Genomic DNA, 57,412 nt, shown 5'->3' on the forward strand with positions numbered 1-57,412 from the left:
TTGCCTCCTCAAAAATGTAATTTTGTACAGCCGAAGGGCCTCGTCCAATCTCCGACTTTGTTGTCTGTGTAGCTTTTATGCTTTATAGCACTCCCGACATAAGCAAGCTCGAGAGGCTTGCAAAGACGGTACGACCGGGAGCCGCTTGGGACGCTAGCAGCAGCTCATGTTTGTAAACAGCAAAAAGGTCTATACCAATTGTTGACGAAATAAAAGTAAATGCACTATACTAAAACTTTTTTTATATTTGAAAGGCTATTGACTTCACTCCCCACGTCGCAAGCTGCCGTCGCAGCGGCAGCTTGCGCAACAGTAATATTTACCGCGAAACGTATGCGGTGAGCGCTACGTGCTTCGCATTGTTATCAGGAGCGCCTTATCATCAATTATCTGGTTCGGATGCTTGTTTTGTGCTTGTTTATTATTTAAAAAGCAAATGCTGCGCTGTATGGGTTATGCGTGATATGCACTTTTTGCCTCAATCGCTGAAAGTTTTTTTTTCGTGAGGACGACGGCACGAAAAAATTCCAGAAATCCGAACTGTGAGTCACATACAGCTTCGCTGACAAATGGAAATACATACACTGAACAGGATTCATAGCCAACGGCTAATGCTACACTATGCTCTATAACTAACATCCTCGTTTTCAGCCGCGACTAGTTAAACAGTGAAAGATAATGAGCTTTCCTAAATAGAAAAATAAAATTGAAATGGCTATCGATCCGAATGATCGAGAATGAGATCTAATGTCTCGGCGCTGCTAACTACTTGTGTGATTTAGTTCGACAGAGCGGATTATTAGCCCGCTGCAGTCACGAGTTCTTTGGAGAACAAATCTGCAACTCCTATAACTCCGTTAACATGTTATGTCAAATTTGGGCAGTTTTTATGTATTGTCTTTCTTGAATGCGGAAACGGTTTTTGGTTTATTTTGATTTAAACAACAACTAATCAATTTGCTACAGAAACTAAAGGGTTTATTTGGAAGTCGAAATTCGCACGTGATACTTGGGCGTCGTATCGAAAGGTTTCGGCATGTACATAGCGGGACGCAGTTAGCGCGAACAAGAGACCGCTGGTTTGTTTTTCTAATCAAAAGGCTGTCATTAAAACTGCTTGTGTGATTGTAAATGTTCATTTGAGGTACTAGCCTAAGTGGTGAAATTTGGTACCCACCGACGCTCTTTCGAAGAAAAAGGCGAAAAAGCGCCGAAGCCGTATTCGCTCCAACACTGTAGCGCACCGTACGCTCCTTGGCTGTATAAATACGCTCAGCCGCCCAAATTATTGATAACGCATGTGCACGACGACCTATGACCAAACAATACAATCACGAGAGCTAAAACAGTACCGATTCTACTATTGCGTCCGATTGAACACCCCTTTACGAATATGTGACACAATGTCCGCACTTTCTTGTCGTGACGTTGTGTTTTTGTGGTTACCCCACGACATAATGAAACCCGTATTTCGCGGTAGCGACCGACAACGAGGTACCAGGGTGCTTTTTCCGGGGTGTGCGATCTAAATTTAAGCGGACACTGTAGCATTTTGAAAGCTTAATAGTACGCCTGAGCTCTGATTTATATTAATTATTTGTTCACCAATTGATTACATAGTTATTGAAGCGAGCATTTACCGTTATCGCTGCTCGCGGTCACTCTAAAAATGTCTGTGCTTCCACATTACCGCAGAGCATTCGGAGAACCAATCATTGCGGTCTGCAGAGCGAGTTCGGCGATTAACAAGGTCGCGAAAAAAAAAGCTTCACCGGACACTTTGAAGTCTGCGATGTGAGGCTTCGCCATGTCGTTTTACGCGCTCACATTATGCTCACGGAAGTGAAACCATTGTTTCGCGGTGCCTTTAATGACACCTCGGCATGTAGGTCGCTTGATGCCAACTTACTTGCATGCCTCTGTCAGTTTTGCAACATCAGTTTCATCTTTCGCGTTAGGTACTATGAAGATGTCGACAAATCCATCGCAGGTAGACAGATTTTTGAGGAGGTCCTTTTCTTCGCACGCAGTGACTGTAAATTATTAAAAAAAAATTACTAAAATTTTGATTGTTTGCATCTCTAAGTCTGCGGTTTTTGCGTTGTGTTTTTGTGGATTTATTTCTTTTTGCTCTCTACACCAAAAAGAAGAAAAAAAAAGTTCGCTTGAAGATAGGAGAAACTGCTGGTCTAATTGGTCAATTGGTCAATAGGGCGTGTGGTTATTTTACTCTGGTGTTATCTGTCTAGTTTCCCTTTCTTTAATGTTTTTGTATAATAAATAGCTCGCTCATAACCACGGACGTTAGCATCCTGAGTCTCGAATTATTCTTGGTTGTTTATTTGTTTGTTTTCCGATCACAAGATACTTGGTCTTATTTTATGACGTGACACAGAGGACCCACGGTAGCACTTTGTAATTCCATGCAAAGGGTGTCGCATATCAAACGGAAACACAGACACAAGTCAAGAGGCCCTCAAATCTCACCGTTTGCGCTTTTGCAGGCTCTTCGTGTCTTCAGGTTGACGTCTTCGGCGTACTTCGCTACGCGCGGATCCTTGAGCACTTCCGTTGGATCACCGCACTGAGTGTTCAGCAGGTTTCGAACGCAGTTCTCGTACTCACGGGAGAGCCTGCGTTGTGTACCAGCTTTATGATTCACGTCGTTCAAGTGTTTACAATGCGTTAGCATTAGAATGCTCGTTTTGATGAAAACCTGGCGGTGTCTCGTTTGTCAGCGCCGGGAAAACAGGGAAGAGGAGGGGGAGACAATGACGCTTGCGACGCTCCCATTGGTTCGAAGCGCTGAGCACGCGTTATCCTCTCCCTTTCTCTCCCTCTCTCCCTGGGCGCTGACAAACTGACAGACACCGCCGGGTTTTCGTCAAAACGAGCGAGCATTTTCGTTTTCGTCAAAAGGCCATCCCACAGCTGGCGCGGAGTCAGAGAGGAGGAGACGGCGCGGCGCGGTGGAAGGCGGGCGTGCTCATTTGTCGCTCTGCCGTCGCCGGTTCTTCGCTCTGGGTTTCCGTGGTAACGGTGTGTGGCCTGTGATGTATGTGTGTAGTTAAAACGATAGATGCGGTTCGTTCCACGAATAATATAAATGTGGTTCTTTCTACAATTGATATGAATGACAGTATCCAAGAGCATCGACGTACTCTGGCAGGCAAAGTACAGGAAAGGTGTGAAAAAAATTACTGGAAAACGCATTGGTGTATTCTTAGAGAATGCGTTAGCATGACCCTTGGGAAACGCCACCTACTTCCCCCTTTGAAAAAAGCTAACACTGACTGTAATGTATCCCGGGCGAAGCTCAAGCCACGACACCGAGGAGCGTCCAGATGTGCTTTTAATGGCGCCTGGAATTGCAATGCCCGAGCATCCGTCCCGTGCCCCAGGTCCGTGCTCTTGAAAAGCGCGGGATAAGCGCGTGTGCCCGGTGACGCCATCTCTTGGCCACCAGCGGATACATGACACTTCCCCCTCACTTGGCTGAGAACCCGAACCTTTCTGGCGGCCGTCGCACGCGAGTGCTGGTGCGTATGATCGGCTGGGTGGAACATGAAGGTCCTGTAGGTTGTGTAGGAGCAGTAGCCGGCCCTTGAGGGGTGATTGACACCTCGCAAGGCTCCATGGCCAAGTCCCACACAGGTGAAGGTGTAGTAGTCGTTCTGCGCGGTGGCGTGGAACTTCTAGGTCGTATATGTTCCATATGTCGCCGTGTCTGCCCCTGATCGGTGTCGATCATCCACGACCGAGGGCCCAGGCGTCTAGTGATGGTACCCGCCATCCATGTGCGTCCACTTGGAAACTTGCGAATCCACACTGCTTGTCCCACCAAAAATGTTTCCGGGACTGTCGAACTCGTGGGTTCATAGTTGGGTCCGTGGAGGAGTCTCTCGAGCGGAGACGGCAACTCTCGGCCAAGTAGCATCCACGCGGGAGTTTTTCCCGTCGCTGTGTGTACGGTAGTGTGTTGCTTGTATACGCAGGAGGTAATTGTGCTTTTTTAACTGCGTAAATTTCCGATTTTTGGGCTTTCATGTCCCTTTGATGTTGTGCCGCACCTTCTGTCCTCACAGCCATGTCGTATGCTTTTTGAAACGTTAGGTTGGTTTCCGCAAAGAGACGTTGCTGTAGGTGCTCATCCATTATGCCACACACGAACCGATCCCTGAGCATTACGTCCAGAGGCAGCATGGTAGGGTTGGGTACTGGTGGACTCACGGTGACCGCAGTTCCAGGGGCGTCCGCGCTGGCGGGGTCGGCGGTCGTTCCAGTAGCGGCCGAAGCAACGCCGATGGAGCTGAGCGATGGCGCAGCCATCTGTGTCGCCAGTATCCCGAAATTGCAGTCAGCGGCTAACTTCTTTAGAGCTGCCGCGTAGGTTGCAATGGACTCCCCGGGCTGCTGGTCTCTCCGCTGGAACTTCGTTCTGCTGAAGAGCTCTGACGGCCGGGGGTCGAAGTGCATCTGCAGCATCGCCATGAGTTCGTGGAAAGGGACGCTTCCTGGTGTCCTCGGTGCAACGAGTGCTCGCACTACTTCGTATGTCTGTGCTCCGCAAAGCGTAAGCAGTAGAGCCCTCTTCTTTGAAGGCTCAGCTATGTCGTTTGCCTCGCAGTAGAAACCAAAACGATCGGCCCAGGATGTCCAAGCTGTCAGGTTGAATTCTTCCAGCTTGCCTTGGGTGGTCATTGTTCCCGCTGTAGTTCTTGTATGTTGACCGACTCGTCGCCAAAATGTAATGTATCCCGGGCGAAGCTCAAGCCACGACACCGAGGAGCGTCCAGATGTGCTTTTAATGGCGCCTGGAATTGCAATGCCCGAGCATCCGTCCCGTGCCCCAGGTCCGTGCTCTTGAAAAGCGCGGGATAAGCGCGTGTGCCCGGTGACGCCATCTCTTGGCCACCAGCGGATACATGACACTGACCTCTTGACGAGGCCAAAAAGAGGCATAAAAAATAGAGGAAACAGAAAAGCCAAAACAAAAAAGTGAAGGGGTCAGCGTTAGCGTTTCCCGAAGGGGGTCGTGGCGTTTCCTAAGGGTCATGCTGACGTATTCCCTAAGAATCCACCAATATATCATCTTGTAATTATTTTTTTTTTTTTGCACACGAACGTGTTTGATTTAAGATTCTTAGTCCAGGTGATACTCGAGATATTCATAACCGGGGAGTCGCGTTTCTTTTCTACGCTTGTAAGCCTATGTGCTCGGCAACGGGCAGAGGTATTAATGCAGCCCTTACCAACAAGCAATTGTTGATTTCCCGGTTTTCCATGTGTTTCCAACGTAAGCGCTTGCTTCTTCCGCTAGTTTGTCGCAGGTGCGTAACTTGCCTAGCACGTAGTTGGCGTCGCAGTCATACTCTGTAATAGCAGTTTGACATAATGGGCTTGAACGGGGGAGGATTCGCGTAGAGGGGGAAATGATCTGTATCACTATTACGAAGTTTTATATTTACCTATTGTTTTTATTTTCAGCATAATATCTACCGCAGGTTTTACACAAGACCACATAAACTGTGAAATATCTTTTTGTTTGTTTGTTTGTTTGTTTGTTTGTGTGTGTGTGTGTGTGTGTGTGTGTGAGAGAGAGAGAGAGAGAGAGACAACTGTATTGCTTACCGTAACACGTCCAGTTCATTCCTCGTCCGATCAACTCCCTAAAGTAATGCACGTCCCATTGATGAAACATTCGCGGGTCGTTTTCGCATTTCGAAATGAGGATATCTTGCACGCAGTTCTTGAAGGATTTTACGTCCCTAGAGATGAGGAAGGAGTTTCGTATATGAAGTGTAATCGAAATGTCCTCACTACGTCGCGATCTCCTTCCGAGAATCTCACGTACCACAGAGCATCTGTGATCTCATACGGGGCTTTTGGAAACTAAATTATTAACGGTTCAAAAATTATTGAGCTTGTACTTCAATACATCGTTTTGGACTAAAATGCACCACGGTGAACGTTACGAGCTCTCCCAGTCAGTCCACTTCTTCTGGGAGCCTGTCGCGCAAAATCTGCATAGTAGCATGCAGAGCGCAAGGTCACATAAGGTCACGCAGCATGATCCCAGAACCCATTGGCTCGTATCAGTCACTTTCGGTAGGACCAACTTCAATGTTAAATCGAGTATGTTAGCATTCAACGATTGTCATTTTTTTTTTCTGACCAAAAAAAAAATGAAATCATAGTTTTGTTTGTTGTCGTTAATGTGTATTGTGATTCTGTATTGGCTTTTACTTATTTTTATCAACACTGCAAAATGCACAGGTCAAGAACGAAGTGGAAGGTCCTCTCACCTCTTTCCACTTTAGAAGAGCGATCGCTGGAGAGGAGGCGACCTTCACTCCAGCGTTCGTTCTGCTAAAGTCGAAAGGGGTGGGAGGAACTTCCCCTTTCCTCTTAACGTGTCATCGACTATAGTTCGAAATTTGAATCGAGTTATCCGGACCTTATCGGCTACCTACAATTGGAGAGACTAGGCGCGGGCGAGCGCTTCACCATTGCTGTTATAGTTGAGATTGCATTTGACATTTAAACACGTTTATCTGGATATATTTATTCTAGTTTTCGTCGACACGTATTTGCAACGGTTGTCGATTAATATATCCTAAGCAATTAATAATCTATTAATCTTCTAAATTTGAAACGAAACTGCCCGAGCTCTATTTAAGTCGCAAGGAAGCTCGATATACCTGCAGTGCTTGTGCAGAGTTTCCGTATCCACGAAAGAAGTCTCCGTCTGGAAGCTTGATGGGTTTGCCAGCGTGTAGCAAGATTTCAGTTTGTCTCTGACATAACTCTCCTCGCAGATTGGCCCTGCAATCGGCAGTTAGCTTACAAAAACGCGAAGCGGGGCAAGAGGCCAGCTGATAATTCATCCTTCAGTGCTGCTGAGTACCTGCTGTGAATAAGTCCAGTGTTCTAGCTGAGTCGTGTTCTATGCAGTGGCACCTCGACATCGTTAGCTTGACTTTTCTCCTACTTTATTAACTAAACTAGCGTCGATTACCCAGCTTTGTCGCCACACGTACGTATAGTTGGTGCAAAATGAGCTGGCACAGCGAAGTTTCTGCCGTGAAGAGGTAAACTTCCGCATGGGGTGCCCCCGGCATGCTAAGTCATGCCAGAGCGACTGCCCAGAGCTACGCCCGCGTGCTTTGGTTTCTCTACTGTGACTTGACACACTAGATATGTGTAAGAAACTTAGTGATGGAGGATACCGGTGTACAATGCCATATACCGTATGGGTCTAAGAAGTTGTCTCATATTCACGAGTTGCTAGCGCTGGTGTTTATTACTCACCGCCGCTGCGATCGCATATCCAATTGTACTCCGATGCCTTGTCCAAATGTTTTTGCACCTCAGGTGCGGTCAACACAGAGAGGTCACTGTAGCATCCAGTGTCGATTCGAGCTTGCCTGATACACCACTCGAGTTTTTTCACGTAACTGCAACAAGAGTACGTCCACTGAATGCAAGCTACGATGTCTGGTTCCCTCGAGACGTCATGCCGCAGTGCTGATGGTTATTTCTACTTATTTCATACTTCGAAATATCAGTTAAGCTGTGTGAAATTACCCTAGTAAAGGCACTCCCCGGGGCAGGTAAATTACCAGCTTAACAGACCAAATAACGTCAGGGCAACCTAAATATACGAGTTTCTAGTAGACATATGTCGTCGTAGAGTTGAGAGATTACCTGCATGCTTTTACAAGTCCCGCAGCGCTGCTCAGTCGGATGCTTGGCAAGATACCTACTTGAATGAGGTTGTCGCAGTGTTCCAATTTCAGAATGAGCGATCGGTTGTCGCAGTTGTTGTCTGTATGAGTTTGTTAATAAGACAAGCGCTCTCTGCACTCTAAAAAAAAAAAAAAGCCTGTGCGTCTTCTTTCCCGCACAACACTCGGAGAGCCAATCACCGCAACTTACGGAGACAGCTCAGCCAATGACGATGCCGAAACATACGTTTAGACCAAATAACGCAGACTGAGTTGTGTCATTAAAGGCCCGTTCACACGATGCATTTTTCTCGCGCATCTAGTGTCACGAAACGTAGTTTCGCGAAATGGTTGTGCCGTCTGAACGAGTCCGAAAAGGACGCGCGCATCTAAAAAACGTTGCGCGCACACCTCGCTTCTGGAGCGAGCTTTTGCTGAAACTTTGCCGAGTCCTGTCAATCACTCTGAGGGCGCCGCCAATGGCCGCTCAGAAACGCTCTCACGTGGCCTTTGAGGGGGGAGCGAGCTGTTTGAGAAGACCACTTCACTGCCGGTGTTGTAGCCGAGCCAAATCCGAAAAAAACCGAAACCACGAACGATGGATACTGCCGGCGCTTCCGCAAGCACGTCAAGCACCACTGAAGGAAATTAAGTAGCATATCGGAAAAAATCCAGCGATGGACGAAGACGTAATTGGTGATGATGATAATTCGCGTCTATTTTTAGTCATAATTAATAAATAAAACCTTGAGACAAGGAAACAAAAAGGGACGTACACAGTACCGTCTCAAAACCAGCACAGCGTACAGCTCTCATTTACTTCCACAACAGTCTTCTTCTTTGTCAACCTCCATCCAAATTATACATAATCAACAGTAAGTAAAGTTAATGGCAGTAAATGACAATTCAACAACTAGTAAATGACAATTTAAGAGAAAATTAAGTAAATGGAAGTAAATGACAGCTGTATGCTGTGCTGGTTTTGAGGCGGTGGTGTGTATGTCCCTTTTTGTTTCCTTGTCTTAAGGTTTTATTTCTTAATTATGATTGTTCACCAGCTCACCTGCGTTTTGACTCTTAGAATGTGGCGGGAGATGGAGAACACGACGCTGAATGGCTAATGGTGATGATGATGATGTTGGCTTTCAAATGAAGCGCCACTTTATGGTCAACACCCAAACTATTTTCGCGAGTCTAAACGTCATCGTTGTTGCACGTGAAGCGGTACGTGTGAACGAGCACATTTCGCGAAACTTGAGTGTCGCGAAACTGTTGCGCGCCTAAAAGATGCATCGTGTGAACAGACCTTAAGCAATGCAAAACGTCACGCTTGCATTGCTTAATGTCATAACTTGGACTGCGCTTTTTTTTTTTTTTTTGTCTAAACATATGTTTCGGCATCGTCATTCGCTGAGCTGCCTTCGTAAGTTGCGGTGATTGGCTCAGCGAGTGTTGTGCGGGAAAGTAGACGCACGGGCTTTTTTAGAGTGAGGAAAGGTAACCCGATGGCTTAAGTACTTACCGAAGCATGTCCAACGAAGCGATTGAATCGTTGACTTGGAGTATTGGTCTAGAACTTTTTCAGACTCGCCTGATAAACTTTCTTTGTCGATCATTAATATTTTCCTCTGTACGCACCTGTCGTATTCAGCGAGACCCCTGTAGTTTAAATAGAAGTAGTTTTGTGATGTTAGCACCTGGGAGTTTACTTGTATAGTCCTTGACGGTGGGTGTTCTTACCAACAGGCTTTCCTTACGATGTCCTTGTCTTGAGAGTCGAGGACGGGAACTACTTTATGTGCCAGTATAATGAGGCATTTCTTTACACTAGCCAGTGGGTCCGTCAAATGTCCAGTGTATTGCGCTAAAACATAAAAATGGCAACTTTAGACAGGTGTTCTACGGTAAATGGCCGAGGTATACTTTCACATTGTTCAAGAGCCTACACTCGCTTGTTATTGGCGGTATAAAAAGGTCGTGCCACGCAAAAAAAAAAATGAAACTTCAGATAACTTTTCCTCTAGAATCTATAACATGTTACAATATATGTACTAAATTTGTTTTGTGCTCAACGCGTTATTTTCATTGATAAAATTTGATTTGATTGCGGGACACTTGGATCCGCCCATTCAGGATGGCCGCCACGTTTGAAAGTGTCGATGACGTCATTACCCTTTCCATCGGTTCATGTCTAGCGGTGCTCCAATGCTCTGGAGCACCTCAAAAAGCGTCTTCCCGCTCGAGCTCTTAGCTTCGTAACTGCAACGGCAGTATTTAGTTTCCAGCTAGCGTGGCTCGTGAAGTCCGTGACGTTCTAGTTTTGTCAGAGTTCTGTCCGTGTTGCACGGATAACGGATATCACTCTTCTTGAAATTGTAAAACTTGGTGTGCATATTCACTAGTTTATGTTGATTTCATATCAAATTAATTTTGTGTCTTGACCTTTTTAACGAAAGAAGAGAAAACCGTATTGTTCGCTATCCCTAACCTTACAGGTACTAACCATATACGTCGATCGCCTTGCATGTGTTGTTGGTGCCTCCTACGAGATTTGTGGCAAGGGTCTGCACCTCCTGGTACTGGAACAGGGTCATCCGCGATTGACACCGTCCCTCCATGATGCTTTGAATGCATTTTTCATATAATTGAAGTCGCCTGTAACAGAGGTGCGCTCGTGGGCTGAGCGATACCGAAATATGGGAGATATTGCGTTATACTCCTTTCGTGAATCTCTTTGGCCTCCTCGGTGGTTTCACGCGAAAGTTCTCATCTGATTTCCAACAAGAGTGATCAAACTTGGCTGGCGTAGGCGAAGATTCACTGCGCCGCAGCGTAATGAGTCGATATTTGGTGCACTTGGCAGGTCTCGAGGTGTCCCAATTGCGTTGCCACATAATTCTCCATGTTTTTTGTGTTTTTTTCTAACTTGCACATTCGTAGGTATTCTGGCAATGAATACATGCCCGATCCTTTGGGGTGCCGAACCAAACATGTCATTCTCTGACATACGACTACACCATACCAGCTAAATTTGTTTATTTTTAACACATTGCCAGCCGTGAGGCCAAAGCAGGTGGGTATGCATGTTGAAAGTAAGAACAACCTCAAGTATTCAAAATATTATCAAGAAAAGGAGGCACATCTGCGCTATTTACGGCATTCGTGGATATAGTTTCATTCATCCACACATTTAACAAAAAAAAAGTGTTCCTATGAATGTGTTTTTAAAAAAGCCCTTTCTGCCCTTCCTGTCTGACCATTCAGTTGGTCCAGGCAGGAAGGTGCAAAAGAAATAATAATTAAAAAAAAAAAGATTTCATGTTCTGTTTTAGTTGCATTACCACAGTTTGCATATGTACCATATTTGTAAATACCAAAAAAGTAATGATCATGTAACAATTGATAAAAGAATTTCATCCGTGGTGATACTAAGAGTAGGAGCTCAAACATTTGCTATTTCCATCTCTCCCTTCCTCCACCGCACCTTACCTTTTTTTTTTTCACGTGAAAAAATAAAACGCTAAAAAAAATCTTGCATAACTTTTTGGGGGGCGCAAACTTTACCTACGCGCTCTAAAATTTTAGGAAAAAATATAATGTATAAGCACACGCCACACTTTCATCTAAAAAATATATATCAAGATTTTTTTTTTTTTTTTGACAGGTTGCTTAGTTATGAGCTCTACTTTGATTCACCCCGGCCTTTCTCTTGCCAGGGTGAGTGAGTAGTCATTCGTCGTCTGATTCGGAAATGTGTCAACCCCGCGAAGAGGCAAAAGTTAGTGTAGCATGTAGTTCTGGCATTTTCGTCCCATCCTCTTCCAGCCTTCGCCCCGCGGTCGATCTTTTTTTTTTTTTTTTCGTGTATTTTTTTAAAAGGAAGTGAGCCTATTGCTTGACCACCTCTTAAAAATCTCTACTCGTTATCAGCCAGCCACTCAAATCCTGATCATGTGATTCTGTGTGCTCGAACATTCTTGGCACTTTTTTTCTAAATGCCCAGGGACCGTCCACGCTGCATATACCGGCCACTCACGTGCATTCCTGGGGCTTCTGTCCCTTTTCCAGTGTCTGCAGCGAGACCACCAGACTTCTGACGCTCGGTGCCGACGCGGCCGATGGGACTTCGGCTCCGCTGGGATGGAAGACGCCCGTCTTGAGGGCGCCGTGGCAGCGCAGCACGTCGTCGACCAGCGCCCTGGTAGTGCAGCTAGACTCTGGGACGGCCAATAAACGCAGTGTTACAACTTACACGGCATGTTGGTTTGCTCCGTGGAAAAATAGCGAGCGATATTTGCAGCTGAATCGTGCCTGCTCACGGCATGGGTGTGCGTGTAAAACCCCTGTCACACGGCCACATTAAAGCGGCCCTTCAACGATATAAGGTAGAAATGTTTCTCACTTTACACAAGCTTACTGGCACTAGTAAGTCCCAGGTATACTCGCACGCAACGTCGCTCGTGCGGCAAAAAAAAGAAGAAAAAAAAAGCGTAGTGTAAGCTGCTACGCTCAACGTCGCAGATGCGAAATCGCAAGTAAGATTGCACCATATGCATCAGGTTTTAGAAGGTTGCCCCCAAAGTACTAAAAATCAGATAAAATCACGATTATATTCAATCGCAGCTGATTTATGTTTAGCAATTGAATCCCATGCCCTTACAAACACCCACAAAATAAAATCTGGGGGGGGGGGGGGGGGGGGAGGGGGATGACTCCAGCGATTAGAAATAGCTTTGACAAGATAATCGTCGAGGATAGCTTATTAGCCCAGAAAAGTCGAAAGCCAGCACTCACCAGCGACGATTCTGACGGGGAACAAGCAAGCTGCAATCGCAAGAGCCAGTGAAAGTAGTCGTAGCAAGACTCCTAAAATTCTCATCCACCTGGTTTGACGTGGGAACCTAAAGGAAAACATTGCAGTCTTTGCCGAAGATCGCACCAAGCCCGGGGTCGTCGCAAAAGCTAGGTTTCTCCTTTTCCACTCACATTTTGCTTCATCCACGCTTAAGCTCAGCTTTCTTGCCAGCTTAGAGCATTCGGTCGTTGCTCCCGAGTGCTTCGCCAAGTGATGGTTCCAGAACTCACGCGCTACATGCGCTCCTCTATGGCTCGAGACAAACTGACGAGGTCTTCGTCTTTTCTTCCTTGAGCATCAAAAGCGCGCTCCGCGACCGACGCACTTTTGGTTCTGTTAAAAAAGAAGACAAATTAAAATTGGTTTGAATGACGGGCCGATTGGTGGAAAACACGAGCGTTTAATGGTACGATGACAAAGTTTGTTACCATTGGCAAAGAGCGCTGTCTGAAAAAGAGGACTCGACCTCTTTGGCTGATGCTTTGGAGAGCGGCCGGAATCCTTGATTATAATGCAATTAAATGCAAAGGTGCAAGCGAGCTGGACAAAAAAGCTCGCTTGCACCTTTGCATTTAATTGCATTAAATCATAACCTTAAATTGCAAGCTTCACCCTTGTTGGTGTTAGACTGGTGGCAGCTGATAAAACCCGTTTGCTCTACTGACGTCTAACCCCTGGTTAGCTCAGTTGGTAGAGCACTCCACCTGTAATGGGGAGGTCCCAGGTTCGGTACCCGAACCAGGCGGATATTTTCGGTCGCTCACCAATCACCTAGCTGTGTTTGGAAATTTATGTTTGTACTTTGTCCCTCTTGTTCCCCTTCTCCAGGGATTATTTTCATTCTTTCGGAATCTTTGCTCAGATATCCGCCAGAAGCACCCGTAAATCTCCGTGTCGTACAAGTCTCTTGCACCCTTAACCATACCCAACGTCGCTTGCGATGACTACACGTGACCTTGAGACATTTTACTAAAATTGACACCGTGCGCGACCAAAAGCGTCGCTTTGATCGACCTTCCACGATGGGTCAAACTCTCACTATGCCGTCTTGAGTAGGATTATTTTTACTCTCATCGACAGAAATAAAAGCAGACGCTCAACTCTGACGGTGTTGATTTAGGAACGGAACGTGATGACTAGGCTTCCACCGCGCTTCTTGCGCACCATCGAACTTGTCGCTCGCTTCTCTTGGCCGTGACGTCAGAGATAGGAACCGTAAGAGGGCGCCACGAAACATCTCAAACATCGAGAAAAATGCCGTGAACGTTTGTACACGCGCTCCCCTTACCAGTATAAAAAATTGGAAGTATATAATCTAAATAGGGCGTTGCCCAACGCACGTGCAAGGTGTCATTTGTTTCTACAGACGCACCTGCAGCGCTAACTATACTCCGTTCACCTTTAAGCACTGCAGAGGGACGAAGAAAACCAAATGCTGGTTTGAAGGGCGTGCCTATTAGTGTCAAACACGAGCGTTCAGTGACGACATTGGTCTTGAGCGTCGGATAATGACGGCATAGAATTCTAGAGGAATAGGTGAACGTGACCCCTTCTGATCCTTTCAAGCACGGGATTCTTACTCAAATTTTCGCTTGGAACGCCCGTAAATCGGTGGGGTGTTCAGATACTCATAACTGGATGTTAATTCCGACAATTAGGCAGATCGCGCATGGTTGTTTCACGCTCTTGTCATTTCGGTTCTCTATTGGCTCAGACCAATGACGTCATCAACAAAAAAATGTGCTCAAAATGCTGAACTTTTTCACTTATCATGTTCAAAATGCATCAGATTTCTTCTCTATTATCTCTCTCTGTGTGTTGCTAGAGTCCCACACACTAATTGGAGCGAACGCGATGCAAATTAAAAAAAAAAAAATCCCCCAAAACGCTTTGCAGGATTCCTTAAAGCTGAGACTGCAGTGAAAGCTACAAGCGCGTGTGCTAGCCCGCGCTCCTTTCTTTCAGGCGTGCCTTTCTAGCGCGAGCGCTCGTTGTGTGGAAGGATGTTTCAAAACTGAGCTCTCTTGCTTCTGGGAGTGGGTACGGAAACAAAATTACGTGAGCGCGAGCTCTCTCCCCCTCGCTTCAAAGTCCGCCAGCGAGAAGCGCAATGCATATCGCGCTCGTGACGTCAATATTTCATGCACGGTAAAGGGTACTGTAGTATCGAGCCTTGCCGCTTGGTGCTGTCAACGCGTGACAATCTCGCCTATTAGTAATATCCAAGAACTGTACGGCCTGTGGCCCATATTTAGCTTGCGCGTAAGGTCATTTGTGGCCATGCCGATGTTTTATGTGCCGTAAGCGTTCGGTTCACCGTGTTACTTTCACACCGCATGTAGTAGGAGAGGGAACCAGTAGGTAGAAAACATCGTCAGTACACAGCAATGGCATATGCATGTTAGCCTGACAGAGGTTCCAGCATCCTCAGATCAAGTTCCTGCCAAACGTCTGCGAAGAACGGCGATCTCGATGGTGTAAAATGCACGCTGCAGGGGAGGTCCCAGCAAAATGGAAAATTTCGGGGGAGGGGGGGGGGGGGCGTGCCCCATGGGTCCCCCCTGGCTACGTGCCTGATGGAGCCATTATTGCGTGTTGCTAATAAAATGGCTAAATATATGTCTATGACGAACACTTGGTGGTATGAAATACGTGGGGTGGAAGCTCACTGCCTGGATGAGTGGCTGTTGGTTTTGTCTTTGTTAAGTATCTGTAATAGAGAAAAGTCTGTGCTAAAATATTATCTTCTGATGACGGAGGAAATTGCGGGGAAAGGAGGAGTTAAAGAGGAAGCCTTTGGGGAAATGGGGGGGGGGGGGGTGAGATGGCACTTGTAGGGGGTTTCGAGTTTCTAAGCTGAAATGGTTTATTAGGTTTGTTCTTAAATATTTAGGCGGATGTTGCACATTGGGAGTGAAATATTTACGTTTTGCAGGCACAAATGATAAGAATTAAACGAGAGAAAAAAAAGACTTGCAAAATTTCACACTTATTGGTGCGAGATTCTCGGCTGCCGGGACGTGCTCAACCGCAACACGCAGATAAACTGCTGCACTCACTCGTCAAATTGCCGGAGCATGTTTTCCCGCATAGCTCTCGGAGAGCCAACCACTACAATCTACGCAAAGAGCTTGGTGAATGACGAGGCCGAGAAAACATTTCAAGCTAAAACGACGCCATGTGGCACCCCGCATGACGTGGACGGAGGAAACCTCAGGCTCGTTGTCACATTGCAGACTTCAGTTTTCAGTGAAGATGTTCTTTCTACCTGATTATGTTCCCACCTCCCTCTGTAGTCACAGAGATTGGCTTTTCGAGTGTTCTGGGGCAAAGTAGACGCGTGGCCGTTTGTTTGGTGGGATCTTAGACATGGCGGTAATAGTGTCCGTCAAAGTTGAACCTGGCATACCTTCAACTTGGCTCCATCTCGCGCGGTGCGAGGCCCTCCTAGCTTTGGTTTAGCCCACTGTTGATATTGATATTGACTTCGTAAGTGTGACGTCATGGGTCAAAACAAACCGTTGCTAGGGTCGTTGTTATGGACAAATACATGTGGCCGGGTTTCGCTACGAAAACCCGACCGTTCAAAAATCAGTAGGATTGAAACTTCTAGAAATCACAGATATAGAAAGCTTGAATGTCATATATGTTTCGACAGAAGTGTGCCGGTAATCGCTTGTTTTTGAAATATTTCCGACTGCAACTTCCGGTCCTCAAGATGCCTGCATCAGACGACGGATGCAAGAAGTATGCCGTCTGCCACACGCCGGCCGTCCAAGTCGGCGTCGTAGTTTGTATCGAGTGAATAAAGACGATCGATATACTGATATTGCAATTGTTTGAAATATAATGAGTTTCAGACACTTATAAGAATGTATAGTGGGGTGCGACGCAAAATGTGGTTTATCGAAAGTCTGGGCGTCGATCGAGATGATCGTCTGCTAAAAGATCGCATTGCACCCATGAGAAAAGCACTTCAGGCGATCGGTTGAGATCCCAAATTTTTTTTTGCGGAATCGCGCTATGAGAGGGTGTTTCGTACCTGGTTGCAACCATCGCTGCGATGGTTGCTGCAAAATCGCGATAGACATGCAATTTTTTAATAACCTGACAACCTCAATATTATAAAAATAATAATAAACGACTTACCTCGACGGCGTACGATTTGTTTCTCATGCTGGCCTGCACTACGCCGGTAATGCACTTCAGGTCATCGTCGTAACTGATCTGCATGTGGTCTGATTTTAGGGCATTTTTACCCCTCTGAACTAAGCTGGATTTTTCACAGAAAAAAAAAAAAAAAACGCACATTGCGGAGGCCTCTACGGCCATGGCGATGCACTTGTTTTTGTCGCTCGTTAACCGACGCAATTCAATGAAGACGCCCGCTGCAACAGAGGCCAGCAAATCTATCGTGTTGTCTGCTACCAAAGCAAAGCGGAGTGTAATACTTCAGAAATGGCTTTCATTGTTGCAATACGACAATGAGACGACAAGAACATCTTCATAATTAAATATCAAGAAGTTAGGTTGCTTATAAAAAAGTAATTACTCGCAAGCAAAAATCTAGCCTCATGTGGAGTCTCCATGCATTAGTCCATAGCAACGTCCCTAGCAACGGTTTGTTTAAACCTAGACGCCATGTTGTGACGTAGTCACTTACGGGGTGAATGGAAATTCATATTGATATTTATTTGAGCTCAGGAGAGCCGCGGCGTCGCAGAAAGCGAGTCGTCCATGTCGTGGAGGCCTGCGACGCCACTTTTAATGATGATAAAAAGGTATTGTACAGATGAATTGTGTGTATGATGATGATAATAATAGGATGGTTAAAAGGGGGAAGAGCCCCATTGCTCGCTGGCTCTGATAGCAATGGGCATGCAATGGCATGCAATGGCTGGCTGGCGCGCGCTTCCCAATTGAGAGATTGGTGGGCTGATTACACGTCTGGTGAGACCCAAAATACTGGAGAAGTCATCGGCGATGATGAGTCCAGGAAGATGGCCAGAGAGAGAAATTGAGAGGAAACAAAATGTGTAAGGTGCAGCGCAGCCCAGCGCAGCCCAGCGAAATGGAAAGCAGTCACTTATTGGTTAAGGCGAAGAGGTTAACTAGACCGGGCAAATACTGCTGTGATACAGAGGACCTGCGGGGTCAAGTGAGGACCTGCCCAGCTAACGCTAGCTTCAAAGGCTCGAAAAGAAAGCGTACAAGAGCGATCCCCATTGTCGTACCCGGTCCCCTTCCAGGTAAGACACCGTAGCTTCATGCCTTTACTAGCACACGGACGAAGAAGTGGACAGCGCGTGGCGATTTCAGGCTGCTTTGGCTGCTCGCCCAGTGAGCACGTAGTGCGTGCCGCAGTCGTCGCGGGGCTCGCTCTGGTGCGCACGCTCTTGGAACGTTCGTAGCCGCCTTCACCACTCGCCACAGCTTCCCGGCGTCGACGTCCCGAGGCTCGTCCGCACTACCACGGTAATGCCCCGGGGAGCTCTCGCTCGGCTGTCAGCCTAGATAGGGCCGCTTCTGGTGTTGGCACTGGCGTCTCTCTTTCGACCGCCGAGATCCTTCGAGCTTTGATAGGTGTCTAGCTGGGTAGTTGTCTATTGGCTGTTGGGCGCGTTCCATGTCCATAGCGGGCTCCAAAAGAGCGGCGCTTCGTAAGGGCGCTGGCACTCTTTCTGGACTTTCGATTACCCTGGGACTCACACGACATACATTTCCTCGTCCTTGCTTTTTTTCTTCTTTTTTTTTTTTTCGCCTTTTATTTTAAGATTTTGCCTCGAAGCCAGCTTTCCGCCACCTATGGGCCACATAACCTCGTCCACTTCTTTTCGCTCACTCGTCGAAACTTTCGAGGCAATGTCACTTAGGCTGGGTACGAAAACACCTTTTCCTCCATATCTCCGGCCCGCAAATTGAGAGAAAATGACTCGCGCGCGTAATTGCGGGCCGCAATATTTGCTCGTTCCGGCTTGAGCTATTGCCAGCGGTGAGGTTAGACTTTTCCTCTGTTGAGAACGAAATATGTGGGGGATCTTTGACAGAGCTTGTGAAAGGTCGCTATCGTCAGCACGCGATCAGCGGCGACGGACACAGCTGTGACATGTAGGGCGAACAGTGAATCCATGGCTAGCATTGACGTCACTTCAGTCGCCGTTGTGGTGACCTTACTGCTGAGCGCGTATACCTTTTTTAGCATGCTTTTCGCACGATCGAATTTTTTTTTCTCAGCAAGAGCAAGCAGGAATGACCACCAGCATGGTGCAGTGACGTCACGTGTTGCTTCATGCTATCGCACGTATCCGGCACCCGATACCGCCCGCGGTTTTAATAAGAAATGTTTGATAGCTTTTGCGAAATCTTGATTCTGCGAAAAGGGGACACCATCTGTCTGCTAACGGCAATTATTCTTAAAGTTTATAACAGGATTTTTTTTGTTGCGTTTTACAAGCAATCTGTAACAATACTGGCTTCCTTTTCTGTCTGTGCCTCATACATGTTTCTTAGCTTGCTTTTAATGATCAGGGAATGGGCTGCACTGACGCGGCATCGCATACCTTGCTGACGATTTTATCTTCCTCGAACGTTCCCACCACCGTGTTACTTCTACGCCGTGGAAGTGGTACCTGGAGGCAATTCAATAAGTAGGAATTGCCATCAGCATTGCGAATTCCGTTCACATACAAGTTGTGTAGAAGAAACGTCATAGTCTTACGCGCAAAACGATCGTAAACACTGCTGGAGACATTTGAACAGATTGCGGGTGAGATAGAATGGAAATGTCTATTTCTTCGAACAGCCGATAAGGGCTCACGTTAGAATTCCGGTTATTCCGGCAAAGCCTGCGAGATGCCTGATCTTCTGCTTAGATATTGAATGCTTCAGTGCTGGCTACCTTTTCTGCGTGAAGTTGTTGACAGTGAGCCTTCCGGGAGTTCATTACTAACCTCGGCAGCCTCACCAATTTGCAGCGATTTAGATCTGGCGTCTTTTTGACGTGATGTATACGGCGACCCACTTAGCACGAACAAGCGATCGCTGATCTTTCCTGCTTTTCTGGGGGGCCCCAACTCAAGTGGTAAATTCTTGGGTTCGTCAATCCAGTGCGTAAATAAATCGCAATAAAATTATGCGTTCGCGCTAACAGTGTCGCGCAGTACACTACGCAAATCGCGAACAAGCAATTGCCGTTTGTTGTTGTTTTTTTTTTTTTTTTTTTTCCTCCTAAACTCGAAGGATTGTTGTCAAAACTACTAGTGTGATGGATAGTGCTCATTGGAGGCACTAAACTAAACGGTAAAATTTGGTACACGTCAATACCTCCTCAAAGTGGAATGGGAAAACGCGCACCAATGTCGTGTTCGTGCGAACAGTGTCGCGTAGTGTACAATACCAAAGACACGCGGGCGGCGTATTTTGACTGTTTTCTCGCATTTGTTTACGTCATGCTAGACCTGAGATGGTAAGCAAAAAAAAAAATTATTCCTCGACTTTCAAGAAACAAGCTGGGTATCAAATAGAGAAGGCTCAAGGTAACATATTTTTATGTGTAGGAACGTTGCGTGCAACGGTTCGACCTTCGTGGGTCTGCACCATGTTACTTGCCGCTGCTCTTCTCTGCTATCATCCTGCGTTTTTTTTTTTCGAAAAGCAGTATGTAACGCAGCATTGAAATCTAATAACAAAATTATATTTTGTAGTTATACAAAATTCAGCCATTATGTGAGCGGCGACGGCAGGTGCGCAAAAACGAGGCTTCGATAGTAGAGTTTGGCACTCCAGAACGCGCTTGTTAGCATTAAAGCCCCTTCCCCGGTGTTTTCCTGCTTCTGCATAGTAGGCTGGAAGTGATGGTGTGTGTGTTATTTGCTTCCTCACGTTGTTGCGGATCAAGGGACTTAAGTTCGCATCTGTAGAAAGCGAGCGAGCAAAGCAGGTGCCACGCGCACAAATGCTGAAGGTCGATTGCCCTCGCCTGCACGTGTGTGCGTGCGTGTGTTGCTCTCTGCATTTCAACGTTGCTCGTACCCCCATGTTTCACGCGCTCACGTTCACTGCAGCAGAGACATGGCGTCTGCCAAAACTTTCGGGTTGCGAATCTGCATGTCTAACGCGCTTGAAGGGGAGCTGAAAAGGTTCTTCAGAGAATCTATACTCTGTTTCATACTTAAGGTCTGTTCACACGATGCATCTTTTAGGCGCGCAACAGTTTCGCAACTCTCAAGTTTCGCGAAATGTGCTCGTTCACACGTACCGCTTCACGTGCAACAACGATGACGTTTATACTAGTGAAAATAGTTTGGGTGTTGACCATAAAGTGGTGCTTCAGTTGAAAGCCAATATCATCATCATCACCATTAGCCATTCAGCGTCGTGTTCTCCATCTCCCGCCACATTCTAAGAGTCAAAACGCAGGCGAGCTGGTGAACAATGATAATTAAGAAATAAAACCTTAAGACAAGGAAACAAAAAGGGACATACACACCACCGTCTTAAAACCAGGACAGCATACAGCTGTCATTTACTTCCTTTTACTTAATTTACTCTTAAATTGTCATTTACTAGTTGTTGAATTGTCATTTACTGCCATTTACTTTGAATATGTATAATTTGGATGGAGGTTGACAAAGAAGAAGTCTGTGGTGGAAGTAAATGAGAGCTGTACGCTGTGCTGGTTTTGAGACGGTGCTGTGTACGTCCCTTTTTGCTTTCTTGTCTCAAGGTTTTATTTCTTAATTACGACTAAAAATAGACGCGAATTATCGTCATCACCAATTACGTCTTCGTCCATCGCTGGATTTTTTTTCAATGTGCTACTCACGTTTCCTTCAGTGGTGCTTGACGTGCTTGCGGAAGCGCCGGCAGTATCCATCGTTCGTGGTTTCGTTTGTTTTTTTTTTTCGGATTTTGCTCGGTTACAACACCGGCAGTGAAGTGGTCTTCTTTAACAGCTCACTCCCCCCTCAAAGGCCACGTGAGAGCGTTTCTGAGCGGCCATTGGCGGCGCCCTCAGAGTGATTGACAGGACTCGGCAAAGTTTCAGCAAAAGCTCGCTCCAGAAGCGAGGTGTGCGCGCAACTTTTTTTTAGATGCGCGCGTCCTTTTCGGACTCGTTCAGACGGCGCAACCATTTCGCGAAACTATGTCTCGCGACACTAGATACGCGAGAAAAATGCATCGTGTGAACGGGCCTTCAGTATACAACGTTGTCAAAGCCTCTGGCGTGAGCTTGGGGTTTAATCTCGCAGATCATTTGCACGCGTTCTCGCGCAAACGATACCATCAATGAAGCCACGCGCTCGCGCCAGTCGCTTTGACAGCGTTGTTTATTAAGTATGAAACGGGGTATTGGCGGCGAGATGTTTTGGTGGTGCCCTCCTCACTTTACCTCTCCTGACGTTAAAACTTGTTGACCTTGCGAACAACAAGTTTGATGGTGTTTGTAATTGGCATGGTGGAAGCTTGATATTATTGCACTCTTAAAGAAATGCTGCAAACACCGCCAAGATTGAAGCTTTTACATTAGTCTTCTTTCCGTCAATGAGAAATCCGTTGCTGACGTCATAGTCAGCATTCGGCCAATCGTGGCATGCCGACCAGAGCGACGCTATCAACCGATCACGTCGCCAATAGAGAGAAATGAATCATTTTGATCCAGTAAATCCGAATACAAAAAACGCTTGTCCCAAAAGTATATAAAAAAAAAGAAACTGAAGGTGACGTTGCTTGCAGCGCTTTCAACTGCCTGCATGTGTCGCTCGTGTAGACAAGAACGTGCAACTGCAAGCCTGCGAAAGTTAACTTCACGCGGATTGTGTACGTGCTTGGACACCTGAGGTACCAGTTGGAACCAACGTTACTATACTCTGTTCACCCATAAGCTGAGACTACAGCCACAGCTACAAGCGCAAGCTAGCGCGCGCTCCTAACTTTGAGATGCGCATTTTTAGCGCGAGTGCTCGTTCTCCGGAACAACGCTTCAAAGCAGCGACCTAGAGCTCTCGTGCTTGTGGCATTTATTTATTTATTTATTTATTTAAATACCCTCAAGGCCAATCGACATTGAAGAGGGGAGTGGGAGTAACGAAATAACGCACAAAAAGAAACAAAAGGGCAGAGTACATAACATATCATGGCGGCTCAGGACAGTAAAGAGTGTTTATAGCATTTTTAAACATTTGGGCATCAATAATATGAATTACGGAAGTCGGGAGGTGATTACATTCCAAGGAAGTTTTAGGGACGAATGATAGTAGAAATGCGTTGGTATTACAGTTACAAATTCCAACTTTGAGGTGATGATCGATGCAAGGTGAAATGTAAAACGGTGGGAGGAAAAGACGTTGCTTTAAGTACGGGTTAGTATGATAGATCTTGTGAAAAAGACACAAACGAGCAACTTTTCGTCAGAGAGGTTAAGCAGGGACAAGGTGATTTTCATGGAGCTAACACTGGCAGTGCGGTGATAGTTACCTAGAATAAAACGGGCAGAACGGTTTTGGACCGCTTCCAGAACATTAATTAGATTAGACTGACTGGGGTCCCAGATAGAAGAAGCATATTCTAATTTTGAGCGAACGAGAGATTTATAGAGTGTTAATTTTAAGGCTGACGGTGCGAGAGCAAAGTTTCTTTTCAGGTAACCTAGCATGCGGTTAGCGTTATTGATGACATATTCAACATGCAGTTTCCATGAGAGGTTACAAGTAATGCGAACGCCCAAATATTTATAAGAAGAAACAGGTGCCAAAGGGACGTTGTCGAGATGGTAGAAGGGCACATTAGCACTAGTACGTGATATTCTCATGACTTTACATTTAGTAATGTTAAGTTCCATATTCCAAAGTTCACACCAGTGGTAAACAGCATTGATATCTGTCTGGAGCTTTAAAACATCAGAGTCGTTAGTAGATTTAGTATATATTACACAGTCGTCAGCAAAAGATTAATTAATGATGAGACGCAATTAGGTAGGTCATTGATGGAAATGAGAAACAGTAGAGGGCCTAATACGGATCCTTGAGGAACACCAGACGTGACGGAAGTGAGGGGAGACGTGTTCTCATTAGCAGTAACAAACTGATATCGGTTAGTTAGAAAACAGGCTATCCAGGCAACTACGTTAGGATCAATACTTCATTTGTTAAGTTTTAATAGAAGCAACTGGTGAGGAACTTTATCAAAAGCCTCGCTAAAATCTAAAAAAACACAGTCAACCTGGGACCCACAATCAAGGATAGAATGAAGATCGTTAGTTAATGACAAAAGCTGCGTCTCACAAGAATAAAATTTGCGGAAACCATGTTGGCCCTTGTTAAAGAAAGAATTTGATTCCAGGAAATTAACCAGTTGGGAGTATATTATATGCTCTAGTAATTTACATGGTATGCTGGTAAGCGAGATTGGACGATAGTTAAGGGGGGAATGCTTATCACCTCCTTTGTGCAATGGAATCACCCTGGCTACCTTCCAGTCGTCAGGTGAAATGCCAAGTTCAAGCGACTGAGAAAATAGTTTAGAAAATATAACAGATGAATACATAATCGAGTTTTTCAAGAACTTTGAGTTAATATTATCAGGACCAGCTGAAGAAGACAGTTTTATATTTTCTATTAGTTTAACAATACCAGTGGGGTCAATCACGATGGGGTCCATAGGTATAAAATAATATTCCTGTAGTAAGCAAGATGGTGGATTAACAGAACTTGAAAACGAGTCAGCAAAAACATTGTTCAGGATCTCTGCACAAACATCACTGGGGATTGCACAACCGTCAATAAAAAGGGAAATAGATGACTTGTCTTTACTGTTAACAGTGTTCCAAAATTGTTTAGGACTAGTGGCTAGTAATGTCGGCAAGGTGATATAAAAGAAAGAATGTTTGGCGCTTTGAATAGCAGATTTGTACTCCACAAGAGCGTTGTGATAGGCTGACCAGCGATCCGGTTTGTTGGAGGACTTAGCAGGCCTAAACAAACGTTTTTTCTTATTGGAAAGCCGCTTGAGTTGGACATTGAACCAAGGAGAATTAGTGTGGGACGTTATCGATCGAAGCGGAATGTATCTATCCGGGAGTGATTTAACAATATTTTTAAAAAGGTTCCAATTTTCTTGAACTGATCGTTCTGAAAAAGAATCGATGTTAGCCATCCACAAAGAGAGCGAGTTCATTGTTAATGGCGTCAAAATCCGCTTTCTTATAATCTCGAATGAATTTGGCTCTCTTCGAGGGAGTAACTACAGGTAAATTTAACGTGATGTGTAACGTACAATGATCGCTGAGCTCAGGAAGATGAGAAATCTCAGAAACAAGATCGGGTGAGGGAGTTAATACAAGGTCAAGCAAACTGGCAGTTGTGGCTGTAACACGTGTGGGCTTTGTGACAAGCTGAGTTAAGTTGAAATCAACGCATACATTTAGAAAATCGAGACATTCTGAGGAATTGGAGGCAACAGAGGGACACATTCCAGTCCACGTAATGCTAGGATAGTTAAAATCTCCCAAGAGAAAGACGAGAGAGTTAGGAAACCTGGTTAAATCAAATTAAGAACGTCATGTAGCTCATTGGGGAAGGTGGCAGAACAATTCAACGGTCTATAACAAACACAAAAAACAATACGTTTATGGCTTGCACTAACGCATACACAAAGAAACTCAAGATTAGTTGAAATTTTCACAGAGAAAGATGTCATATTCTCAGATACAGCAATTAACACACCTCCACCGGATCTGAATTCCCTAACATAGCGATACACATTGAAACGCTTAAAGCACGAAAAAATTTCGCTGTCACGTACTTTAGCAGAGAGCCACGTTTCTGTGAGAATAACTAAATCAGCAGATGATGAATCTAAAACGGCATTAAGTGCGTCACGATTTTTTATGACACTGCGTATATTAGTAAAAATAATCGAAGTTTGTTTAACAGGCGGACGATGGCTGTTATTGCTGTTAATCTGCTATGATGATGTTTGTGCAAGGCTAGAAGATGACCTATTAGTCGAAGCGCTTGCTACGGCCTCCTGATGCTCTCCAAACTGAATTGACTGCAGTCTCAACTTGAAGGGCGATTCACACAATTGCGTGAGTTCGAGCGGGTGCGACTGCAACGGCTTGCGGCGTACGGGTTGCTATAGCAACAGTCGCGTCGGCTGCAAAAAAAAAAAAACGGTGTAAAAAAAGCGGATTTGTTGGAGCCGACGCGGCTGTTGTCATAGCTACCCTCGCACTCGGTCCGACTCAACGCAAGTGTCTGAATCGCCCTTGAGGGTGAACGGAGTATAGCGTTAAAGTTAAAGAACTCAGTTAAAGAACTGCCCATAGACTCTGCTTCCACAAGCAATACCGCCATGTCCCCCCATGGCTCGCCTCCCGTCGTTCGACGCACCACCGTTTTGGGAACGCCTGCTATGGTAGCATGAAGTGTTGGAGGGTGCTGCGCCATTTGCGCCAAATTGCGCCATGAGCGAAAACGTCTGCTACATCTTGCGCCAGAATGCCGTTTTGGCAAAGAATTGCTCAGCACCTTCGCCGGGATGGACTTTAACAAAGAAAAAAAAAATTCGACCCTTATATTCAGAAAAGTGGAAGGAAAGGAAAATGATACAAATATGTTTCACAGCGCTTTGAATCAAGGTAAAACGAAGTATAGAGTTTGTTCATCAAGCGCGCTGGCTTGACTACATCGTCTGAACTTCCAGACGATATCGGCGATATCAGAAGGTTAAAGTTGCGAGAAGACTTAACATAATGCTCCGTTGGCGGATACTGTAATAAAACAAGCAGTTTTTTTTTCTTCTTTTTTACTTGTGAGATTATTTGAATATAATGACTTCCACGTGCCTCCTTGCCGTGGCTAGAGCGTATCGTGCCAGCTCGCGTCCAACTACATATAGCTTCGCACCATCGTGTGTGCGTCGAGCTTCACTGCTTTGCACCAGTGTGCTAGGAGCAGCGGCTAATATGGGAGAGCGCTTGGGTGAGCGCAATGGGCTTGGAAATCATGCTCAGTACCTCCTTTGGTGGTGATTGCAGATTGATCTTCAATTTTAAAAAGCTCAGCTGAAAAAGGAAAATAAGAAGAAAAAAAAACGCGGATCTCTTTTTGAATAAATGCAGTAGTAAAAGTGAAAGGGCAACGAACTCTCGACTCAACTCTGAGCCCGACGCTGCTAAAGCGCAGTGTCACTTTTAAAGAACAACCGTAGGTTTCCATAATATTTGAAGGTGGTTGTTATTGCAGTTTATAATATTGGATTCTTGAGTTTGGTCAGCTCGTAAAACTTTGCGGGTACGTTCTAGTTTATCAGCGTTTTAGCGTGTACGCTGGTTTTCGCCGGCATTTGCAGAACTTATATTTACACGCTAAATAAACTACGATTGCAAAAAAAGAAGGGGTAGAGAGAATTTATCTCAATTGAATGGTTGCACTACACTCTAAAAAAATATCTGGCCGTAAATAAATCTTAGGCGTTCATCGGTTCACCCTAAAATAGTCTTTTAAGCACCCTCTAAAAAAGTTTCTCGTGGAAAACCTATAAGGGGTTCTTTTAAGCTCCTTTTTTTATGCGAAAGAGTGCTTTGTCGTCCAGTTGTCTTTCTAGTACGCTAGGGGGTGATAGAGCTTGAGGCGAAACCGTTCTTCACGAGTTAAAAGAGTTCTTTGGACGTCCATTAACTTTTCAAATATTTTTTTTCTTCGTACTTATTGTACACCTACTCTGATCTCAGTCTTGTTTCTAAAAATAAGCTGTGCGTTCCGTTAGCGTCTAATGCACTGCATAAGGTGATAAGCGATATGCTTCAGTATCACAGAGGAACCCTCAATCGTGCTTAAAAATATTCAATTGGTAATGCTTTTTTTTTTTATGTGATATGCTAACAGATGTTGGCATCTGCTCCGAAAGCGTCAGTGGCTGCTCCATACCAGTATTCTTTATGTTACAAAACTTGCTACGAAACCTCAAAGGTCACTCCGTCACTGTAGTAGCAGTGTATTTTATGGTATACATGTTTTGAAGCACAGCATCTCGATGGCGTTCGACCGCACTCTATGGAATACACAGTTTTCAAACGAAAGTCTAGATGTCACTTTAAACGACGGGAGCTCCACAACTGAGCTAATCTCAGCAGCGTTGGACGGAACCAAAGTTCTCAGGTCTAAGACCATTGACTTAAAACGGCATTTCGATTTTTTTATGGCGAAGTTAAGAGTGAGCGTGCAACGCTTCATGAGTGCTCAAGGTCTGCTAGCGCCCGCGCACCTTGCTCTCCACAAAGACGGCATTGTGAAGACCCCGCCGTGAAAGTTAGGCAAGGCACTAAAACTACACTGTAGTAAAACTATTCCACAGCCATAAACCACCATAATGACAAGCGAAAAACGAACTAGCTACTCCAGCGAAGAGGCGAGTCAACAGCGAGAGCAAATAAGAGAACTACAGTCACGCTGTCGACCTTTCGGGAAGACTTGCGGAAGACGCGGAGGTGTCGAGATCTCCGAACATCACGTCACGCTCCCTCCCAGCTTCAGTTTCGGCGCTATTTTGAAAGCGTGTTAAATAACTAATCGCCGCAGGAAATTGAAAAAAAATTAATATTTTGATATTTGTGATTTTGAGTGCCAAATCAAGACGATTCAAATGTTTTCGTCACGTACAGGAATATTTCAGTTTCCCTTTAACGTATAATGTATGCACGACTGCAAGCGAGACATCTGGCCGCCGCCCTGTCTCTGCTTATGTGAGCAAGTACGTGCAATACTTGCAAGCCTTACAAGGCTACCCTCGCGCGCACGCTGCACATGCTTGCACGCCATATCTGCAATCTCGTTTAGCGGCACGCTCTGCGTTGCGTTCTTTTGACGTGGGCTCGATAAAGTGCCAGGTGCATTTCCTTTCCCATCGACATAATGCTACGTGCCCTGTGATAGGATACCCTCAAAAAATATCGGCGAGGCTGAAGTTATGTTCGGGTCTAAAGGAGCAGTGTGCGCCCTTACGCCGAGCATGACGCAAGTACGAGAAACGTAATGAGCAGTGTCCCAACCGTATTTTCAGTCTCGTCATTCGCCGAGCCGCCTCCTTAGATTGCATCGATTGGCTCTCTCAAATGTTTTGCGGGAAAGTTGACGTTCCAGATTTTCAAAGTGTGGGGTTGGCTTGTACTACAGTCATTCCCGCAAACTTTGAAACGAGGAGAATCGGGACAGTGGGAAACGAGACACGTTATACCCGTTTTGCTCATATATTTTCACAAATTGTGCGTCGGCGGTGGATGCAGCGAGTGCCTGACTGCGGCCAGGGTCCCCTGCCCGCGTCTTGCAGCTGCACAGTTGGCCGTCGCCGTGAGGAGTCCCCAGCGTGCAGTTCGGCAGCTCGAGCCATGAAGATGCTGTGCCTCTTACTGGCGGCTGTGGCGGTCGCAGCCGCCACCGACAATTCCAACCGCGCTGACTTCCTCGAAGAGGTCAAGCGCCTCGACGCACTCGGCATGGACGACAAGGCCAAACACGGCGGCGAAGGTACCTAAGCGCCTCGAACGTTTAGGGCGCATCCCCGGTGCACGCGTCATGCTGTTGCTCCGCTGGCTTCTGGACATCCCAGAGAATACTTGCGCGCGGCGTTGCAGTGTTTCTTGGTACCTATGGCGTTACTGGCGGCTCTGCAATCGAAGATAATGTTTTGCTAGCTTGTTATTTTTTTTTTAACACCGCCACGTCATATCATTAAAGTTACATGTTCACTAAAATCAGCTCTTTCTTTTCTTTTTTTTTTTTCTTTTTAACGTGCACGATTTTTGGTGTAAATAGCCTTATAGAATCAATATTAAGTAGTAGTATGTCTGTGGACTTGGGCAGTGTGTTTTCCATCTCGAATTTTACGCACTGAAAGTTCTTCGATTTTGGTTTTCTTGTTTTGTTAATTCCGTCTGCGACCTCGTGTTTGTTTGGTTCATCTCGTTTCAGTCTGAAATTACCGAAAAGTGAGGCATAACATATAAAGATGTTATCAACATTATTGGCGGTAGATCGCGATAAAATAATTAAACTGGTTGGCAACGATAATACCCCGGTGGCAGTGGTGGGTGCCCGATGATCGGTACCCCGTGATGTAAATTGCAGGCGACCATACGGACAAGCCCAGCGCCAATGACTGCGACAAGAACAAGTTCCACGAGGGCATCGCCAACTGCGATAATGGGTTGAAGCCCTTGGAAAAGTACCTTGCGGAGAAGAAGAACGACGATTCTTGTAGGTGGGTGGAGCAGAAGACGGTTTCCATTCCTAGTTCCGTTCACCCTTCTCTGGTGTCTACCATTATTGAAGGGTCATGCATGCCCTTACAAAAGCGTGCAGTGGTCATGCCACAATTCCGTTAGCTTTCCTGCTACTGGCTGAACACGATGCATTGGAATTTTTCACCCGCAGGCTACTGAAGATCTATCTGTCCTGCATTGAAGATTTCCAGTTGTTCTTATCCTGCGAGAACGATCCGGCTTCGCATGCAGAAATGATCAAAGCCACGAACATCATCGTCAAAAATCACCTCAACTGCTCGGAACGTACGACCCTTGATTTTAATTCAGAATGGCGTGTGTAATGTTTTCAGTGAAGTGGCGATGTATATGGTATATCCACTGACCATTGTGAGCGCAAGCTTTGCTCTTGAGCGCAAGTTTGCGATGCTCTTAGCCTAACAGTGCGGAGCTCACGAACATAACGAGCTGACATCTCGCGAATGGATCCTAGTTTCAACAATACTACTATTCTCTCACAGTTGTGGAATTTGGGATTTTGTTTCATATCATTGCAGTTGCGTTTCTCACTGCCAATCTGACGTCAAAACTCCCTCCCCTAAACGTGGCTGCTGCTGCTAAGTTCACACAATCGCCATCTAAAGGTACTCTCACACTGGTCGGCCCAGTGTCTGCACAAGATAAAACGACGAGGATTATTTATAGTAATATGACCCCGTACGTTTCCGTGCTTGTTCAGCCCCGTTCATCAGCAAGAAATGCAGCGAACGAAAGCTCATGCGTCGGATGGTCGAGTGCCTCAAGTCCATGAAGGGAAACTTGGAACCGCTGCTGGAAAACAGGAAGACTAACCAGAAACTTATTTGCGCGTAAGAATGACTTCTATCGTCTAACATTGACATGCAGAGCTTGCCTTAAATGCGACGTTGGTTTTGTTTCACAGGCAAACGGAAAACTTTAAGTCTTGTGTAAACATTGCCTTGGGGCACACTGACTGCAATTCGGACGAAGAAGTCTTAGACCAGACGACGCACTTCATTGTTCACGTTCTCTACGAGCATCGCTGGGCTTGCAAGGACGTTCCAAGTAATTCTTCGTTCCCACGTAGAGCTCGGTTGATCCGGGCACTGATTTTATTTGTTCTCTTGTAACGACTTGCTTTTTGTTGTTTTTTCGCACAGCCAGCGATAAAAAATGCGAGGAGCGTTCTCTGGTACTGAAACTGAACCAATGCGTCCGACTGCTCAACAAAACTATTGAACCCATTTTGGAGGACAAAGAGAACAACAAGCTAAACATCTGCAGGTACAACCGTGATAATCTTATTTGGCTGATTTTGAAAGGAATAAATTCCCTGGCAATCCAATCCACTACGGGCACAAATGCATAACAGTCGTTCCCATATTGTGCCCTTGTCTCCAGTTTAATGAACAGGGTTTATATGTGACATCTTGCCTATTTCCAGGGCGAGTGACATTTTCCTACTTTGTGTCAACGAGGCCGTGTCTGAGACTTCTTGTCGCGAGGATTCGGAAGTTATGTTTCACGTGTCGCATTTTGCGGACAAAATTCTGCGTCACCACAAGTGGTCCTGCGATCAGGGTTCTGCTCCTTCTACCAGGCCTAGGATGGAAAGTAAGACACCCTTTTAGAGCGCCAAAAATGCTGCGAGCGTCTTCATTTCTGCAACGTAACGGCACTTCGTCTGCAAGAAATATACCGTTGCTGTGCTGGTAGAGTACGCAAGAGGCGAGAGGGAAGAAACCAACTATGTGCTTCGGAGGAAACGGAGAGTTGTGAAATAACAGGATTAAAACTGGGGTGTGCGACAGTAAGAGACGCAAACTTCACGTTTCTCTCTCGCTGAAGGGCTAGCTTTAGCAGAGCTTTTTTTCAGAAACGCAACAATGTTTCACTACAATGTTCGTGCCGTCAAGGCGTAAAATTCGTACGCTCATATGCATACATCATCACCGCATAGTAACACAAAATACATTTTGTGTTACTTTTGCCACGGTAATGCTGGAAAGGGGCGAATTTTCTACACGCTTTCGCTCTAGAGTGAACTCACAGCATGTTCCATTATTAATTTTATTTATTAATACTGTTAGCCTGAAGGCCGATACAGGGTGGAATTTCAAAGAAAATCACTTGTGGCCGATGTTTTGGCTGTTACACACACACACACACACACACGCATTAAACTTACGAGTTCAGAGCGTGTTAAAACATCTTGAAGCTGGATTTGCACTACTTCAGTGCGCGCAGTATCGTTACAAGTTATACTGATTGGATTTAGAGCACTATACGAATTTCGGAACACCCTAACACACACAAAAGCACGCGGACATAAAATGGCATGAAACAACAAAAAGCAATTATTATAACTGTAGTAACTCATTTTCAAAACCACTCAACGAGCCTATAGTTACTATATCATGGGGGAGGCGGTTCCATTCCTCTATGATTTTGGGGGAAAATGAATATTCGAAAGCATCATTACGTGCCATTATGGGTGTTATCTGGTTCGGGTGATTGCTTCGAACAAAACGAGCTGATCTTGGTTTTATCTATTGGTGAATGTCAAAGGTTGAAGAGGCTGCAGTGCATCGAATGCATAATTTTAATCTTGCTATTTTTCGGCGTTGCTCGAGATGCGGCAGGTTGAGCTGTTTTAGCATGTCGCTGACTGAATCGGTCGTCCTATATCTTGACAGCATAAATCTCGCTGCTCGTCTCTGAATTTTTTTCAACCCTGTTGATTCGGTAGGTTCTATACGGGTCCCGTACTATGCTTGCATATTATAGTATAGGGCGCACTAGGTTTAGGTATGCAGCTACTTTAGCGTCTGGTGAAGCGGCTTTAATTTGCGTCGTAATGACCGTAGTCTTCTTTCCGCTCAAATCCATATTTTATTTTTGGGACAAGGTTCAGGTTTACACCAATCAATTGAGATCTTCAGTTATTGTAACACCCAAGTACTTGAAATTACTTTCACGTGATTAGGGTATACCATCCATTTCATATTCGAATAATAAGATATTTTTGGTTTTATTTGTTACCCTTGCATACATGATTTTTGTGTAGTTTATTTTCATTTTCCAATCCGTGCACCAGTCATTAATCATTTCTAGCGCCGAGTTCAGTTTGACTTGGTCAGCATGATTTGATATATTTGAATAGATTCAGCAATCATCGGCAAATAGCCGAACCGTGAGGTCAGGCTGAGTTTATCTGCAGTGTCATTTATGCATCTCAAGAATAAAACAGGACTCAGCACTGACCTCTGAGGGACGCCCGATGTTACGTTTAGAATTCCTGATTTTGCGCTATTAACTTCTACAAACTGTGTTCTATTTGTGAGACATGACTGAATCCATTTGACAACCTTCAGGTTTACACCAAGTGTAAGTAGTTTCCTAAGAAGCTCTGCATGCGGGAAGCGGTCAAATGCCTTCGGTAGGGCGTCCGCATGAAATCTGCACGTAACTAATTATTTCCATAAGAATTCGCTCCCCTAGCTGTGCTTTGTGGCGGCATTTGTTGATTGACTTATTTCTGGCATCAGAATAGCATATTCATTACAGTGAAAATTTAACTCCAGAAACTTTCTGTTCGCTTGTATTCAGCATCAAGACATAGTCCTCGAAGACACTGTTTTGTTTCGATTTTATCAGCAGTGTCGGCCTGTATTTATGGGTATCTACTGGCTAATCATCTTTTCTCGCCTTTTATTTTTTTCCAGACCTTCGCCAGAGACTGGACGGAAATAGTTCTGGAAATGTAACTGGTGAGTAGGGTTCTAAATAAATTTGGTGGCGATGTTACAAGAATCGCTCGAGAACTAAAATTTACGTTTACCGTGATTTGCGCAGCTCCTGGCAGCAGCTTGACGCCAGTATCGTCGAATTCGGACAGCAAGTGTAATTTCGAGATGGTTCGCGCGGCAGTGGATGTATGCCAACAGTCAGCCTATGATGATATCAAGAAGAAAGGAATTTCTCAACCCAAGCATCTCTGCGTGTGAGTACACGTTGGCTGAAAATGTTTTATCTGCAATCTCTGATCATGGTGAGACCAGTCAGGGTCTACTGGCGGGTCCTGTGAGATCGACGGTATGTTTAGAGCAGACAGCTGTCGAGGCACGCTTACTTGCCAATATACGCGAGCGCATCAAATATTCACAACGTGATTTCTGTTTCCTCTTATAGACGCTTTACACAAGCGCCAAATTACAGCCGCCATTGCTGACCTTATCTTGTCTTACCGAGATGCCGAGCAACTGAAACGGTAGTTGACGATCCTCTACAAAGGCCGATGCTTTAGAAAAGGACACAGTTGAATCTAATGTGGCAATAACCTGGCCTGCTATGGTAATGATGAAGTGAAATAAACGGAATAGGAGGAAACAAAAACTGAAGGTCAGTTATGGCGGCGTCCATGCACAGCTGCTGCAAAGCGTCTATACCCGTTTCCACATGGGCAACTCGAATGCCATTTACAACGAATGACATTCGTGTGATCGACGAATCGGTTCGCGATCTGTGGCGCGGGGAACGCCCCACGCTCGGAGTGTCGCGCGCTGATTGGCCGATCGTTCAAATGTCATTCGTTGTAAATGGCATTCGAGTTGCCCGTGTGGCTCGGGTATTAGAAGAATGTAGATTAGTCCTAATACGGTGGGTGCTGTAATTCTACTGTAAGTTTCAAGGCTTCCGTGTGCATTTCCCAGTGAGCTGCGCGTGTTCAAGGACTGTTCCATCAAGGCGACCAAGAGAGACGGCTGCGCTAACGACAAGAATGCCGAGACGTACGTCTACGACCGGGTGAAGGACTCCTTCTACAAGTATCTGACCGACTGCCGGCCACTGTGGTCTGCAGCCCCCGCGTCCAGCGTCATCAGCCTCTCTGCATTTTCCTCTGTCGTTTTGGCAATTGTGCTGCAACCGCGGTTCTGAACTAGACACAGTCATGCAGTTCGCCTTTCGAAAGCAAATTCTCCAATTTGTATCTAATAAAATGAACGGAAAAGAAACGTTGGAAACGTCAGATGATCTCGAGTACTTCAGGCCGTCACACATAATATTGCTACCGCGCACACGCTGGCGTCGCCACCATTGCTCTAATTTACGTTACAGGGGACATAAGATAGCGAAGTTGCGATCTTTTAAGTTGGTAAGAATTAGAGCCTAGTCTCACTATACTTCCCTTTACGATGGACCGCAGACCACACGCTACGAGCCATCGAAGACGATTAAATGACGTGACCGTCACGTGACCTTCGGGAGAGGAGCAACGACGCGCGAAGCACGTAGTCACGTGACACGTTCGCAACGCTGGATTGGCTGGAATGGCTCGTAGTGTCCGCCGCGGTTCATCGTAAGGTGAAGCAGTCTAGAGAGACCAACAGCAACAACCGACATTGACCAACGTGGACGAGCAACAGACGACACCGACAGACTACCTGTTTGCCGGAGTCCCTCGTCCCACCTAATGGACATGACGCCAATGATAAAGACACGGCAACTGTTCCGCCGGTGAGACTGAAGTTGAGACGAAACACGGCGAAATACACCAACAAACCTAGTCGAGCGACGCAGTTCTCCCGTATTTCTAGATGGGCCAAATGCTTGCCGACAACCACGGCGAAAGGTAATTCTATTTTCGGCACGCACCGCGTGCAAAAATGTGCCGCTCGTGTACTACACGGCGGCATGTGGTCTTCCAGAACACACCTGATTGAATACATCCCCCATTGTTGCATACATTATGAAAACCCCCGAAAGAGCATGGGGCTAGCACATCCGTTCCATGGTTGGAGTTTCGGCTGCCTCGAATATGCTTTTTCGGCAGGTTCATCACACTCAAATTCGAGAACCTTTGATTCGCTTTAATTAGAGCGGTTAGCCATTTGTGTCGTTTGTGTATTTTTTCTAAACTACGTAGGCTTCAAATAGACACTTCCTGTCAATATTTATCCTCGTTTTCACTTCCGGCATGACCAACATGACCAATATAAACCCCAAGAATTATTTGTATCCCATGGGGCCTCGTTCATAATTAGCGCCCCTGACCGCCGTGCTCCTTACTTTAACTATAAGCTAGAATGCCTCCTCGTACAGGTGGTTGAAGATAGGACTTTTTTTGTAAGAAGGAAAGCATCCTGTGTACAAAAAAAAAATCACGCTAAGGAGAAGGCCTTCCGTGCGATAGATATGGCCCTTGGCTTCGACGACTAGAGTAAGTACCCGCAAGTACAGGGTGTCACAAAAGAAAATTTACGCGGTCTTTTTTACCGCAAAAATAAACTATGCATCGCCGAACGCTCATTCTCCGCCCGAAGGCAGAGCTAGAGGTCACAACCAGATGCCAAAGTTTCAGCCCGATCCGATAGCTTAATCAAAAGTTATAAGTGATTTTCTGAAAAGTTCAATGGGAAAATGGAGCCCATTTTTGCCTGTTTTCGGTTTCTGGTGCCATAGAGCCCCATGTGTTTGAAAACTCCGTCGGCCGACATTTCCACATTGAAATTTTCAGAAAACCGATAACTTGATTGAGTTATCGGATCGGGCTGAAACTTTGGCATCTGGTTGTGACCTCTAGCTCTACCTTTGGGCGGAGAGTGAGCGTTCGGCGATGCCGAGTTTATTTTTGCGGTAAAAAAGACAGTGTAAATTTTCTTTTGTGACACCCTGTACTTACCGTAGAAGCGTTACTGACCGTACTGCTGCTATGGCGCTTTTCGCGACATGGCGCCATAGCAGAGGCAAGGCGGACGACGGCAAGCGAGATCAAATGGCGGTAGCAGACGAATGTAAATGAAGTAAACAACACGGAGCACGAGAGGGCGCACGCGTGAAAGCGCTGTTAAAGTCCGCGTTTTAAAAGTTGCGCATGGTGCGTCGATGCAAGAGGCGCGTGCAACGTGCAGCCCTTGGGAAGATCATGGTGGCACAGCGCAGCACTGAGCTTGATTTCAGACGCCATGTTCTTCTCAGAAGTGGCGCACGGCTCGTGTCTCAAGCATTTCCACAACAATGAATGGCACTACTTTTCCTTGGATCGAAGGGGTACTGAACGAAACATTTCAGTGTCCATAATAAGCGGCGCAAGATCTTTCCACGAGCCAGCAACCGCCGGTGTGCGCGAGCACACGCAACGAAATTGACGTCATAGTCCTTCATTTTCGTTTAACATGACAGTGTAAGGTATAAGCTCCGGGCAAAAGGAGAATAAAGACAGACATCTCCAAAAGTGAAAGCTATGTGCTTTATAGATCAATTAATCGCCTACCTTTCACACCAGACCCCATTATGAAGATGAAAAGCCTGTCTTTATTCTTCTTTTCGCCGGAGCCCACACATTCGACTTTCGCCAACGAAGGCCCGCGTATGACGTCTTCGCTATTGGATCGCCGACCCGTCCCAAGCGACGCTGAAGCTCGACGAGACGCACTGCCGGCGATGCTGACGCAAGGGCAATTCGTGGATTTGACGACGTTTGTAGAGGAGGGGGAAAGGCCTTGTCTTTTAGGTGGTTCAGCCTCGGCGCCTTCGTGTGTCATACATTTACACGCCAACCAGTCCCCACATGAGACCTATATTTTGTCTCGCTAGAATGTTATTCTCTCGCATAACGAGCAAAGAGCGGGGTTAGGTGATGGCAGTGTTGGCGGTAAAGTGTTACAAATAACAGCGTTACCGGTAACGCGTTACTTTTTTGTGTTACGTACTCGTTATTTTTTTTTTTTTTTTCAAAACAGTAACGGGTAACGTACTCACGTTAGTTATTTCGAGGAACGGATAACGTAGTTACGTTTCTCGTTACTTCTTCCCAAACCTAAAAAAAAATTACACTTCCCTTGTTTTGTGTTTTTAGGCGCGAAGCCATGTGATTTTTTTGGCTTTTTGCGTTTTTCTTTGCGTTTGCTCTCGTGAGTATTTAGATGAAAGCGTAGAAAAGATAAAGTAATTATATTCAGTTTCTGCATGAATTTAATTTTTCTTGAACTATGGCGCTTATATATACCTGTACCGTCAAAACAATACAAAGCATTAATTTATAAACAAAAAAAAGTGACGCAAAAGTAACGTGCGTTACGTTTTATCGGTAACGGTAACGCTAACGCGTTCCTTTCATTTTGAGGTAACGTAGGTCGGTAACGCGTTCCTTTGATTTGCAAGTAACGTTTCCGTTACTTCTTTTCAGTAACGCCTACAACACAGTTGTCGAGCCACGCGCAGAGGGCGGGGTCAGGTGATGAAAGAGAGGCGGTTGATTGGTTCGGCAAACCGGTATCCGCAAGTTTCACGACCTAAAGAGGTCGCGCCGGCGCCTATCAAAATGGCTGTAATGTGGGTGGTGATCAACGAGGAACAGCAGAACGCGGCCAAATTTTGGATGTCCAAGCGATCCAAATCTTGTAAGATATGAGCATCTTTTAAACTTAGTAATATTATTTCATCTACGAGAAACGTTGGCGACAATCTTTATGTTAAAGGCTATTGCCCCAGAACTAGGGAACGTAACTGCCACACCGCGGTACCACCATAGCTGGAACTTTCGGATACCTCCCACCGCCCTGTCAACTTAGGGGCGAACGGAGTATAATGCCCGTTTCAGTTTTATCTTATCGGTGGCAGTGCTCAGAAGCGTACAAAGTCATTTAAAGAGTGGAAACCGACCTGCTAGCGATCTTGTGGCACTGATTTCATCGAGACTGAAGCGCTCAACAATATTTCATGTCACGCAGGCGACTTATCGCGTTCCGTTAATAACTTCCCTACAACGAGCTAGGTGAAGCGTCGGTAATCGTGGCTCGCAGCTGTTCTTGTCGTGATTTACTGAAGAAAAAAAAAATCGGACAACCTTCAAAATCGGCGCTTTATCTCGACGTGGCCTCATCTCGTCACATTTGTACATCTCCGCTCTAAAATATATTTGGGCTCTCGTTAAACGATTAAGATGCGATTAGAACTCCGCGAAAGGTAATTACCCAGAGGTATACACACTGCAATAATTGATCCCTCAATCGGAGGAGATAGCTTCCGGACAAACAACCACCGAATGATGGCTATATGCTCCGTTCCCCCCAAGTTAATAGTGCGGTGTAAGGTATACGTGTCCATTGTACCAGTCGTACCATTCGTCACGTGTCCACGCTCCCGATAATATCCACGCACAGAGAGCGCGGTCAGGTGATGGATGCGAGGACGTTGATTGGTCCGGCGAGCCCATAGCTTCCACCGCACTGTCTGCTTAGTGATAAACTGAGTATAGCAGGTTCTCGTTAAATCGCTTATATACAAAAAAAAGAGGACAGAAGTAAGCACGTGAAGTGACACAAGTTCGTGGCTCTTTGGTTGGCCAATTAAGAGCGACCATCGGCCCGCCAGGCTGTGTCGACCAATCGAAGGAAGCGACAGTTTCTTTCCTTAAAGGCACGACACGCTAATGACCTTATGACAGTTAGAGCTGCAATAGGAGATTGAACAATTGTTAAGAGGGATACCTCACTTAGTTATTTTGTGTACTAGACACGTGGTCTGGGTTTTAACAACGCGAGCGAGTCGTGCGCAGGCGCGATGTCCTAAAAGGAGACCTTCAACTGTAGGGTCAGCGCGGTCGGGTGGAGTATCTATATATATATGTATGCCACGGTCAGTTCAGTCGCCTCTGTTTGTCAGTAAATAGAGCTGCTGGAGGTTATCAAAAAAAGATGCCAAGCTTCCACAACGTGAGCCTTCGGATCACCGGCCTTACCGTAAGAGTTATGAAACGGCGCAATAGAAACAGACAAAAAAAAAAAAGCGGAAAGTTTTTAGGTATTGTCTTGAAATAGCCTGAAAGGACGAACTAATTGAACATTAATACGTCTATTTCATGTCAAATTATTTTTTTTTTCAAGATTCGCAAAACGGTCCTGTAGATATCTTGGCTAGACATTAAGGTTTAAGCCTAGAAGTTTTAACCGATTAATCGGTGACCTTTAAGAAATAATTAATCGCTTAATTGGTCAAATCGGTCGAGTGTAGTGTAGTGAAAATATTGCGACTTTGCGGATATAACCTAATATATTCGGGAAACACAGTGCTTTGCATACGTACAACCTTAGCGATGTAGGAACCAAGTTTTAATGAAGTCATTTTATTTTATTTATTAGTTTGCTTGGCACGAAATCAAATGTCATGGGCGGATGGCCAGAAGCAAACGAGAGAAAATAGATACATGTATTAACCCTTATACTGTTGTTAGCTTGCCAGCTACCGAGTATCTAAGTAATTGAAAAGTAGGATGATACAAGGAGTTTCAACCAACTTGTGCCAGGAATTAAAAAAAAAAAGCTTGCATGCTACGCGTGTCGAATTCACGCAGTATTGTTTGCAGTCTTATTGAGCAATTCAGGATATATTTTTATGTGCCAAACTGGCTAATTAATGTAGAATAATTAGCTATTTTTATAGATAATTATTAATAAACCCACCAATACAAATGTTCTGGAGCGAGTTGAGGAACACCCCATCGTGTCGTTTCTCTCAGGTAAGCCTTCATGTGTCTCTTCTTTTTTTTTTTTTTTCAGCTATGAAGGAAACTCGAGAAAGCGCGCAAGATTAAAAACAAAAGCATCCCACGTGACTGTCCGCTAGCAAACTGCGATATTAGCGGCCTTAAGGCCGGTTCAGACACTTGCGTTTGAGTGCGTTTGACTGCGTTGCGTCGAGAACCGAAAGCGACTCTCCTACACATCTGTGCTTCGTATGAAGCGTGGAATCCAATTCAAGGAATCATCTTGGCACGGGATATAAGCAGCAGGGATGTCCTACTTTCTCGCAGCCGCAACGCAGTCAACCGCAGTCAAACACAACTGCGTGAACCAGGCTTTAGTCACGTAAGATTTTTTCCCCCTTATGCATTTTTCTTTTTTTCGAAAACGTTAGTCACACAACAGCTACCTTGATGGTAAGGGCCCGATGGGATCTTTCTGAACATGCTCTACTACCGTTCTATTCAAAGGTTTGCGTGAAAATTAATGTTTATTAATTTAGGTATTCAGTTTGTGTTAATAAGGCAATTCGGCACAACGCAAGAAAAAAAAGAAAAAGAATCTTAACAAGCATAAGGAGAAATATTGTTTAAATAAATTTGCTAGTTATTATGATTTTGAGTACAGGCACGGCATTAATTCGTACTTGCATTTGATTGTGACAGCTGCGTAAACACAGTAATTTATTTGGAAGAATAACTTTTTGTTTTTTCATTAGGATACACGTATGACGGAAGCAAGAAAAAAACTTGCATAACAGCCCTTTGCTCCCTTGTAGTTTCGTATAACACATAACATCAGATTATCATTATACACATCAATAGCATAGAACAGGGGTGCTACCCCCCCACAAACACACACACACTCCCGCGCCTCCCTCCCGGTCACCCGAGCACTTCCCTCAAAAAAGAAATGGAACGCGTTTTAAATCAAAAGACAGGTTGAGGTTTAGTAATATCGTGCTACTGCTACCTTACGTACAATTGGACTGCTTTTGACTCGAATAGATTGAAAGTAGTTCGAGTTTCGTTTATTGCTCTGAACAAAAGTTTGACCCCCCCCCCCCCCCCCTCCCCCTTTGCGGCTCTTGGAAGTTTCGTGGTTTTGTTTGCGGCTCTTAGGTCGGGTCAGCCTGGCCAACCCTGGCATAGAAACTCAAGAGAGAACATAATACAAAATAAACTTATTTTTGCTCATTCATCCATTCATTCGTTCCTATTTAACTCGTTACGCAAATTTTCCATCGTGACCTTACCACAAAAAAATGAACAATACACTTATATACTTCAATACAACTCTCTAATCTTCTTTATATATATATATATATATATATATATATATATATATATATCTATATATATATATATATATATAAACGTCATCAGGAACCGAGATTACGTCTTCTGAAAGAGAATTCCACTTCCTAATAGTTGGAACAAAGCAATGATAAAGAAAAGCAGTCAGTTCGATAACAAAACACTGCCCATTTTTTTTTAGTGATCCAATCGTGCAGATACGTGATGCGGCTCTAATATACACAAATTCGTTCAATACCTGTCCGTCGATGATACACTGTGTGATTTTTTTTAACCTTAAACACGTTCTCCGATGCTTAAGAGTGACCCAACTAATCTATTTCTCATTTCAGTACAACTGGTGTATCTGTAACCTCCAGCCACAAACCTTAATGCCTGATTCTGGAACTTCTCTAACTTTTGCACTAGGTAGCTCCAAGGTGGGTCCCAGATGACGCACGCATATTCTAGAATCGACCTGAAAAAAGAAAAATATAATGTCTGTTTCGCGCTATGTGATGTATTTTTAAAATTCCTACGGACAAAATACATTTTACCAGCCTTAGCAAGACATCAATGTGATCATCCCATTTTAAATTAGACGAAAAATAAACCCTAAGTTACACGTTCAAGCCTACACGTTCAAGTAATACCTTTTTCAGTTCATATGCAGTTGGGCAAGCTATACCACGTAAAAACCCATATATTTACACTTTTTTTATATTTAAGCCCATTTTCCAGGAGATCATACCAACCTTGCATTGCTTCTAAATCGTCCTGAAGTACAGAAGCATCTGCGTCATGGTCCACTATTCTGTACACTACACAATCATCCGCAAATAATTTAACATGAGATCGTACACCTTCACAAATATTATTAATAAATATAAGAAATAACAAGGACCCCAGCACACTTCCCTATGGTACCCCTGCGGTTCCTAGAATTGACGAACATTTCTGGCCTTTCAGTACGACACTTTGTTCACGACCGGACAAATAGTCAGTGACGCAGCTGTCAATTTTGTGGTTGATACCTATGGATATAAGTTTTTTCTAATAATAAATCACGTGGCATAGTATCGAAGGCTTTACAAGGGTACAAATATATACAATCTACACGTTTTTTTGTTGTCAACAGCATTCGAAACAAGATGGGTGAATTCCGATAGTCCTGTGACACACGAGTAACCGCGACGAAATCCCTGCTGGGCTCGAGAAAAGAAATAACTAGAATCCAAGAAACTATATAATATGCGTTAAAAAGCTTACAAGCAATACATGTAAGTGACACAGGGTGATAATTTTCTACCATGTTTCTTGAACCGGACTCAAAACTTGGAGTCACATTTGCTTTTTTCCATTCCGACCAGGGACTAAACCAGCTTCGAGCGGCTTGTTAAAAATAATATGTAAATAACCAGCAATTTGTTCTCTGCAATCTTTAAAAATTATCGGCAAAATTTTATCTGGTCCACAAAGTTTTGATGTGTCTATATCTTTTAATAAAGCCATAATTTATCGACTTCGATTAGCACATCCGACATAACCATATCCATCGTCTGATCAGATACTTGAGCGATACGATTTGAAACATAAGGCGTGGAAACTGATTCAAAGTAAGCGTTAAAAAATTCGGCCTTTTCAGCGCCCCCCTTTATTAAATTGCCATTTTGTAACAAAGCAGAAATAGAACTCTCATTTTTTTTTTTTTTTGGTTTTGACAAATTTCCAGAATTTTCGAGGATCATTTATCAGTTTCTCTTGAAAAGACTCATAGAAAATGAGTTTGCTTTCTTCTACATCTTTTTTAAGGTTCCTAGATAACTCTTCAAGTTTTTGCTTCGATGCATCATGCAGACTCGTTCGATAACTTTTATAGGCTCCACGTTTACGTTTGATATATGTTCTCGTATGGGGTAAGTAACCCACGGTTTTTATGTCTCTTATTCGCTTAGAGAATTTTGAATGGTATGTGAGTTCGGAGAGTAAAATATTTTTTTGTTTGGAAATTTCCCATAAGTACCCAACATCATTTTCCACGCTGAAATCTAAAAAGTAAGGAAAGTATAGTGAAAGTTTTAAAGAAATACTATCATAGTCACCTTTTCTGAATAAAAACACTTTTCGTGGGGGTATCGACACCTTTTCCATCATACCCAATAATAATTCCCAAACCACAGCACTCTGGTCGATTTTACCTAGAATGACATTGATGTTGGAAATAACGCTGTAATTATTATTTAATAAGAAATCTAAAATTGAGTTGTTTCTTGTTGTTGATTGAAAATGGCACCTTGAATCTTAAAATTATATTCAAAATAATCACTTTAGTTTGATGGTATTCATTTTCGCCGTGTTCAAATATATATATATATATATATATATATATATATATATATATATATATATATATATATATACATATTTTTTTTAACAACGCGTTTTGTTATGCTAAGCACCCTTTTACACGGCCCAGAACTTGTTCAAAACACACAGGATTTCCTTGGCTATTGAAGAAGGTTAAGAAAGTTCACAGTTCTATATACTTCGAAAACATGGCGCACCGAACGAGCAGACTCTCGGCAGTGATCCATTTTTTTTTTTTTTTAATGTTTAGTTCGGTAGCGACAAAGATGATGGCCATGACAACCCTGCACGGAGAGCAACTGAGGGGAGAGAAAGATATGAGAGTGGGCGCTGGGACACCAGGAGAGCACTGAGTTCAGGTTGGACTGAGCAGAGACAAAGGGCAACTATAGAGCTCTATCATTCCAACCAAAGCTCGGCAATCTGATGTCCCCGCGCCCTCTCATCTCCTCCTCCTCTCCCTCTCTCTCTCTCTCTTTCTATCCGTATGGTGCGGTCCACTTCAGACCGATTAATCGATTAAGAGATGATACGTCGTTATTATTAATCGACGCATGAATGGATCAATTTATTGCAGGTTAATCGATTCACGTCACAGTTCTACTAGAAAGAAACGTCTTGCAGCGTCGTTCCTGCAGCCCAGCTGATGCATCGTCGGGTTTTGGTCTTGCAGGTGTCTCTTCTGTACGCGTCCCGGGAAGCCTAAAGTCGCAGTCGCGCTGCGCGTACATTATACAAAGGACACGGTGTTTCCTGCATACATGATGACAGAACCGAGATAAAGGAGCGAAACACTCCAGAAAATGTTTGCAGACTGTCTTTTGTATGATGTAGCGGCAGTCTGACCGCGGCGTAGAGCTTTTACGCCTCGTTCTATCTGTTCTGAATGTGTGTACATATAGAAGACGCCACCTAGGGAGAAATCAGATCGTTTTCGCTCAGCCGCAACGTTTGAAATGGTGTAGAATAAAACGAACACTTTAGCGATTTCCCTATTTGAGTATGTACTAATTTGTCGATGCCTTACAGCTGTACCCGTTCTCCAGAGCCACCGTGGAGAACGGAACGGTCACCTTCCAAGGCTTGTCGGGATATACCCTGTCGCTACTTCATCAGTCAATGGGATTCCAGTAGGTAACCTACAGCCCTCATGCATATTGCATCTCGTTTTGAACTTTCAGCCGCGAAACTAAGGAACAACAAAGAAAAAAACAACAACAAAGAAATAAAGACAGGCAGATTCCCCATCCACCGCGTTCTCCTGGTAAAAAGAACTTCACCCAGCAACACGAGAAGTATCCAGATATAAGTTTCACATTCCATGAAGTCAGATCAACCCGTCTTGGTAACTAGGTAGCTATACTCGTTGTCAGGTAAAAAAAAAAATCTAGTTTTACGAATTGTGCATGCGCTGCGCGGAGTAGTTTTCGCGCGATTTTGGTTGTTGTGGTAAGAAGCGATGGTTTTGACGTGTTAAACGTGTGCGTCTTGATAAGGTAACATATAGCTAATCTGAAGCGCATCTTACTTCACCACGTACATCGTACTTCACCCGTTAAAGGGGAAATTAGTAATTCTCCGCCAGGAGCCAGACTTTCTCTTCTGCTACGGTTTTTGAGGTGAATACAAGTACAGATAATAATCGGCATGCTCCTTCCAGGTTATAATTTCTCAGAAAACAACATAGGCTCAAGTATTCGTTAATTTCTAAATTGTGAGGTTATTTCATGTGCACATAAAGGTTCCTATGCATTTTTTTTTTTGTAGCGACGTTCCTGAGTTTTGGTTAAAGCAGAAAAACAAATCAGGTCTTAAAATTAAATAAATCTAATTTTTTATTTAAGTCAGACTTATTTATTTAAATCAGACGGATTTGATTTAAATTATTGTAGCAAGAAAATAGTGATTCTTTGTCACTATATGTATTTTTAAACATGGCAGATTGGTTGATCAATCCGCCCGATCACTAGTGGGTTTTAGTATTGCGTATCGAGCGAACGAAAAGCACTGTACGTTTGCGTTAGCGTTCCGTATTCCACACTGCGCGTGCGCGGAGCCTAAGGAGGTTATATAAGGCGGAGCCCAAACTATGGCCTTGAATTGACGCCGACAACGCGCATGAGCAGCATGGAGCACGCAACGGCAGCGCAAACGCACAGCGCTTGCTCCTATATAGAATACTAAAACTCTATATTGAAAACATTGCGGAAGAAAGAGGTACTGTAACCTAAACTACTGTTTAATTATTAACTTTTTATTAATGTAAACCCAGCCACAGTAAAGCAAAAACAGCTTACGTTTTAGCTATATAAAATGCGTTTCTTTTTTCTTTTTTTTTTCTTTCAGTTTTTGATTTGCTTGCCGATACGATGTTACGTAACTCACGAACGAAGTTTAGGGTAAGAAGAAAGCTCAAAGCTCTGATTTGTTCAGAAAAGCACTTGTTTTTTCTCGTCTTCGTAATAAAAAATAATTTACGAATTGCGGGAAAGGATTCATTTAAATCATCATAGTAAACCTGGTCTGATTTAAGTCCCGATTTAAAGAGGTGCCCTGGGGAGGTTTCTGAGATTGTCTAAATACCGCGGTAACTCACTTTGCTGGCTCTAAGCGTCCTAAAAATCCCTAAATTATAACGATACGTCGCCGATTTCCCTATTAAAGAGCAATCAAAGATCGCAACCCACCGGGTCATCACCGGCGATGGGAGGGACATGTTCCGAAACCAGGACCACTGTCAGCCGATAGCGAGCGAAGGATCCTCGCGCCTTCGACCGGTGGAACCGCGGAGGGATATCTCGAATGCGCGCGGCTCGTTGCCCATACAGCCCGGACTACGATTCAACCCAGCGAGTGCGCGCTCGAGAGCTGACGACAGGACACATCACTCCCTTGAAAAGAAAAACATAAAAAAATTACAGAAGGACACTTAAAACTGTTTACGTGTAGGAATGCGAAAGCATTCCTACACGTAAACATTGGTGATTGCCCCCCCTTTCTGCGGGCCTCCGGCCACACCTAACACGTGACCCGAGAAGAAGGATAGAGAGGTGGCCGCGTGCGCGCCACCCTTTCCCTTTTACCGGCGTGCGGGCTGCAGCGCCACGAGAGGGCTTCTCTGTGGAGCGGTGTTCCTTGGAACTATGACGCGTCACAGCCAATGGGCATTAAGGTGCCGTTTCGCTCAGCCAATGAGAGAATGGGAATTTCTCCTCGTTTTTCGCGTTTACAGCCGCCGCCGGCTCCGCCCCATGGGATAGTTATTACTTTCGCACTATCATTGAAAACATTGTATGCGGTTTTTAAGACGTATATTGCAGTATTATGTTCTCTTTCCGAGAAAAAAGTAACATTTTTCGACTACTCTTGTTTGCTTTTTATAATCTACAAAATCATACAGATTTTGTAATAACCAGCGTTTGCAATCTCAGCAAAATGTCGCGTTTCCATTGGTCCCATGACGTCCTAGCTGCCGTAACAATGCTCCTCCTATCTCCGGAGATGGCCTCGGTGTTTTTTCGATCTTTGTTCTTTTTTTTTTTTTTTAATAGGGAAATCGACCGCGCATTGATATGATTTATAGAATTCTAGAATGCTTTGAGACCGCACAGTTATTACCATATTTAGACGATCTTGGAAACCCCCTCAGGGAACCTTTAAATCATCTAGATTTTTATTCTCCACCCCGGTTTTGGCTAAGATAAATTCGCATACAATCGCCAATGTTTGCGTGCAACAGATTCAAGGAGAATTATGGTTACGGTGTAATGAAAGGCTTTCAGTTTTGTTTCCAATATTTCTACAAGTTATGATATACTTGCAGAGAGTTGGAAAATGCGAAAATGAATGTAACCTGTAGATTACAAATATTTAAAAAAAAAAGTCTTGAGGCATTCTAGATTGTACATATGGAGACCCTCATATCACGTTTGCAATGAAACCGCGTATGTTTTAATTGCGAGAAGTTGTTTGACTTCGTCATTTAGAAAATGCCGAATGTTGACTGTCAAATATTTTTTTTCTCTAGTAGTCGGCCGTGGGTGCTACGCGCTTAAAGGCCTTCTTTGATATAATTGTATCGTTGATACACTAACCTTTTATTACGATATTTAGCAGATAGCAAAATTAAAATGCGGGATAAGTTTCCTAGTGATTGTTTGCTATTCCAGATACACGACTCACCTTCCACCAGACAATGTTTGGGGCGGTCGAAACACAGACGGTGAATGGGCAGGTCAACTGGGCATGATCGCACGAAATGCAAGTATATCTCTAAACTGCATAAACGTACAAAGTATGTACAAAACATACTCTATGAAGGATATTATTACGACCACGCTCCCAACTATGGAAGTTATTACTTTTATTGTTTTAAATATAAAAATGTCCCGCCACCCTACAAGATGGTGAGTTCACTGCAGCGATCACTATGTCCCTGTCTCACATTCTCGCTCATATACTCGCTCGCAAATTCACTCACTCACACGCTCTATCTTACTGACTCAATTTCTCACTCACCCACTCTTACGCTGACACACTTTCACACTCCTTCCCTCCCGCACGCACTCACTCACGCACTCAGGCATGCACGCCCTCACGCTCGCACACACTCACGCACGCACGCACGCATACGCAAGGACGGTCTAAAAACACGGGGACGAGAGAAGGGAGCCCGGACCGCGGCTTGCAGCCTTCCCAACCTCGGGTACTTCAGCACGGCTGAAACTCTCTCCTCCAACGTGAAGGAAGCGGACCTGGCCATCGGTCCGGTGACGCCGACCGAAGACCGCTTCTCCGTGGCCGAGCCGCTTCCGCACTACTTTGAAACGACGGCCGGTCACGCGGCCGGAAGGCTCGTGAGCTTCAGGACCAACGTCTCGGGACACATCGGAGGCTTTGATACTCAGGTGAGCGAAGTACGCGCGCGCGGTGGCTGCGGGCTGTCGGCACACAAGAAGCTAGAGTCGTTCTTATGAACAGTCAACTAAACACCTGTTTCAAAACCCGATCAAACAACATCGGCGGTCGCCATTTCTTGGGCACGAAGTGTGCGATCCGAGTCTTACTTAGAGTACGTGCGTGCCCTAATAAAGGCAGACTCCGATAATGAGCGCAGCAACCACTAGATGGGGCGCTCCTTTGAAAAGGATCTATTGATTTGGCCATATTGTTTCATAACAGTGCGTTTTTTTTTCCCCGTTTCTTAAGGAATGGGATGTTTTTTAACGGAACTCCCAGAGATTTGCCCGTTTGTGCATAAGTCTCAATCCGTGCATTTCCCCACTTAATATAGCGAGAAAGTTGACGTCAATTGATACCATGGCGTCACATGACGTCAATTCACGTGACAACTTGAAATCGTGATGGCACTTCGCGTGAGCACGTCACTTGACGTCATGGTGGCACGTGACACCGTGATGGCCCGTCACGTGATTACGTCGCGAGACGTCATGTTATCCTGTGACACCATGACTTGACGTCACGTGTTTCTAGCGTCATGTTACGAGACCTTGTCTGTGACAAACTATACTCGTGTAGCGGAAAGTCTTCATTCGGGACAGTCAGCGAGGCGGTAAATAATTGGGTGTTTTCGCCAGACTGCGCTTCCCCCTCCGGTAAGCCCTCCGCAACGAAGAAGGCACTACTGCACCTGCGCGCCGATGGCCTTGGCTGTAGAGTTCCCGGTATCGTAGCGGGTTGCGGGGAGCGTTGTGGGACAGCGAAAACGATCTACGAGAACTCTCTATTGCTTCCCGTCACTGCCTAAAAAAAAAAAAAAAAAAAAAAAACGCTGATGTTGTGTTAGTTTTAAGCCTTTGACATAAAAACCTTTTGTGTATTTTAGGTAGAATACATTACAAAGGCGTGAAAGAATGGATTAGTCAATAGCAACATAGTGCTGAAGGATGATGCACATGCTGTTGCGCGGATAAGCTAAATGTGTACTACCTTCACCACCGCAGATCTGGCTGATCATTGCGGCTCTAGTGGTCTTCCTCAGTTGCGGGCTGTCACTGCGCGGTCAACCGAAAAATTTCACAGCTTTCAAGGGCCGCCTTTACGACCGCATTTTCGAGATGCTGGGAAACCTGGTCCTCGAAGGTATCCAACGATTTAAAAACCTAATAAGCAATTTAGTTAGATTCTATGTGAGCTACTACCTCGTAAAAGGTTGGCTTCCGCACAATAGTTACGACGCGGTATAAAATGAGCTTACTTACTCAATCGCGACACAAAAAACAGAACCCAACCGTAAATCTTTTTTCTCACAATGGCGTCCTGTAAAGTATGAATTAAGCACATTTTTTCTCGGTTACAACCCAGTTTTGTAAGGTTAGACTGTCTTTGGTGAGAACCGCTTGTGTGCTTGATTTTCTTTTTGGTCTCGTTGATTTGTTTAGGTATTCAATTTGCCAAATTTTATTTTAATTCTTTCTGAAAATAAATTCGAGCAGAATTTCTATATCATATCATTCATAACATTCATTAGTGGTGTTAGCATCTTGAATTAAAATTATTCATCTGCAAACCCCAATAACGGCTTATAGCCTTGTGGCTGAACTGGATTTATTGCCACTCAGTACCTTTAATCACAAAACTGGTTCGTCCAGAAACATTCCATCTTTTAACAAATGGGCCCGAAAATTTACAGAATCCTTTTCCCCACAAAAATTAACTGCGCATCACCGAACGCTCATTCTCCTCCCATCTGAAACTTCGGTATGTTTCGCACAGCTAGCGCTACATTTGGGTGTAATATGAGCGTTCAGCGATTCGTAATTTATTTTCGCAATAAAAAAAAAATTGAGGGGGGGGGGGGCACGCTATAGGATGTTGAGAACGTTGCTATGCTGTGCACTCTTGCCTAAGCTACATGAAAGATTCGAAGTTAATAACTAAAATAAGGGGTGACGAATACTCATGCAAAGTGGCATTTGTTTTATATATTGTTCATTTCCCAGTTTCGCGGTTCCAGAAGCCAGCCCGTGCAGCGCGTGCAAGCACACTTGCAGTACGCTTCTTGGTACCTGGGCAATTTAGCGAAAGACTTGTTGCAGCTTCTCCGAGGACCACAATGGACCCCCACATCCGGATTGTGATTGCCTTCTGGTGGCTGATGCTCATCGTGCTGATGAACACCTTCACGGGCCACATGAAGGCCAGCATGACGGTGCAAGAAGAACTGCCCAGACTGGACAGTGTGCAGGACGTCGTGGATCACCCAGATGTGACTCCTGTTATCATCAGGGGTAGCACATTCGAGGAGGTCTTCCAAGTAAGTGTCCAAGCAGAAAACGAGCCTGTCAGTTCCTCGGTTGATTACGGGGAGTCCTGTAGCTTGTAACGCACAGTGAATACGATGTCTCCAGAGACATCTGCAGGCTGAGACGATTCGGCCAGTGGGCGAGGCTTACATCACGCTAAATCCAGCCGTCTTCGCGTTGATGGTCCGAGATTTAGCGAAATCCGGAATGATTTCTTCCCTGCCAGGGTTCTTAGTCATGGATCCCGGAGACATCGTAAGCGTTTACACTCTTCCATCGTAAACGCTTGTAGTACGTGACATCTCCAGAGCCAGTGCGGGCGTGTCTTGCCGACCGGTCGTTGGCATAGTCACCTAACCCCAGTCGCACAGCCCATACATCATACAAAACACACGATGTTCACTGAAGACATAACGACAGAAGTGTCAGCGAACTCTCTTCAAGCGTGTTCGAAGCGCTTCATAAATGTGTAAGCTTCGAATATGCTCGCAGACGGTTTCGAACGTGTCTACAGAGTGTCTTTTTGCACGACGCATTATCAGTGTGACCGCGGCTTAAACGAAGCATCGCCTGCGCATCTGCAGGAATCGACGAGAAGAGACCACCAGCTGCTCCTGAAACGGGCCCGACAAGCGCAGAGTGTCCTCCCTCCCCGCCAGATCTTCACCAAGTCCGTGTTCGACGACGTCCTTGCCGGCCGGAAGGTCATCTTCCTGGACACGATGCTGTTCCACTACTGGGTCGGCAGATTCTACGAGCGCCTGCCCCATGGGGAGTTCTACCTGGCCAGGGAAGCTGTCCTGTACCCGGCCATGTGCATGTGGCTCAACCGAAACGTGGATCCTCAACTTGCGAGAGTGATCCACATTCGGTATGCTCATTTGAATCTATTCGATGCACGCGGGTAACTTACGCGTAACATTGCTAATGCACACCACGAGCGATAGTGTGCAAACACTGCCTGAGGCGTGTGTTCTTCCTCGTATGACGCTCCCGGTCACATGGGTCATACAAAGTCCGTCTGTAGACGTGTGTTCCAAGCATGCATGAAGCAATCGTGCTTCGATCGAATGTGCTCAAGGCGTGTCCGCAAATAATTCTGTCATCGTGTCTGCAGACAGACGCCGTGTCTTTTGTATGATGTACGGGCAGTGTGAGGGCGCGGTAAAGCCGGGGTCACGCTGTTCATACATCATACAAAAGACAGTCTGCAAACACCAGTCACTTCAATATCCGTGGTTCTAATGCCGAATGTCAAGTTTTCTCCTTGAGCTCATTGCCATCCAGCATTTGAAGCACGGATCTCGCGGTGACTAGGTTCGAATCTGTATGCAGACTATCTTTGTCTGAGCAGTGTGACCCCAGCTTAAGGTTCGCTCGGCGTCACGTTCTTCCATGGTCTTCATTTGTTCGATGCGATAACGTGACTAACTGTCGACCAGCTTACCGTTTGTTTTCCTTTGTTAGGTGCTCTTCGGTTAAAGGTGTAAATAGTCCCAGGCTCCGCAAGGGAAAAAAATATTAATTCAACTGAATATTTGAAGGATTAAGATCATATTGTTTTCATGATCACCGAAAATATATCAATATTTTTCTTTTCGTCATTAGTGTGCAAGGTAACGGCTCTAGAGGTCTGCACGGGCCGATATTTAGGAGCCCGGCTTAGCCCGCCCCGCTTTCTCTTATGCCCGGGCCCGCCCGCAGCCTGCTAGCCATTTATGACAGCCGGCCCGGCCCGTCCCGGCCCGAAGCTAATTTTCACGTGCCCGCTGAGTCCCGCTCTATTTTCGCCCAGTATGAATAGCTCACAAACTTCGCGGCGTGGCAGCTCGCCACTGTTTCAGATGTTGACTACGGTGCTTTCTACTCACTAAAACAAGCATCTTCATTTTTTGTTGCTATTATTAGTCGGATAAATCTGCAAAACTAAACAGCTCTTTAAAAAGAAAAAGAAAAAAAGTCACTTTTATTGTTGTTGGTGTTGTGCTTTTTTTTTTTTTTGTGAGTGCAAGCACGGGTATCGAGAAGGTCTGACAAATAAAAATGGCAAGCAACAGTAAACAGCACCATGTGCCAAAGTTGCAAAAGAATGGAAACCTCACGACGGGTTTGGACAAAAGACGGACACCCACTCCCGTTGTGTAGAAAAACCGGAAAGAAAAAGAAATATAAAGAAATATTTCTGTCTCTTGTGGTGGTCTGTGTGAAATTGTTTAGGAAAAACACTCTTGAGAGGAACCTCTTCACCCGTGTTGTAGAGGCACGCAGCACACTCGTACGTACATATGCTGTACGCCCCCGAGGGTACGCATTGTGTAGGCGCTTATATGTGCATGTTGAGGCGGAGAAGCGACTGTACGGCAGTGACGCCGCAGGCGACGAAAATGAACGCCGCGGCGCTGGTATTCTCGCAGAGCATTCGGTGCACAGACACCTAGCTGTAAAAACACACATACACACATTCTTTCAACATTTGTACCTCGTCCGCTGTGGTCCCTCCCGCAACCCCCCGAACAAGCTTTCATAAACATTGGTGCTAAAAGAAATGATAATAATAATTAAAGAGGGGGAAAAAGTGACGGCTGACCTGTCCCGCTTCGACCCACCTTGTATATAACTTAAATCCAAGGCTCGTGCCCGGCCCGGGACCTTCATGAATATAGCCGTGAAGCCCGAGCTCCGCCCGCGGGCTGGCCGGTACCCGTGCAGAACTCTAAGTTAGACTACTGTTTCATCCGCTAGAGGGCGTTCAACACCCGATGGTTTGGACAGCGCACTAGGAAATTAAGAGGAAAGTTTTTGGGCTATAGCGAAGATACGGAAGAGCAAGTCTCAGTTAAGAAGAAAGTTAAGGCCACAGAAAGAGATCGGTGGCTAGAGGGAATGCAGACAAAGACGGCTCTGGAAAGCTATAGATTAAACAAAAGAGTTATTGCCAAAGAAAGCATTTATGACAATTCTAGGGAAAGCTCATTGCTGTTTGAGGCGAGGACGGGTGTTCTGCGAACCAGAACATACAGAGTGAAGTACCAGGAAATTGATACAGTGTGCACTGCTTGTGGAGAGGAGGACGAGACGGCTGAGCACTTGATACTCTACTGTAAAGGGCTTCACCCTATGCCTACCGAAGACAGCATAGATTTAATAAAGTCATTGGGTTTTAGAGACAGCGAAGGGAGAGTGGATTTCAAGACTGTAGAGATTACCAAGCAAAGATTAAGTGAATGGTGGCAGAAATCAAGAGAAAACTAGGTATTTTCTTATTCACTGATGGCAAGGGGGTTTCATAGCCTCACTTTATTTGCACTGCCGAGTGAATATAGATTTCACATTTAAATATTCTAATTTTAAATGGTAAAACAAAATGGCTAGGTGGCGTAAGCTACCGCCCGATCCAAAGGGCTCAGCCGTATTCATCCATCCATCCATCCTTTGGGTAGGTGGCGCAAGCCGCAGCCCTACTGAAAGGGTTCAGACCCATTCATCCTTTCAAAGCTGCTGAATTATCAGTATCACTCTCGATTTAAATAGGGTGCGCCACACATACATACATATACATACGTCCATTGAAGAGTATTTAGCACATCCCGCATGTTTCGCACTTCGCTCACAGTTCGTACTCCGTCTTTAACCAGGACTCGCTGGATCGCGGAATCCGGCCTCGCCCAAAGGTGGAAGTACCTGCTCGTCGAGAGAAGTCAGCGCAAGTCAGGCGGCCTGAGCGATTCGCAGGGGCAGCCGTTGTCGATGGCTTCGTCACTACAGCTGCAAGATATCGCTGCCGTGATGCAGCTGCTGGTAGCGGGACTCTGCGTGGCCCTGATCACTTTCCTTGCGGAACTCGTCGTCTCATCCCGCTGTTCGCCTTGTAGCCCTGGGGTACCTGGACGCTGATCAATACTCCAATTATCTTTTCTTTTTTTTATATATAACTTTAAAGGCCTGAAATGATTTTAAATCCGGGGCACCTGGACACTGATCAATACTCTAGATTCCCATTATTTTCTTTTTGTTTAATTTTAAAAGCCTGAAATGCTTTTGAACCGGGGGTACTTGGACGCTGATCAATAATCTAGAATCCCATTATTTGCTGATCAATACTCTAGATTCCCATTATTTTCTTTTATTTTCTTTATTTTAAATGCATGGAATGCTTTTGAACCGAACTCTGCAATTCTAAAATTGTGTCTCTCCGTTCGTCCGTCCGTTCTTGCGTTTCCCGCTAAATTTAACGGGAAAATTAACGTCCCGTGACCTATTCACCAATTCAGTGTTCTCGCTTAATTTGGCGTGAAAATTGAATCCACGTCACTTTTTTTATCAAGTCAGTTTCCCGGTTAAATTCAGCGGATAAATTAGAAAAATATAGGTTCCTCACTTCCCGATATGTGTGCTTAATGTATTCTAACCAAATATAAATAATCGCTCCTCAAATGCTGTATTTCATGCAGTATAGAACTTTGCAGATAAAGGTCGCTGTCAATTCTCTTGTTTAAACTCGGCCTAAACGGATGAACTGATTCAAAGCCTGCTCTGAAAGTCATACGACCGTTCGGTTTTCCTCGTAACCGCCTTTAAAAAAAAAAAATTGACAGCTTTCAGCCGCTTCAAAACGCCTTTTAGCGTCCCAGAAATTGGAAAAGCTTGCGGTTGCCTTCGCGGAAACGACTTCTAACGAAGACGGCGAAAATTTCGCTACAGGACGACGGGCTATTCATAATTGTTTTAAAGCAGCCAAAGCGTGATCGAACAAAGTTCCTTACTCAGCAACTGTTGCCGAAGCTGCTGCGCAGTTTGTCCCTGAAATGCGATATCATTTTGCACCGTCTAGTACTGCGTAAGCGTTTCTTTATTAAACTGATTAGGTCGTGCTGTGGAATTCGTAGGGATATTTTTCGTCCATATCTATGAACACTTCAGTCACATTTAAAACCGACTTCCACACTTCTCTGAGCAAACTTCCCACGGACGGGCCTCCGGATACCAACCAACGACTTTTGTTGTGGCGTTACTGCAATTCAAATGTTTCTCTCTTACTGTTACGTATATAAAATAATATGTTCATAATTCATAAACATATTAGGAACCATTACTTGCCGTTCAGAAGCTAATATATGATATCACAATTGTTGGGCGCATTACCTCCTGTATGCCTAATTGAAGTAGGCGTATAACAGAGGCGTGCCGCCTGCTTCGTTGGCACCTTCCCCATATACACCAACACAGCATTTACAAACCAGCCGGCGTTTGCCCACACCAGGTTTGGGCACTGCGCACGCGCAGAAACCAGATTCACGTGAGGCTAATTAAGCAACTGCGCATGCGCTATGCCGACAGCAGCGCTACCGCAGTGGCGTGACGTCAGAGGACTGAGTTGGTTTATAAGGCGTGACGTCAGAATACTGAGTTGCCCATTCCAGTGACACGTGCGGTAGAACTAAGCTACGCACTCGCAGGACCGATTGACCGCCTCACTTACATCACCTGACATTGCTCTCTGCCCGTTGGTGCCAGTGCGTGGTCACGTGGCTATAAAGGTCGACGTATGACTGTTCAAACAAGCACGTAGCTTCCACCGCACTATCAGCTTAGGGGTGGACGGAGTATAGTCTAAACTGAACAGTGCTTGCACTGCACAAGCGCACGTGCCTGGCAGGGACGCTGAAAGCCCGGAGCTCGCGCTTGTAGCTTCTGCTATTGGCGACGTGAGCGATCGAAAGCGTCGCTGTGGTCGACCCACCACAATTGGCCGAATGCTGACTATGACGTCAGCAAAGGATTTCTCATCGACGGAAATAAGAGGAATGTAAGAACTTCTATTTCGAGGGTGTTGGCAGTGTTGCTTTGAGAGCGCTATGATTTGAGGCTTCCAACTGCTCATTACAAACACCTTTGAACTTGTTGTTCACAAGGTAGTGACGTCACGAAAGGTAAACAAACGAGGGCGCCACCGAAACATCTCGCCGCTAATACCATATCCTCCTATATACTGATAAAGCCTGGCAGATCACCACGAGAAGCGGCCGCCAAAATGGAAAAGGTGGAGCGGCAGACAACGGATGAGAGGAGAGCCACGTGACTGGCGCCCCGCTGCGGCGA

The 57,412-nt window shown here is 45.1% G+C and overlaps 2 protein-coding genes across 2 annotated transcripts; both read left to right on the forward strand.

Annotated features, from left to right (window-relative positions):
• The first annotated feature begins 28,969 nt into the window (after positions 1 to 28,969).
• LOC8043954 lies at positions 28,970 to 34,801 on the forward strand. Its single transcript, XM_040500366.1, has 11 exons — positions 28,970 to 29,108; positions 29,709 to 29,841; positions 30,015 to 30,148; positions 30,400 to 30,486; positions 30,582 to 30,711; positions 30,786 to 30,928; positions 31,024 to 31,147; positions 31,308 to 31,477; positions 33,589 to 33,633; positions 33,719 to 33,866; positions 34,576 to 34,801. Exons 1-11 carry the CDS (start codon positions 28,970 to 28,972, stop codon positions 34,799 to 34,801), a joined length of 1,479 nt encoding a protein of 492 aa, XP_040356300.1.
• Positions 34,802 to 48,274: 13,473 nt separating this feature from the next.
• LOC8043958 lies at positions 48,275 to 55,207 on the forward strand. The gene is made up of 6 exons (XM_040208637.1): positions 48,275 to 48,454; positions 48,794 to 48,955; positions 50,012 to 50,219; positions 51,107 to 51,324; positions 51,898 to 52,184; positions 54,949 to 55,207. The coding sequence occupies exons 1-6, from the start codon at positions 48,275 to 48,277 to the stop codon at positions 55,205 to 55,207; spliced, it is 1,314 nt and encodes a 437-aa protein (XP_040064571.1).
• Positions 55,208 to 57,412: the final 2,205 nt, after the last annotated feature.

This window comes from Ixodes scapularis, unplaced genomic scaffold (assembly GCF_016920785.2).
Source record: "Ixodes scapularis isolate PalLabHiFi unplaced genomic scaffold, ASM1692078v2 PGA_scaffold9__187_contigs__length_104089568, whole genome shotgun sequence".
Classification (NCBI taxonomy): domain Eukaryota; kingdom Metazoa; phylum Arthropoda; class Arachnida; order Ixodida; family Ixodidae; genus Ixodes; species Ixodes scapularis.

Coding starts and splice junctions, on each gene's coding strand:
- LOC8043954 (XM_040500366.1), top strand. CDS start 28,970: ATGAAGATGCTGTGCCTCTTACTGGCGGCTGTGGCGGTCGCAGCCGCC. Junction 30,712..30,785: donor AACCAGAAACTTATTTGCGC/GTAAGAATGACT, acceptor TTTGTTTCACAG/GCAAACGGAAAACTTTAAGT. Junction 30,929..31,023: donor GGCTTGCAAGGACGTTCCAA/GTAATTCTTCGT, acceptor TTTTTCGCACAG/CCAGCGATAAAAAATGCGAG.
- LOC8043958 (XM_040208637.1), top strand. CDS start 48,275: ATGGGCAGGTCAACTGGGCATGATCGCACGAAATGCAAGTATATCTCT. Junction 48,956..50,011: donor TCGGAGGCTTTGATACTCAG/GTGAGCGAAGTA, acceptor TCACCACCGCAG/ATCTGGCTGATCATTGCGGC. Junction 52,185..54,948: donor GCGAGAGTGATCCACATTCG/GTATGCTCATTT, acceptor GTCTTTAACCAG/GACTCGCTGGATCGCGGAAT.